General features: G+C 36.3%; 4 protein-coding genes across 15 annotated transcripts in view; 1 reads left to right on the top strand and 3 right to left on the bottom strand.

Annotated features, from left to right (window-relative positions):
- ATE1 (arginyltransferase 1) overlaps nt 1–13,283 on the bottom strand; it is a 163,794-nt gene extending 150,511 nt beyond the window's left edge. For 4 of the 10 annotated variants that reach the window (XM_074295766.1, XM_074295764.1, XM_074295762.1 and 1 more), the window contains exons 1-4: nt 12,798–13,283; nt 12,266–12,589; nt 4,344–4,407; nt 2,424–2,486 (exon numbers count right to left, since the gene is read on the bottom strand). In XM_074295766.1, coding sequence (XP_074151867.1) covers nt 2,424–2,486; nt 4,344–4,407; nt 12,266–12,350 — 212 coding nt within the window. In that variant the 5' untranslated portion in view covers nt 12,351–12,589; nt 12,798–13,283. Of the gene's footprint in view, nt 1–2,423; nt 2,487–4,343; nt 4,408–11,832; nt 12,074–12,265; nt 12,654–12,797 lie in introns of those variants that run through there. The other 6 variants (XM_074295760.1, XM_074295759.1, XM_074295761.1 and 3 more) reach the window with 4 other exon arrangements.
- A 6,514-nt stretch (nt 13,284–19,797) lies between these two features.
- LOC141558486 (uncharacterized) lies at nt 19,798–22,557 on the bottom strand. Its single transcript, XM_074295771.1, has 3 exons — nt 22,189–22,557; nt 21,078–21,153; nt 19,798–20,616 (listed from the first exon to the last, which is right to left on the bottom strand). The coding sequence occupies exons 1-3, from the start codon at nt 22,383–22,385 to the stop codon at nt 19,816–19,818; spliced, it is 1,074 nt and encodes a 357-aa protein (XP_074151872.1). The 5' UTR covers nt 22,386–22,557; the 3' UTR covers nt 19,798–19,815.
- Nucleotides 22,558–28,790: 6,233 nt separating this feature from the next.
- NSMCE4A (NSE4 homolog A, SMC5-SMC6 complex component) lies at nt 28,791–53,655 on the bottom strand. 3 transcript variants are annotated; one of them, XM_074295768.1, is made up of 12 exons: nt 53,518–53,655; nt 52,835–53,139; nt 50,791–50,871; nt 48,107–48,237; nt 41,795–41,946; nt 37,434–37,533; nt 35,984–36,074; nt 35,433–35,527; nt 33,836–33,884; nt 31,691–31,782; nt 30,586–30,665; nt 28,791–28,965 (listed from the first exon to the last, which is right to left on the bottom strand). In XM_074295768.1, exons 2-11 carry the CDS (start codon nt 53,091–53,093, stop codon nt 30,603–30,605), a joined length of 1,113 nt encoding a protein of 370 aa, XP_074151869.1. In that variant the 5' UTR covers nt 53,094–53,139; nt 53,518–53,655; the 3' UTR covers nt 28,791–28,965; nt 30,586–30,602. The 3 variants fall into 3 exon arrangements, with proteins under 3 accessions (XP_074151869.1, XP_074151870.1, XP_074151871.1); XM_074295770.1 differs by lacking the exon at nt 28,791–28,965 and adding an exon at nt 30,441–30,464; XM_074295769.1 differs by lacking the exon at nt 53,518–53,655 and having other exon boundaries at nt 52,835–53,203.
- Nucleotides 53,656–69,074: 15,419 nt separating this feature from the next.
- TACC2 (transforming acidic coiled-coil containing protein 2) overlaps nt 69,075–72,089 on the top strand; it is a 306,311-nt gene continuing 303,296 nt past the window's right edge. Inside the window, exon 1 of the mRNA XM_074295773.1 lies at nt 69,075–69,409. The gene's annotated coding sequence lies outside the window, so the exon portion shown is untranslated. The remainder of the gene's footprint in view (nt 69,410–72,089) is intronic.

A 72,089-nucleotide genomic window follows, 5' to 3' on the forward strand; every position in this document is an offset into this window, starting at 1 on the left:
AATAGCAATATTGAGCTGTGAATGACTCAGCTATTCTCAGCAATGAATGATCCAAGAAAGCTCTGAAGAACTTATGATGAAAAATCCTATCTATCCACAGAGAAAGAACTAATGTTATCTGAATACAGATTAAAGCACATTTAAAAAAAAAATTTACTTTTCTTGAGGGTTTTTTTGGGGAGAGATATCTATATTGTCATGGTTTTTGTGGAAAAAAAAGAAAGCAAATGTTAACACTGGAGATAATACAAAATACCTTAAATTATATACAAATGCTACTTCCTATATCCATACTGTATTAAACCAGCAATGTTTCTATTAAATTGGCTCTAAAATCTTAGAAATATGGCTGTATAATTCTTCCTAATAGAATCCCTTACTTCCTTCAAAGAATAGCTCAATTTTTTTCTAATAGCAAAGAACAAAAAGGTACCCATCAACTGGATAATGGCTAAACAAATTATGAAATATGAAATGCAATGGAATAGGAGCAGCTAGGTGGCGCAGTGGATAGAGCACCAGCCTTGAATTCAGGAGGATCCGAATTCAAATCTGGTCTCAGACACTTAACCACTTCCTAGCTGTATGACCCTGGGCAAGTCACTTAACCCCAGCCTCAAAAAAAAAAAAAAAAAGAAATGCAATGGAATATCATTGAGCTATAAAAAAATAAAGGGATGGTTTCAAAAACACCTAGAAAGAATGAGTTGATGTTGCATAAAATTAGTTTCTTTTTGCTAAAGAACTATGATCAATCCAATGACAAATTAAGATCCCCAAAAGCAAATGATGAAGCATACAACATCCACTGCCTGATTGAGAGCTAACAGTCTCAAGATTCAGAAGACATGTATTTTCTGACATAGGCAATGGGGGTTAGGGATTGGTTGCCGGAAAAATAAAGTAGAAAAGAAAGAAAAAAGGGTCACTGAAATATTTTTTCCAAAAACACAGAAAAGGCCGGAAGAAAGACCAGCAGGAACCACAGAAAAGCAACACGGATGGAAAGTTACATGTTGAATTTATTATTTACTTAAAAGAAAACAAGATGTATATAAAAGATATGCAATTTAGTATATAATACTTTTCTTCTTCTGTAAAGGCTAGATCTGAGCAATGCACTTGGATAATGAAACACGTGAGACTAATTGCCAATTGGACAGTTCCCTATTAACTTGTTTGAAGGTTGACCCTCCCCAGCTGTTCTGTGCTGACTTGATTGGTGGGACAAAGAGAAGGGAGTGATGTGTGTGGGAGGAGTAGAAGTAGGAAGAAGTGAGACACAGAAGCTGACTCAGTCTCTTTTGGCGTTTGAGGGAGGAAGGGGTGTGTGTGAGGTAGCTAGGCCTAACCCCCTGAACTTGACTGTAAAAGATCAAGAATAAAGACGTTTAGTGATCCTGACTCCAGCTGATTTCTGGGAAGACAGAGTTCCAGCATTCTTCTGTTCAATTATATATACAGAACCTCATTCTGTGATTCAGAATTTTAAAAAAGAAAACTTAAAAAAAATTTTTTCTAAAGGCACACAGTTCAGGTATTACCCACTTCCTAGAGCAAGCCTTTCTTAATCTCCCAGTTTTTAGTGCTCTTCTCTCTCAATTGATATTATTCTGTATTTATTCTCTATATAAATGTTGTTTAACACTTATCTATATATGTTACTTTTCCCCCAGTAGAATGTACACTCCTAGAAGACAGACTTTTTTTGGAATTTTTTTCTCTAGTAACCAACATGATTTTTGGCACAACATATGATTAACCACATGAAAAGTTACTCTATTTGTCCAAAGGTGGCACAAGTAGAAGTGAAACATGCAAAGAGGTATTTTGAAGTTTGAAGTCTATAAAAGCTTCTAACAAGGAAAGTTGTGCAAAAACAAAAAGGAGATAGGAAATTGCCCCAAGTTGGAGTATTTAAACAGTGGGATGACCACTTATTATGTTATAATAGAGATTCCTTATGGATTGGACTAAAAGACCACTGAGGTCCTTTTTCAATTATAAAATTCAGTGATACTTTGATATATGCTAATATGCAACACAAAAAAAGCATTATTAAGTAAAATTCTCAATATTATAATGAGCTTCTACTTGTAACCTAGTTCATCAATCAATCAACAGATTTTATTAACTAAGTGGCAGTCACTGTACAAAATGCTAGAAATACAAAGAAACAAAAAAAATTCCCTGCTCTCAAGAAACTCAAATTCTAATGGGAGAAGATAACCTACAAACCGCACCCCCTCCCAAAAAAAAAAAAAAAAAAAAAAAAAAAAAAACCTCCAAACTAGGTATATATACAAGGCAAAGATATTTATTTATTGTGATAGGGCTCAGGAGAATGCAACTTTCATACCAGGGTTTGACTATTTCTATCATTACTGGGCTTCAAAAGAACATTTGTAATAAAAAATTCTTACCTTATTGTGTACTGAGGACAACATGTTTGATTCATAACAGGTTTGTATACATACTTCCCACTTCTAAAATAATAAAACATTCTTGTTAGTTTCTCAGACATTTTTCCTGTACATACAAGACTAAAAACAAAATATTTCTCAAAAGGAAAAATACAATTACTACTATAAAAAAGGCATCTCTTGACAAAGATATAAATCAAAAATATTTCTTCTCTTCTAAGCTCTTCAATATAAAGGGATATAATAAAAGTACCAACACCAAAAAAGCACTCCACAGTCTCTAACGGCTACTGATATTATTTCGAGTCTTCATTGTTGTAGGGACTCCCCTCTATCATGCAGATTAATAACTTCTCTGGGTACTGAAAGATTAAGTGATTCACCTACTGTAAAACAGTCAATAAATGTCAGAAGTTGTAACTGATACAGGTCTTCCAGATTGTAGTTAGTCTCTCTATCTAATATCTTTATTCACAAAAAATCACTTAAGACTAACTACAATGACATAAACTAAATCTGAATATTTTTATGAATACTGAATACTATTATGTAAAAAAATCTCTCAAGTTCAACTAAGATGCCTGCTCACAATGTGGACAAGATCCTGGGAGTTAGAGTTCTAGTCCTCTCTAATACAGGAAGTCTGAAAAGGGAGACAGGAGTGTTTTTCAACAAATACCTATTGCTGTCCAAGGGTCAACTTGTTTAAGTTCAAAAGGACTTATTTTATTACCAGAATTTGGTTCATCAGGTAATTAATTTTTTCACACATGAAAATTGTGTGCTAAGATGTGGAGTAGTTAAAATCCACAATGGTGAAGAAAGTATACATACTGCTGAAAAGACAAGTTTTTGAAATATATAAAATTAAAAAAAAAAAAAAGCTGGAGGACTATTAAAATATAGATAGATTGACAAGAAAGTATTATAATCAAGCCTTTTTAATGGCTAAATTAAAACTTAAATGAAGGAATTCTAAAGTTTAATTATTTTATATAAAAGTGTACATTAATATGAAGTTATAGTAGAATTACTTTATTGACTAAGTCTAGCCGAATAAGATTCAGTACAATTTGCAGCTAAGATGAGAATTTAAAGATATTCACAACTCTAAGAATTTTAAGGTTAAAAAAATAGTAATAATAGCAACATCTTACATTTTAAGTGTATTTACACACTTTGTCTCATTTGATCCTCACATTGTCCTTCAGAGATAGGTGGCAAAATAAGAGCACACTTACTTTATAGCTAGGCAAGATATGATGACATAGGTATTCCAGACAACAAGTTTAATACTCTACCCCTTAGAGAGATTCATTATTAAATACAATGCCAAAAAAGCTTAAAATACAATTTGGAAAAGCCACAAAATATAATGGATAGCCTCTGAAAAGAGGAAGATCTAGTTTCAAGTTCCACCTGTAACATGCCCTGTTCTTTATAACTCTAGGCAAGTCCATTCAATCTCTCAGTATTCTATTAATTATATAAGATTTACTCTGTGTTACAAAGGAGGAGCAAATTCACACTGGACTTTCCTTATCTAAGAGTTTCCTATGCTACTAAAGTCACAGGTCTAGTCCCGATTCTGATTTTAAAGTCTTATTGATGACTTGGTTTTTACACTACAAATTTCTAAAAGATCAAGATCACTCCCAACTGAACTGAATTGCTAAATAAAAAACAATTCTAACCAACATATCTAGGACATTCTGAACAATATCCTAGTCTGTCTTCCATCTCCCCCTCCATGATCTAATAAGGCATGTGTTCTTTTGAACTGATCAAAATTAGACACTACAATCAGGTGCTAAGAAAGTTTATCTCTGCAGCAACGTAAATGTATAAATTCTATTAAAAAAAACAACCAACCAACAACTAACCACAAGGCTTGAAAGTATCTGTATTAGGTGGTTTTACCTTCGCCATCCACGGTCTATAAGATCTTGATAATCCTGAACTGTCATTGAATGTGCCCACATGCCTGTTATCAACAAAAAAATGGCAAAGTTAGTAATGAATTTCAACAAATTAGGCTTTTTTAAAGTATAAACTATATAAAAAATAAATCCATAATTTTTAATTATGAAAACAAATATCAATAGCAAAATATGAATGTTTAATCTTGGGAATTAGTTTATCCAATGACTTCACTTATTAGTATTAACCTTTATACTATTACTTCATACATGAACAAATACATTTATGTGCCACACATAGTGCTAGGAGTTGTAGATACAAAGACAAAAAACAAAAACAAAAACAAAAACAAAAATCCAGCCTCTCAAGGAGCTTGTTTCATCAAATGTTAGGTTCTTACTAAGTGCTAATGAGATAATGAGATACTAGGTTCTTACTAAGTGCTAAGTCGGGTACTCAACAATTCTCTAGTTCTGCCCTTTAAGGGGAGTTTTACCCCTCTGAACTTCTGGGGAGGAGCTTACATGTTTAAGAGCAGCAAATTCATTGGTTGAAGTATTTCTCCCACAAGCCCAAGTTATTCCATGCCCATTCTCCAGGAGGATAAAATAAGAAGTTAGAGTCTGGAAAGTCAGTTCTGGATTGGGTCAAGGAGAAGACAACACGTGGATTTGCAAGTGAAGAGGACAGAGAAAAAGATTCACAGAGAAAAGCTGCCTCCCAGAGAAGGATTACAACTGAGAGAAGATCAGAACTTTACAATTTGGCGCCCAATGTGGGGCAAGGATTTTTGCTTATCCTGACAAGGACTTATTCTGAGCCCTTCAGAGGAGCTAGCCTGGACCTTCACAATCAAGGATTTATCTCTGACTCATTTTGCAAAAAAAGGTACCTGATCTGATTCTCTTTCATTTTCTAAAAATGTCTAGGTTGTTTCCATATCTGAATGAGAAACACTTTGGCTAACAAGCCATCATTATTCATCCTGGTATGTCTTAGGTATGTCTAGAATCAGGAGGACCTGAGTTCAAACAACCTCAGACACTTAACACTTCCGAGGTGTGACCCTGAGCAAATCACTTAACTCCAATTGCCTTGAAAACAAATAAAAAAGAATAGTCAATGCCACTGTGGCAGTCTTATCACTGCCTTAGGCCCTCTGGTTTATGTCAACCCAGAAGCTTGTCTACAATGTGTAAGAATGCCCCAATACTACCTAACATAGAGGGGACACAGGGAAAGTCAATAAGCCAAACAGATTTCCCCAAAACTATTAAGTTCTGATATAAAGTACCCCTTTGCTCTTTTATACTTCTTCCCCTTAGCTTTGACAGCCATCAGGAAAAATCCTTTTTCTTTTCTGCCCACTAACCTACTCCAGGTGACATAGAATCCATTGGGGCATTAGCTAACCTGGCCAGAACAAATGCTACAGGTGCCACTTGTCCCATTCCCACAACTTTCTTACCAATTCTTCTTCTACCTTCTCTCTGTCCCCCAGACTCCTCTCCATTGATTTTCTTTTCTTTTTTTTTTTAATTAATTTTATAATTATAACATTTTTGACAGTACATGTGCAAAGATAATTTTTTACAACATTATCCCTTGTACTCCCTTCTGTTCCGAATTTTCCCCTCCTTCCCTCCACCCCCTCCCCTAGCTGGCAGGCATTCCCATACATATTAAATATTTTATGGTATGTCCTAAGTACAATATATATCCTAGGTACAATTTTGTGGTTGTTGTTGTTGTTGTTGTTGTTGCAAAGGAAGAATTGGATTCGGAAGGTAAAAATTAACTGGGGAGAAAAACAAAAAATGCTAACAGTTTACATTCTTTTCCCAGTGTTCCTTCTCTGAGTGTAGCTGATTCTGTCCATCGTTGATCAATTGGAGTTGGATTAACTCTTCTCTATGTTGAATATATCCACTTCAATCAGAATACATCCTCATATAGTATTATTGTTGAAGTGTATAATGATCCCCTAGTTCTGCTCATTTCACTCAGCATCAGTTGATGTAAGTCTCTCCAAGCCTCTCTGTATTCCTCCTGTTGGTCATTTCTTATAGAACAATAATATTCCATAACATTCATATACCATAATTTACCCAACATTTTCCAGTTTCTAGCCACTACAAAAAGGGCTGCCACAAACATTTTGACACATACAGGTCCTTTCCCTTCTTTAGTATTTCCTTGGCATATAAGCCCAGAAGTAGCACTGCTAGATCAAAGGGTATGCACAGTTTGATAACTTTTTGGGCATAATTCCAGATTGCTCTCCAGAATGGTTCTCTCCATTGATTTTCACAATCTACTCCTGAGGAAGGTAATCCACAGCCCATTCCCCATATCCCAAGAATAGAGGGCAGGTTCCACTACAGTTCCTCTACTAGCCTTAAAAGTGATATGACTATTCATATTATTCTAAGCAGGAAGTCAATTCTTCCAGTAAGAAGAACATTTAGAACTTATTTGCCTTGCCTCTGTGTCCTAAAGTCTTCTGGGCCCTATTTTTTTTCCCTGACACTCAGCCACAGTATGCTAAAACACTTGCCACTGGGCCTGATCAACTGCTCCACCTCTACATCTCTAGGACTCTAGTCTTCTCCATCCATTACAAAGCTGAATTCTCTTCTCTACATTATCTTCCCCTAATATCCTGAGAATTCTTTGAGCAAAAGAACTGTCACACCTTTCTATTTCTATTGAGCATTTTGCACGTCATTTTTCTGCCATAATAATATAGGCACAACACCCAAGATGGCATGCACTAGTACCAATGGAAAAGGAAATCTTGCAAGAGGCTCCTACAACCATGAGCAGTATCTCTTGAACAACAATATTAAAGGGGGACTTATTTACAACTGACACATATGCCACCTGCACAAGAGAACATTGCCATCCTTATGACAATCTTTGTCTTGTTGAAATGTCACAGGATTCTGTATTTCAAGCTACCATCTGACTCACCATGGTATTTCCTCCTAGTGATTCACCTACGTGGGCTCTCAAGACTGCCTCAGAAAGAGGTCTCCATAATTGATAATCAAATTTTGAAAGATTTCAAAGTAGGGTAAACGTTCCTTGCCTGTCATTCACCGGTACCTGGGTTATCTACACTGTTATACCCACACATTTAAAGCAGAACTTGATCTAATTCCTTCTGATGACAAAGTATGCCAAATAATAATAATGATAATGATAATAAAATGCTACACTCAGAAGTTTTCACCTTTATGTGTCACCAAATTTCAAAGAAAAGAAGAACAACCTGTTCAAGAAGAGTGGAATTTTGGGATCTAAGGTCAAATACCAAGTTCAAATTCAAATAAACAGATCCTCCACTACAGACAGAAATAGGAGTAATATACTATCTGGATTAGAACAGTTATGAATCAAAAGACTGCATGTGGTAGTTAACTAAAAATATCAACTAAAATGAAAAAGAACCCAAGAAAGCATCAATCATTTTCACAGCAGGACCGAAAAGGGGAGGACAACACATAAAGTGAGATATTAACAAAACAGCTCATGTATACAATGGAGACAGCAGAAAGTGTAATGCATTTTGCTCTACTACTACCAGCCTATAGGACTAGAAGTATAGCTAATAAGATTCCTAAAGATAAGAATAGTAACTAATATAATACAAACTAAGACTTCAGTTATAATGTATAGAAGATAGTTAAAAAGTTTGGACTTCATGCAAGCAATAGAAAGTAAATGAAAGATTTTTAAAAGTCAAATAACAAACAAAACCACTTTTATAAAGATTGATTCAGTCAGTGGTTCATAAAATATAATATAAAATCCTGGTAAGAAGACATGCTTAAAGTATTGAGTATTATGCTTGGGGAAAAAGAAAAAAAAGACAAGAACAGTCAAAGGACCCAAATTAACCTTGACTCTGTAATTTTCAGTAAGTCTACAAGTATAACTTCTACAAGCCTCAGTTTCCACACTTGTAAAAGGAAAACATTAGGACAGAGAGCTAAGTTCCTTTACAGTTCTAATCTATGGTGTTCAGAGTAGTGGCAGAGGAAGACACACAGCAAGAGTTCCCATTTGTCTCTAGGATAAAATACCAACTGTTCTACTAGGTATTTAAAGTCCATAATCTTGTCTCCAGCTACCTTTCCTCCCATTCCTCCCTGCAGCCACAAAGGCCTCCCTGTTTTTCTCCTAACTGTTGCATTTCCTACCACTGGACCCTTGCACAAGTGGCCTTTGTGTCTCTTTACATCTTTCTGCTCACATCTCGACCACCCTGGACAGGCCCTCATCACTTCTTATCCAAGTCATACAACAGCCTTCCCATTAGCAGGCCTGCAGTCAGATTCTCTTCTCCAATTCAGCTCCTAACAGACATTACTAAAGTATATAGCCTCTTCACTGTGTCCTTGCTGAAGAAACATCAGAGAATTCACACTATCCTTCAGATACAAATACATCTTGGCATCTGCAATCTTTCATAAGCTGGCTGCATGTTGCCTTTTCATGATGATTACACACTATATGGTCAGCCCTAACCTCCAATTTCACCAAATTGGTCTACTTCCTTTGGCAACAATCCTCCTCCTTTCTCCATTCCTTTGCACCAGGTGTCCTCCATCTTGGAAGATTCTGCTTCAACTCCACCTCTGGCATCCCCTTAGATTCCTTCTGTATTTAGGTTTTTCTTGATCTACTCCGGGCCTAAATAGCTCTTTTATTCTCCTATATATACTTGTCTTCAAACATTCTGAACCCACTGCATTTCCTTGCAGGAAGAAACTCTTCACTATGTCTCTCCAGTACTGAAATGTGCCTGGCACAGACTAAGCACTTAGTGCTTATTAGGTGATAGAAATGAACTTCCTCCTCACTTCTGACTCCAAGAATCCTTAGTTCTCTTCACAAGATTCAACTCAAACGCTACCTCTGCATAAGGTCTCTTCTGATCTTTCTCCACACTCCATTACTTTCTGTTTTGTATATAGTTGTGCTTGTGCTATTTTCACCTGAGAGAACATAAGCTCCTTGGGGGCAAAGTATTTTTTCCTGTTTAGCCTCAGTGAATGGGACACACCTTAATAAATGCTTGTTGAATGAAAGGGTACAGAAAACTCACACTTCAGTCACAAGATCAAAGATCTACAAGTGGAAGATTATGGACAGGCAAGGAACCCAACTCAGCTCCTAGAGAGTAATCAAGGTCATTTGGACCACATACTTACAAGACTTGGGCCTACTCTTAGAGTCTCAGTGTTGGAAGTTTTATTCAAAGACCACACAAACCAACTTCTACTTAAAGCATAACTTTGTTTTAGACCATCACATTCATTTTCTCTTCTCTCTAGATTTTCATGACATCATGTTCTCCAGGTTTCCTCTTTCCTATTTAACCACTCCTCAGTCTCTTTTGCTGAACTTTATTCAGGCCCCATCTACTTCCATAGGTGCCTTCCAAGGTTCAGTCCTGGGCCCTCTCCTTTTCTCTATATTATATTCAGCTGGGGTTGTCATCAACTCTCATGGATTCAATTATCGTCACCATATAAACGATTCTTATATCTATTCAGCTCTACTTGTCTACTAGATATTTTGAACTGAATATCTTGTAGGCATCTTGAATCCAATATGTCCAAAATGGAACTTGTTATTTTCTCCCCCTAATTCTATCCTCTCCTAATCTAAATTACTTGAGGGTATCACCATCCTCCCAGTAAGTCCAACTAGATACCTAAGTGTGTGGTGGACTCTTCATTCTCTCACATCCAAATATCTAATAGATTGTCAAATCCTATTGTTTCTACCTTTTTAATAACTCATAAACGAGAAGCTTTTCCTGATCTTCCTAAACCTTAGTGGCTTCCCTAATATTTTCAATATATTCTTTGATCTTGTTTGCACATTTGCTGCCTCTGCTATCAGACTGAAGCGGGCTGGAGACATTCTGACAAGAGCTCATCGGGGAACCAAGGAGAGAGAGAGGCCTGTAAGAAAGCTAGCTGGACTCCAGGAAAAGATTCAGGATTTTGAAGGACACAATATAGGCTCTGGACTTTAGCTCCTGGCTGGATTTGGGATTATTGAACTGGAACTAAAGCCAGGGCTGCCTCCAGAAACTCCCCAAGAGAACGATTAAGACTTTGAGAAAAGAGAACATCACAGCAAGTATCTTTCATTAGCCCTTTATTTAACACACTTGACTTGCTTTAAGAGTTCAGATAAAAGGAAACTTCTTATCTACCCACTTGGGGACTAATGCAACATGTCTCCTCTTGTGCATGTCCCAGTTCTTACAGGTAGAAGACTCACCTCAAAGAGCTTTTGATTTATATGCAAGACAGGTAGGTGCATCAAGAACTATAAAACAAGATACATTAAGTGAAGACGTGTAAGGCACTATAAGGAAAGGAGTAAAGGTCACACTCTACGGAAGGAAAGTACCAATCAAGATACTCTCTTGATTGAAAGATGAGCACCTTCTGGCAAAGGGGCCGCAGCCCAGGAACCGCGAGAACGGTGGTGGAGCAGGGGAGCTAGCTTCCCGGTCTGTGTGGAGAAGGGACAGGACGGGGGGCGACCTCGTCCAGCCAAGACCCGGAGAGCTCTGTCGGAGAAGCCTCAGGAGCCCCACGGCGGAGGCCCCCCAGAGGGCCGGGCAAAGAATCCCTACGCTTTCTCAGGGCCACAGTCCTTCGGTCCATCCCTTCTTGATCTTTTGCTCAATTCTGCCCAATCCTAGGAACAAGCAGAAACCTAATTTTTTTTTCTAAACGAAGTCCTTCAAATAAATTCTTAAAATTGATGACACAACGCTGTCTACTAGCGAGGCGATAGAAAGGGAAAAAACAATAAAACAAACCACCCTGAATTAGGAACGTGGAACTAACTCTACATCCCCAACCGTTTATGTGCTGCCTCTGCCAGGTGACCTCAGGCGTGCCCATTTCTATAAAGTGCAGGCGCTGGGCCACAAGGCCCTTAAATATGGAAAACCCAGAAGGTCCCGTTCAATTCTGCGACTTTATGCAATGTTTCAAACCGACGCGGGAGGCTGAAGCGGACTCAAACAGGTCCGACTTCTTTTTTAAAGAGGAAAATAAAGCAAAGAGCGCTTGACCTCCAGGGACTGACGTCACCAGAGGCCGGTCTCCTCCCTTTCTGAGCGCCCGCAATCGTCAGTCAGTCAAGCCTTTATTAAGCGCCTACTGTGCGCAAGACACCGGGGCTACAAAGGGCGAAGGCCGATTCCTGGCCTTGAGGAGCTCCCAGTTTCGGCGGGGAGACAAGGGTCCAGCTGGGCGAGGAGGGCGGTTCAGGGGGCGCCGGCAGCTTGGAGGCACCCCGGAATCCGCGCGCAGGGGGCAGCCGAGCGTCCGCCCTCCGCCGCCTGTCACCGCCGCCTCGCTCTCCCCGCCCCCTGCCCGCCCCCAGGACGCCTCCCGTTAGGCCGGCACTGAAGCCGGCCCGGCTCACGGGCCCCGTTGGGCTTCCTCACCATTGGAGCGGCTTCCCGTCTCGTTTTTGCAGTAGCCGCAGCGGTAGAAGTCCTCGCCCTCGAAGTATTCCACGATGGTCGGGGAGGTTCCGGAAGCCGCGGCCATCTTCCCCGCCCCGCGGCCGCCGCAGCCGCTGACACCCCACAATGCCCCGCGCCGGAGAGCTGTGGGGCAGGCGAAGACGGGGCGGGGAGGCGGGCAAAACCACCGGTCCTCCCGAGGGACAAGCCTCGCCGGGGCTGACCGCAGCGGGCGGGGAGGGGTGACGACACTCGCGCCATATTTGGCAAGGGCAACGCGAGACTCTAGTCCGCCCCTTGAACAACGACCATCTCAGTGACGGCGAGGCTGCCGGCCGTGAGAGATGGGCCGCGGAAGAGAGCCCAAGCTGGGGAAGGGAGGAAGGGAGGGGGGAAACTGAGCCACACTCACCGCTGGACACTTTGCCTTCCGGGGCGTCGCAGTAGCCGCAGCGGTAGCCCTCCCTGGGCCCTTTGTATTCCACTACGGAGGCCATGCCCGGTCGGGGTCCGGCTCCGGGAGCGCCGCCTTCTCCCGCCGCCGGGGGGCGACTCTGTTCCAAGCCACAGCGCCCCCTGCGGGAACCTAACAAGCAGCTGAACGACCGCCGGGCTCCGGCCTAGAGCGGGGGCGGGGCCGGGGCCGAGCCTAGGCCAGCCTGCTTCTGGGCTTTTCCCCTCCTAGTAATACTTCGTGGAGCTTCTGCAGAGTCGGGTCCTCTCGCGGGAGGCTTCCCTAGAAAAGAAGGGGGGAGGGGAGCCGGGGCTGAGCATCTTGCAGGGCCTGGCCACCCGCTCTCGCAGGACGCCCGCCCGCCCAACGAGGGGCTGCGAGCTCCAGGTTCCAAAGTAGCCCCTGCCCACACGTGGCCTCGCTGGCCGCATCTGCAAAATGAGGACAATCAGAGTTCACTGAGGCAGCCAGGGAGAGCCAGGCGACCTACCTGTTGAAGATAGGATCTTAGCTGGGACTCCGAGAAAGCCGAAGAGATTGGTAGTGAGGGCAGAGAGAACTTTCCAGGCCCAGGGTAATTAAGCAGATTAATCCTTTTATTTTTTAATTTTTCATTTTTACTCTTTCTGACGGATACGGTTTGCCCAAGACTGATTTTTTTGTCTCGTCAAATCTTTTGGCAAATTTCACAATAAGTCGTTTATTTGGGGAGAGATTTTTTTACAGTTCTGTCAAGTGGAGACTTTGATCTGCCAAAGTTATGGATGAAAATGGCTTCTCCGTTACACGTTGCAAATTGACAAGTGAACGCCAAAATGCACGTTCTTTATGTCGTGCTCAAAAGAAGCATCTCAGACCTCTTCTTTTCTCATGTCATCTTGTATTCCGATCAAAATAGAATTTGAGAGCGGAGGACCTGCTGTACTGGATAAAAGGCTGGCCGTTCTCCCTCCCTGCCTCTTCACTCACTTCCCAAGGCAACCGCTCAAACATTCTCATCCCACAACTTCCCTGGAAGAAGGTACATACCATTCCGTACATTGTGTATTCACTTCAGTTTAATCAATTCCCTTTAATTCAATAAACCCATTGGATGCTACACAACGAGACATAAAAATGAAATAAAATGTAATTCTACCTTCAAGTTTTCTAATAAAAGATAGATGTACCCACCTGACTATGATAGATATTAGGAAGTGATCAAACAAAAAAAAAAAATCCAAAGTGGTGTGAGATTTCAGATTTTTATTATTAATATTGTCCTGTATTAGATTAAAGATGAGAACAGTACAGTGTCTTGTCTTTGTATCATCGATAGCCCTACTTCTTAAACTGATTTGGGACCCTCTATGGGGTCTCATAACTGAATGTGGGGGTAATGAAATTTTTTATTATTAGTTAATGTTTGATTTGTATACCAATTTTATATACTCTTGGTCACATAAAAATGCACATAAAAAAAAAAAAGGATAGAAAAAGTTTAAGCCTTGATTCATAGCACCTTCCTTGCACATAACTACAGACAAATATTAAATGAGTAGCAAGATTTACATTTTTATTGTTTCAAAACTACCTCTTTTGACACATGTGGGACCAGATTTGAAACCTGAATATATGTGACACTAAATGAGTAGACTCATCTTAAAATAATATTTTTTCCCTAGTAAAGTAAGGCATGTTACTATATATTTAGAAGCAGCGGACATGGGTTGACTTCATATGTGACATTTTAAAATATCAGACATATAATGAACTATATTGCCAAAATTGAATTACATGTTAAGAGAAAATAGGAGAAAATGGTTAGTATTGGATTTCATCCATCATTGCATTCTTTATTAGGTAAAATGATAAGAGGTCAACTGCTGGCCTCTTAGTTCTTAAATAATCTCAGTCTCTGAGTTCATCATATGACCATCACCTATGTGTGTGATTCTAGTCTTCTCTTCATCAAGTCCACAGACATTCTATTCATTCTACTTGAGTGGGCATCCTTAATTGACCTTCCTAGAATAGAATAACTAGTCTGCTAGAATCAACCTTCCTCTGCTCCAATATCTTTGGTTCTTCAACTTCTTAATAAAAATAGGAAAAAAAAAAAAAAAGAATTAGGTGAAGCTGTGATCACTTCGAATTGTTTAGATATGATCTGTTTAAAAAATATTTTTCCCTGAGTGAGTTTTTATTTCCAGCCAAGCTTTTACCTGTTTTTGGTAGATCTAGTTTTCACATCTTGGAAAACATTTATATTCAGTTATTTCCATAGCAACCATCTCAGACCCATCCATTCTTTCATATGGACTGTTCTTCTAAAGAGACCCTAACTCCTTTCCAATAAAATTGTCTAAATATATGGCAGTATCCTTTATGGATTATTTAAGGGATTTCAGAAGTAAATTTGACTTTACACCTTTAGAAACTAATACTCCCCTTTCCCCCTAAGATGAGACTCCTTTGTAACTGTGGAGAGTTCTACATTTAGAATCAGCAGGAAACTAAATTCAAAACCTATGTGACCCCATGGACAAGTCAGCACTCAGCTTTTGTGAATCTTGATTTTATCCTCTGTAAAGCAAAGATGAAAATCATCTAAGTCCTAACTCTTGTTTTAAGGATCATATAAAAGCGCGTCCTTTAAAGTACTACAATAAATGCCAGCAAGTATTCTAACTCTGTATCTGTATGAAATACTTCATTTGAGAATAACAAACCAGAGAACATCACACTTTTGCTTTTTTATTTAAATTTTTAATAAACATTTACTTTACCTTTTCCTCCCCATAAGCCCACTTGGTTGATGCCTTTTGTAAATTGGAAGAAAGGACCCTTTTACTTCAGAGCATGAGCTTTATAAGGGGATTATAAGTATTGCTTTATAAGGGGATTATAAGGGAATATAAGTATTGCCTGCTTAGTCCATGATGACAGAAAGCCAAGACCAAACATGCACACGAGAGGCATTATCAAGCCTCTCTTTACCTGTGGATGAGCAAGACAAGAACTGCTGTGGTCAGAGTTCTCTCTACCCAAATGGCATGTGGCCTGAAATACATGGTGCCTCTATTATTCATTTTAGGTAAAGGATTGAAGTTAGAACTAAATGAGCTTTAAAGAGCTTGCCAGCGGCACTAAAAGTGAACCCAAAATTAATCCAGTCCAGTAGTAAAAATGATGCAGGTGTTGCCCCTTTTAAGATTCCTTTTCTGATCTCCAACCCCCTTTGGAACTGACCTTTGATTTACAAGATCTGGTCAAAACCACCTTTTTGTATTCCAAGGAGAAAGATCCGTATCTGAGCCAGTTTGGGCTGTATCCAGCCCCCATTCTAATGATCTTCTCAGATAGCCCAACCTCCACCTGGTGGGTTCTGGACCTTGAGGAATCAACCTGGGCTCCACCCTAGGCCCCTTCAAGCAAATAAAAGAGCCAAGCTGGAATCATCTCTTGTCAGAGAGTTGAAACATGGAGGCAACCATGCTTTGCATCACAGAATCTCTGTCCCCCTGCTTTTGGTGTATTTCTTCCTCTAATACCTTTTACTAACCAGACTTTAACCTTACTTCCAAACCCTACAATAAACCTCTATCAATCTAGGTTTTTAGGCCGTAAATTCATTTACAGGGGACTCTTGCCACCGCTAGGCTTCATTTAATTTTGTATCCTTGCGCTGAATCCAAAGGAGCTGCAGGGGAGCTCCATTTGACTCCCTCTACCCCAAACCTGCCACTAGACTTCAATTAATCCTAATTTTATTGAGGTATAGACCTCAACATTTGGTTATTCCTCATCAGAATGGTATAGTGCTTCTTGGGTGTCGAGAACGTTTTGGTTTTGTTACTGGAACACAACAGAGCTTAACATTGTTCAACTGTATTGAATTAAAAAGGGGAACAGATTAGAATTTAAAATTGGTGTCTCTAGTGTTAAAAATAGTAAAATGTTTTTTTAAATATTTACTAAGGATTACTAAAGCTGAGAACTGTCACTGATAAAACTTAGAAGAGAAGAGGGCTGTGGAGGCCAGTTTCTTTCTTTGAGGTCCCAAATGCCCCTCTCTACCTTTTCATTCAGTTTGGAACTCCTGGGGACATTTAGCTGGTGAAATCCTACATATATTTGGCCAGACTCACCACTTGGCTCTCCTTTTTTCTGCTTTGCTTCATGTATGTTGCTGAGTGTTTTTTTCTTTCTAGATTGAAAGCATTCACTAAACGTAAGATTCTTGTTAATATATTGCTAGAGACCAGACCCAGAGCAAGGTCCTCAGAAGGCTGAGGTGAATGACCCCTGATTTTAAAGCCTCAAAACCTGGTGTGACCCCCTACACAATGTACTAAATACTAAAGCTCTCTGGACTTTAGTTGGCTTATTGGAAAAATGAAAAAGGAGGAAAAGCAAATGATATATGGAGGTACCAAGGCAAAGAAGACTGAGGGAGAGAACTTAGGAACAAAATCTTAGCTAGTTTAATTCAGAAATCTAAGGCAAAAAAAAGAATATTCATAAATCAGATATAGAAAAATCAAAGAATTCAGTAGAATGAATTAACATTCCATGTGAAAAATGAAATAACACATTTCATGTAAAGTTCTTAACTAGTTCTCAAAAGACTATTAGAAAAAAAAATTTAAGTTTGTGGTTCTTATGATTAGGCTATTAAAATGTATCGTTGTTAGTTGAAGGTACTTTCATGATTATTACTGCTGGTCAGACAAGCTATCATATATTCCTTACTCTTGAAAGATTGTGGACTTTTCTCTTTCAAAACAAAAAAGTTAAAATTATTTTTTAAAAAGGTGATAGCTTTGCAAGAATTGAAGAAAGAAGATAAAAACTTTGAAATCCTAAAGATGAGTCGATTAGATCTCTGAGAAGACCCAACAAAGGAGCATTAAGACATTTAGTCTCTCTACTAAGGAATATGATTCAACTCAGGGATTACATCTCCCAAAGTGGTGAAGGAATGGTAAGAGTCTTAGAAGACTACCCAATACTGCCCCTATCTTCAGGAAAAGATAATAGAAACATCAGGAAATTCTTACCTCCTCTACTCTAAAACAGTATCCTATCCTCCTGGAATCTGGGATATATCTAACACAAGTCATGGAAATAGACTTCCCTTTATTTCTTCACTTGAAAGTAATACCATATTCCTGGCAGAATAAAAAATGTTATCTCCAACAGGATAAAATGGAGACAGAAGAATGGACTTAGAACAGTTTTTAATTAAAAAAAAAAAAAAAATCCTCAAAAAATAAGTAAAATAAAAAAAAATCTGAAAATCATTTCACTGGTGAATAAAGAGGTCAAACTCCCCTAAAACAAAGTACTCTAAAACAGGATTTGAGAAAAAGAATTTATAGAAAAAGAAGTGAGGAAAAAATAATAATTAAACCTTTTCAATAAGGCTGTGATAAAGGAGGAAAAGATGAAAAGAATTTTAATGTCACTACTTTCTCAATTTTATCATGTAGAGTGATGTGAGCAATACAATATTCTAACTGAAAATTCAAAGAAAAAAGGCATTAAAGTAGTATTCTATAAATGAATATTAAGCATTCCACCATTTTTGGAGAAAACTTATTTATCTTTAAAAGTTATGTTTCTAAGTTTACATTTCAACTGAATTCATTTTATGGCTATCATTTCTATGACCACAATCTCTCTGCTTTTATGAGACCTTTGAGGGTGGCAAAAGAAATTCATGTACTCAAATTTCCTATCATTTCTTCCTATCTAACCCTCATTTTTTGTTAATCCTGTTATTCCAAAACTTGAGGTGTTATTTTAAGGCATTTTGGGGTGGGGAAGAACATTGGGAAAGTTCAAACCAGCCACCTCTAATCCACTGTTCTCTCTCAAAGCATCAAGCTTTTATTGGTTCCTTCCTTATCTTCGTTTATACCCATTTTCTCCTCTCTCAAACTCTATAGTCCCATAGATTTCTTTTTAGCAAAATTCCTTGAAAAAGCTTCTTGCAAGCATCATTTTCTCTACTCATTCCCAACACCACCATGTAATCTAGCTTCCCCCCTCAATATTCAACAGATGTTGTCAAATTGATAATTATCAGCCATCTCAATTGTCAAATCTGTCTTTTTTTAGTCTATTTATTGTATTGGACATAACTGACCAAACTGTCCCTCCACCCAGGGTGGTCTTTCCATACTGGATTTTCTTGAAACCTTTCTCCTCCTACTGGTTCACATCCCATCTATTTGATGTAACTTTCTCAGTCTCTCTGGCTGGCTCATTATTCATAACATGCTCCTTCACTGTGAGTATTCCTCAAGGTCTTATTATAGCCCCTTTATATATTGAGTAACTTCCCTAGCTCTTAAGAGTTTTATTATCATTCTTTGTGCAACTGACTCACACATTTACATATCCAGCCCTAGTCTCATCCTACTTTGTTCTCACATCACCCATAAATAAATGTAGACAGAGACATTTCAAAGGTCTAAATCTGAATTATCTTTCCCTCAAAGTTCTTCCAAATTCCCCATTTCTGTTAATGGTACAACCATATTTCCTGTCATGGAAACTAATTTCATTCCTTCTTCATATCAAATTTTGCCTTTTTTTTTTTTTTTTAAACTTCACACAGACTTTTCATTTTGCCCCTTCTACTCAATTAATTCCTACTTTAGTTCAAATCCCTCTTACTTTAGTTTCTTAATTGGTTTCCCTGCTTCAATTTTATCCCACCTTCAGCATGTCCTCCCATTCTGAACTCAACTCCTGTGACTCCTTATTCCTTGTCTCTAGTACAAACTTTTAAAAACTTAACAGGATCTTTTCCCAACTTCTCTTCCAATTTCCTTGTACTCCCTTCACAGTGCAATAAAATGTTTTTTCAAATGTTTTTTTACTCATAATCCTTATTTCCAATATCCTTACATTTTTATTAGCCTACTTTCATTCCTGGAATGTACTCCCTCTTCATTTCTGCCCTTTGAAATCATTCTCTTCCTTCTAGCTATAGCCCAAGGTTGAATACCCCACCTCCACCAATTCCTGCTAATGCCCATCCTAGATACTATATATTTATTTTATATCTATTCTGCATGTATTTCTATTTGTACTTATTAATTTCCTCACTAGAGTTGTAGGTTCTTTTCAGAACAGAGGTCTTTTCATTATTTGTACCTAGTACCCAGCACCTAGCTTAATCAGTTCATTCTTCTGATTAGTGAGAATTTCCTCTAAGTTATTTTATTTCTTCCTTAATCCCTATCCAAACCTTTTGAGAGTGTACTTTAAGACTATCTTTGCTAGTCAAAGCATTTTAGAATTTTCCCATCAAGTCTATTCAGAGGTTTAAAAGCTTTGCACTACAATCTTGTCAATGCCCCACTCTCTCCAGTATGAAAAACTGAACTTTTTTCTTTTCCCCTTTACAATTTAATTTTATAAAAATAACTAGTAATATAGCTTCTTTTTTAAAAGTCACAAAAAAATATTTTCATCCAAAATATTTAACCCTTGACTTTAGAAATATAACAACTTTAATAAACTTTCATTTTGTCTACTCGACTCTTCAAAAATGGTGGAATTTCCAAGAATATTGAACCAGTTGACTGTTTCATTCTGCTTTCTTCCTGTTTCTCCCCTTTCAATTTTGATTTTTCAATAAGGATATGTATTTCCAGCCGCTTTCCATGGCGAGGTTGGAGAAGTGGATAAGCAGCAACCCATTCATAAAATTTTATTTGTTCTTTCTTCATCTCAGGTTTTGAAACTCGAGGAAACACACTGGGGATACTATAAAAACGTTGTTCCCTATGACTTTGCATAACCTTTCTCCCAAGTATCATGCGCTTTTGATGGTCTTCAATTTGCTTTGCCTCTGATTTTCTCATCTGCTCTCTTGTTTTACGTCTTTTCTGGATATCATCCTTTTTACTTTCTGTTGTCCAGATTCTGGGAGGAAATGTTTTCCTTGAAATATCATGAGGGTAGAGTATACATGTTTTATTTCTAAGGTTTCTAGCTTGGTTTGCTCTGTAAATATGCCTCTCTATCTGCTTTAGTTCTCTCTCATTTACTAAATAGTCCCATTTTTGTGGTGTCCACTTTTTTTCTTCTTGAAGTACTCCTGACCCTTTTTCTGGGCCAGACAACTCTACAGGAACATACCTCAGGGAGTCCTCCAGAATTTCATCATGTCTCTTGGAGTAGTAAGCCATTGCTTGGCTGAGCCGGTAGTCTAGGGATGCAGACTTTAATTTATAGATGTTTTCATTCTCCTTTCGAGACCGTCTAGCTAACAATCTTTGTGCAGTTGAACTATGTATGCCATCTAAACTCTGTCAAAGTAAAGTATAGAATTTATAATAATGAAGACTTTTTTCCAGAAAACACATTTAAACATTGCTTTCTATGGAAAATGCCAGGATCAGAGTGTTTTCTTATAATTTCTTACAGTGTGTTTTCTTATGATTGCTATAGATTTTTTTACATTAGTGCAAGAGTCTTTATGCTCACACTTCACTACTAAGTATATCTCTCAGGTTTATCAGTCTGTGAGGCATCATCACCACAAGTCAATAGGCAAAAAAAAAAAAAAAAAAAAAAAAAAAATCCCAATGTTGGATGATCAAAAAAAATTTACAAAATAATATCATAGTTTATAAGTAGCTGGATTGAACTTCCAGAAGAAACTTCTAATTTAGAAGTTATCATTTGGATCTCTAGCTTTTTCAACCTGCTGTTTATTCTTCTGGTAGGCTCCAAATTGTATGGTGGTTTGGTATGGTAGTTTGCTTACCAATATCTTTTTCTCCAGAGGGGATCGGAGACCCCTGGCAATCCGAGGGTCTTGAGTATTTTTGACCCAGGCTAACCTAGAAAATAAGGTGGAACTAGGCTAAGGGAAAAGTCTTAGAAGCCAAATGTTTACTAAAGTCTTTGGAACTGTCAAATGGTGCATCATCAGAAATTAAACATGATTTGATCAGTGGAAATGACATTTTTAAAGAACAGCATTAACATCTTCTCTGCCATTGCATCCTAAAGATTATGGGACATACAGATGTTATTCCACCCATTAGAATGTGAGCTTTTTGAAAGCATGGATTGGTTCACCCAGTGTTTTAGCATATAATAACAAATTTAATTTTTTCTTCCTTCATTCATAGTATATAGAAAACTAGCTCCTAGTTATTATGGTGAGGACTAAGCACCATTATTTAATCTTTAAGTGCCCCAGGGAATTCACTAAAATTAAATTGAAGAGCAGATGCTAATCTCAATCAATAGTGGGAGTTTCCTTCTCTGGGACACAGGATAATATATTTACAACTAAAAAAAGATCCTAAATGCCCAACCCTTCCATTTTACAATTCCCCACACCAAATAGAAGAAAAAACAGGTCCCGTTTAAACATTTTTCTAAAGGGAAAAAAAAAAGCCTAAGTGGTTTTTTAAATGAAAATGGGCCAAGAGGCATAATAGTCTGTGTGGTAATGGTTAGGGCATTTTATTAACTGGTTGGAATATATAGTGTTGTGGACAAAAAGCCAGCCTCAGAATCAGATTTGTGTTCCAAGATCTGACTGTTACACATGCTGGCTATGGGACCCTGGGCAAGTCACTTAACCTAAGTGTCTCAGATAACTTTTAAAATTATAAATTGCCAAACTGCATTCATTGGAAGTTCCCAGTATACCAATGAAATACAGGTCTAGACCTCCTTCCCTTCCCCCACAAAAGTATTTCCCATTTTTTTCCCCTTAGGAAAGAGTGATTTCTCTAAAACTGTTTCCCACAAGCATTGTTACTTCCAATTGGAGGAATAACTGTCCTTTTAAAGGAAGAGAACAAGAAACAAATCTACAAGCTCTCATCCTTTCTCCAAAAGGGAAATATAGTGGTACTTACTGCTCTTGTGCACTCAGTGTCAACCATTTTGAATCTTTTATGGATTGGAGGGAAGATGTCTTTTCACTGTCCAAATAAAATCTTTCAGAGGTAGAATTTCCTGGATGTAGAGGCATTTTGCTATCCTGCAAGGATTTCTTTTCTTTATGTAGCCATTCAGCAATTGCTTTTTCTGCATTTAATTTCACATACAACATTTCTGCTTCTAATTCTTTGTTTTGGAGGATATAGTGAGAGAGGAATCTGTCTTCAAAACTTCTAAACTTCTAATTTCTTCTCTAATTTATGCTGTGCCCCTAGTTTTTAAATCCTGCTCTTCTGCTTGACTTGCAGCAAATAGCTGCTCAGGTTGAACATGTATTTGCTTTTGCCTTGGGTTTGTTTAACAGGACAGATTAATGCCACTATGAAGAAAGATCACAAACACTTCTTGTGTCATCACTGGCCAAGTTTGAAACAATTATGAAGTAGGATATTAAAGCATTAAATGCACCAGTATTGCAGCTGTGAGAGTAGAATTAATTCAAAATACAAGAGATGTTGGGAAGGTAGACCTGATATTGGAGTTGGCAACTTCCCACTGAAGATAGCTGCTCATCTATTCGTAATTTTAAAGATTTGCCCCTTGGCACTGAAAGGTTAATCAATTTGCCTAGAGCCACAGTTAGTATGTCCGAATGGCAATACCTGAACAACTTTGAATCTATTCTCTTACACCACTACATCATACTACCTCTCTCAAATTACATTATAAAATAGTAAGTACCAAACTATTTATTAATGATTGAAAAAATTGGAAAATAAGGTTGATGAAACAGACTAAGAAAGGAAGACCCAGAAGCTGCTGAATATATTACTTAGGGCTCAGTAAACCAAGAATACAAACTATCAAGGGAAGAAATCTTTGTTCAAGAACAACTAGAAAAACTGACAGACTGGACTTTGATCAACATTTTACATCACATACCAAAAACTTTCATGGATAAGTAGCCTTAACAGTAAAGCCCACATTATAAAACAGATTTGGAGAATATTAGTTTAATATTTATGGTTTTGGAAGGAAATTTTAACAAAAGTTTCAGAAAAACTATTAAATAGAATACTTAAAATATGTAAAACTCCCCCTTCCCTTCCCCCCCTCCCCCCCGCAATTGGAATTAGTGACTAATATATGTCATATAAAATATGTAAAAGCTTCCTCCTCCTCCCCCCCCCCCCCCCAGGCAATTGGAATTAGATGACTTGCCCAGGATTATACAGCTAGGAAGTAGTGAGGGATCACTTTTGAACTCAGGTCCTCCCGACTTCAAAGCTGGTGTTCCATTCACTGTGCCACCTAGCTGCCCCAACTTAAAAGCTTTTGGGCAAAGCCATACTTCAATATCAGATCTGAACAGTTTTTTAAATATGACATACAAATAGTTCGCAATCATATAAATATGCTCTAAGTCACTAGTGATATTGGAAGCTGAATGGCTCAGTAGATACAGTCCTAGGCTTAGGATCAACAAGACCTAAATTCAAATCTACCCTCACTTAGTAGCTATAAGATCCTGGACAAGCCACTTAATTTATGCCTCAGGTGCCTTATCTGTAAAATGGGAATAATAATAATAAAACATACTTCCCAGGGGGTTGTGAGGATGAAATGAGGTAATAATTGTAAAGTGCTTAGCCCAGTGTCTGACACATAGTAAGCACAATGTAAATGCTATTATTAGTATTAAATTTACATTTAAAATAACCCTGAGATTGATCACCTCTCTTTAAAGTGACAAAAGATGAAAATAATCAATATTGACGATTAATATGCTTTTAAAAACTAAACTTGTGAATTGATCCAATTTTTTTTTTTTTAATTGTAGGCTTAAATCTGGATTCAAACTCCATAGTTTTTTCTCTGGGTGTGGACACATCATGAGTTTTTTGGAAGTGACTTAGATAATTGTATTTCTGAGCAGTGCAAAGGCTATCAAAGTTGATCATCTGCATAATGTTGATATTACCGTGTTCTGCTTATTTAATTCAGCATCAATTCCCGAGTCTTTTAGAGATTCCAAAATCTACATGCTCATAATTTTTTGTATTACAATAATATTAAATGACATTGCTATACCATAATTTGTTCACCTATTCTCCAATTAACAGGCACCTCTTCAATTTCCAGTTCTTTTCCACCACAAAGAGAGGCACTATATATTTTGTATATGTGGGTCCTTTTGGTGCAAAACAACTTCACTGGACTTGGGAAAGGTGAAGTAAAAAGTTTTTATGCAACTAAAGTGGCCAATTTCATATTTGTCCCAGCCTCCTCTGTTTACACATTGACAGAATACTAGAGAGTGTACAACTTCCAGTTCATCTGTTACCCTTTGATATGTCCACCTTCTACCACATGTATCACATAACCATTAAAATGAGTCCTTATTCTTCCCAGAAGAGGAAAAGTCAATATTCATGAGTTTTCTGAGCTTGAGCATTCCAGGCAAGGCTAATAAACCTTTTCTCTCCTTAACAGACAACTAGCACCAAAGTAAGATAGAACCAGTTGCATCCTGTGTTACTGAGTTCCTCTGCTAACTGTTTGAGTAACACTCAATCACAAAGTCCAGATAAGGGCTCTGACATTCACTTTTGCTAAATTTATCCTGTTGGAGAACATAATCACATATCAGATGGAAACAAAAAAGCTGTTTTGTATCTCTCATTTTCCATTTTTTATGATATCTTTGGGATTGCTCGTTCCAAGAGTATGGCCAGTTTAATACTGCTTTGGGCATAATTCCAATTTGCTTCCCAGAAGAGTCAGTTCACAATTCCACCAGTAATGCATTAATATTCCACTTTTCCCATCTTCTTTCTTTTCTGTTTTATTACCCAACCTCTGATATCTCATTTTTTTAATGAATAGTGATTAAAGCATTTTCTCATATGACTATAGATAGCTTTAATTTCTGAAAAATAAATTGAAATTGTTATAAAAATTAAATGTTTGACCTTAGTGATATCACTACAATGAATGTACATCAAGAAATTCTAAGAGGGAAATTTTCCATATGTAACAAAATATGGTGTCATTTTTAAGTAATCAGAAATTTGAAATTAGAAAGGTGATCCTCGAGTAGGGAATGACTAAAAAAACTGTGGTATATGAATATAAATATGCTGGAATAATTGTGAACCATAAGAACCATAAGAAATGATAAATATTAAGTCAGAGGGTACTGAATGAATACAAAATAAAGCAGAAGCTGACTCAGTCTCTTTTGGCGTTTGAGGGAGGAAGGTGTGTGTGAGGCAGCTAGGCCTAACCCCCTGAACTTGACTGTAAAAGATCAAGAATAAAGACGTTTAGTGATCCTGACTCCAGCTGATTTCTGGGAAGACAGAGTTCCAGCAACATGCTAATAATTATGAATCAACAAGTTACAGAATAAACAATATCATAAAAAGAGAGAAGGCATTAAAATTAAAGAGCATCTCAGTAGAGGTCTTTTACTATAGAAGCAAAATACACTCAGACATAGTCAATGATTTTTTGTTGTAAAAGAATTCTGTAAAGGACAAGTAATGGGAAATGATGTAAAAAGATAATAAACAATGTTTAAAAGGAAATAAAATGGAAGTAATCACTGTCTATAGCAATCACCTGATCTACCATAATAGAAAGAGTTGGGCAAACTTACTTTTTATAAAACAGCTGATTCTTAAATAGTTTTATAGGCAGTTTCTGTGAAAATGTCACTTCTCTTTCTTCTACTGAGTTTCACATACACAAAAAGGGGCGATCTAGAGTCCAAGGACCCACATTCATATTCTGGTTGTGCCATTTACTGTCACTTTGCCTAAGTCTCTCTCAGCCCCTTTCCAACTCTAAGTATATGCCCAAGAAAGATGCATGCAGTTGAAACCAGATTAACAATTGAAGGGCAATCAAATAAGTTCATACCATAGTCCTATTTATCTTACATTTCAGTTATGTCTTAACTATTTTTATTTCGTACTTACTAATTTAAATATAATTTTACTTGATAGGTATGCAGAATATAAGTAGAATAGTTATGATTACTCTCTTTTTATTTTCTTTGCACCATCTGAGGAAAATAGAATTTCTATGTTGAACTTTCTCTTGCTCCTAATATATCTTTCTTCTTTTTAAATTTAGTTAATTAAAAAAATCTAATTTCTCCTTTTCTTAATTAGCTGTTTTCCTTCCAATTTTAATATCAATTTTGCTTGTACAATAACTTTTTAATTCTATATAATTAAATTTGTTAATGTTCCATGATCCTTCTCTCTATTTCTTTTGGAGGCTGAATTCTTCTTGGCTACAAGTTAATTTTTTCCTTGTTTCTCTAAAGCAACACTTATTAAAAAAAAAAAAATAAAAATCATTTACTTAGAGATGATATGAATAGCTCTGAATCTAATTTTTGCTAGACTACTTCTTAGTTGGCCTAGTAGTTTCTGTTAAAAAATGAGTCTTTAACGTAGTAACCAAGGTCTTAGGGTTTGTCAACATTATATTACTTTGTTTTCTTCCATATACTACTGTATACTTACTCTGTTCCACTGATAAACTTTTTTATTTTTTAATCATAATAAAACAATATTGATGTCTATAGCTTTGTGTGCTAGGTTCTTTTCTTCCCCATTTTCCTTTTCATTATTTCTCTTGAGATTCCTGACCTTTTGTTCTTCCAAATGAATTTATTCTTTTTAGCTCTTCTTCTCTTTAGCTCTTAGTCAAGTCAGTAAACATTTATTAGATGCCTGCTATGTCTGTGAACTGTGCTATATATACTAGGGGATATTAAGAAAAAAAACAGACTTTGATGCTGGAACTCTATCTTTCCAGAAATCAGCAAGAGTCAGGATCACTAAACGTCTTTATTCTAGATCTTTACCTTCGCCTCCAACGCCCGGTCACGAGTGCAAGTGAGCTTGAGTTCCACCACCCAAGTTTCTCTTGCTCCTCCCACACACGTCACTTCCCCCTCTTTGTCCCACCAATCAAGTCAGCACAGAACAGCTGGGGAGGGTCAACCTTAAACAAGTTAATAGGGAACCGTCCAATTGGCAATTAGTCTCACGTGCTTCATCATCCAAGTGCATTGCTCAGTTCTAGCCCTTTACACTTTGATCTCAAGGAACTTAGTGGGGAGAGATGACATGCTAACAACTATGTATAAATTATATATATATATATATATATATATATATATATATATATATATATATATATATATATATACAGGATAAATTGAAATAATTTCAGAGGGAATTAATCTATATATGAAGAAAGCAAAGATCTAAAGGGATCTCGTTATGAAAGGTTTTTAAAAGCTAAAAAAGAGCATTTAAATGATTCTGAAGCTAAACTGGGAGTCCCCAAGAATTTATTGAAATGGGGGAGATGACATGGTCAGACCTGTACTTTAAGAAAGCAAGCAATCAGTTTATAGGTTAAAACATGTGCAGTTTCTTATAAAACATATTTCCATATTCTTCATGCTGTGTGCATTTTTTTAAAAAAACACAAATCTTTTTCAATATAATTGCTTTCCTTTCTAATCCTGCATATTTTTATTTTAGGCATTTAAAAATATTCTGAAAAATCAGTCTATATACTTCAAAAACTTGCAAAGAGATTCAGCATACAAAAATAAGAAAACTATACAGACAGACCTTAATTTCATCTGCAAAAAAAAGCAGTAATTATTTCCTCTTTGCTTACATTTATTCCCTTTTATTTCTTTTTCATGTTGTGGTTAATAATTAGTATTTCTAGTACTATTATCAAACAGAAGTGGTAAAAAATATGCTTTTTATTCATAATTTTATTAAACTTTTGTCTCTGAACCCTAATATATAATTCTAGCTTTTGGTTTTAGATATATAGGATTTATTTCATTAGGAAAAGGTGCATTTATTTGTATTCTAGGGTCTTAGCTGTAATAAGTATTGTATCTTGTCAAAAGTCTTTTTCCACATTTGAGATATTCATGTGAATTTTGTTATATTGTTGACAGTTTTTTTCTAGTATTTAATCCCACATTTCTCATGTAAGTCCCAGCACAACTAGTTTTATGTGATCTTTTTTTTATATATTTTTTATAGCATTTATTGTAAAGTTCTTTTTAGTTCGGTTTTCGTGGGGTCTCTAAGCAGCCTTCGTTCTAGTTCAGTAATCACCACATGAGTAGCCAGGGGTTAAAGTCCAGATCCTTTATTATCTCTTTCAAAGTCTTGTCTCCTTTCCTGGGGTCCAGTTAGCTTGGGATACTGGAAAACAGTGGTGCCTCAAAAAAAACCCTAGGAAAATGTGGAAGGCTGGTAGGTCTTGGAGAGAAAAAGAATCCAGTTTTTTCATGTAGAGATGCTTCTGTAAATAACTCCCAGTTTGCTATATCTAATAGATTAAGCAGTGATAAGGTACTGAAGCTGCAGGATTAGTGTTACTGAATATAAAAGATGTGTCATCTGCATAGAGATCTATGAAGAATCATGGAGTAAAATAACCTAAATGAAAATTAAATGATTATAAAAATATAATATTGGAAGAATCAATAAAAAAGACAGACAATAATGTAAACCAATATGGCAGTGAATTTCTTTAATCATAAGAAAAACAAGGCAGCTTCATTCATAATAAAATAAAAATACATGTAAACAAAAAAAAGTCTCAACATCTGATTCTCTGGAAAAACACATTTCATAATACAATAAGTGATATGTTTCTTTCCATCTGAGGTGCCAGTTTTTCTTTTGGGACACCTAAAAAATAAGGGATAATCAATCAATCAACACAAATTCAAATGAAATCCATTTAAAAGCCAAGTCAAATAACCTGCTATTTCTTTTATTTTTTAATACAAAAAATTCCAATGATAGACTTGTGGCAGGAAAAACAGTTACATATAAATACTTGAAGGATTATGCAAAGGTAATTCCACTTGATTAGCCACACTGATTGATGATAGCAATTTTTATGAGCTGATGATATATACTGAGTGTTGTTCTTTTTCAGAACGGGCTTTCTTCTCATCCACTTGAGTGCTTTCCTAGTTGTTGCAAGGCTTCTGACTAGATAGTGTATCTCATAAAAGAGCTAGGAAAAATCCAGGGGACCTATCAATTAGAACTATTTTTAACCTCAAAAAATTTTACTGAAACAACAGCAAGTTTTTACCCAAAAAAAGAAATCTAAAGAAATATAGCCAATAAAAAAAAGGCATTGATGACTAGTGATGACAACTATTATTGGGTTCCTAGCATCCATTTACTCAAGTGAAATTGCTAGTGTCTTGCAGAGATGCCTCAGGGGACCCTCCCTCCAAATTTTTTGGTACTATTCCCATATTTAGTGGCAGGTACTTAGCAGGATAACTGTGGGGGGGGTGTGGGTGTGGGGGGAAGTTTGTCTTTATGTCTGACAAAAAGTTGTAGATATGAAAAAAACAATATTCTTACAAGATCTAGAAGTAAAAAATATTAAGCTAAATTATATTTTTAGTAATAAATAGAATGGTCAACAATTAATGGCAAATTTGCCTTAATAAAAATTTGATTTCACCCATTACTAAATATTACTAAGCTTGAGAATCTAAATTGCACACAATAATTGACAAATAAAAAAGCTTTTCATAAAACAATTTTAGCAACTGATTTCATTATAGAAAAATTTTAATCTGAAAAAATGAGAAACTAATTCTTTTTGCAAATATAATTCAATGTAACTAGATATTTATAAATTCTCTCAACAACTTCTAAAGTTACCCTTTAATGAAAAAATATATATGACATCAAAATAACCATTAATTTTAAAGATTTTAAAGTATCAATCAGGCATCAGAGAGGGAAACTAGGGAAGATAAAAGGAATGTTTAGAACTGTAACCAGAGGCAGCTAGGTGGAGCAGTGGATAGAGTACCAGCCCTGAATTCATGAGGACCAGAGTTCAAATGTGGTCTCAGACACTTAACACTTCCTAGTTGTGTGACCCTGGGCAAGTCACTTAACTACAGCCTCAGGGAAAAAAAAAAAAAAAAGAACTGTAACCAAATTCTTATCATTCCTAATTTTCACCTTTTTAAATTTTCCCCTATATAAAAGATAGTAAAAAGAATCAAAATTATGGGAAGGTTCAATATCTTGGTACTCCTTCAAGAAGTCAAAGTCCTTCTTTACCTGTTTTTAACATGAATATAATTTTCTCTGTCAGAATCACCAAAGCATAAACTTTGCTAGCTGATCATGTTAGTCCTGCCAGCAGCCTAGAGTCAACAAGACGAAGAAGCCGAGGGAGACACACATCAACTACAGGAACATAAAAGTACAAAAGACAGAGCCAATGACCTCAATGATATAGGTCATAGAAGAAAAATGGAACTATACCTTAAGAAATTTGGATTTTACTTGCTACAGCATGGAGGAGAGATCATAGGCTGTGAAATTTCAAAAGTTCTCACAAGGTCCTGGCAAAAAAAAAAAAAAGAAAAGAAAAAAGAAAAAAAGAAAAAACACATTAAAGAAAATACTATTCATGAATGTTATGGAATATTATTGTTCTGTAAGAGAGACTTACATCAACTGATGCTGAGTGAAACGAGCAGACCTAAGGGATCATTATACACTTCAACAATGATACTGTAGAGGATGTATTCTGATGGAAGTGGATATCTTCAACATAGAGAAGAGCTAATCCAATTCCAATTGATTCAATGATGGACAGAATCAGCTACACCCAGAAAAGGAACACTGGGAAATGAGTGTAAACTGTGAGCATTTTTTTTTTGTTTGTTTTTCTTCCCAGATTATTTTTACCTTCTGAATACAATTCTTCCTTTGCAACAACAACAACAAAATTCTGTTCTGCACATATATATTGTACCAAGCATATACTAGAAGATATTTAATATGTATGGGAATGCCTGCCATCCAGGGGAGGGGGTGGAGGGAAGGAGGGGAAAAATTCGGAACAAGGGATAATGTTGTAAAAAAAAAAAAAAAAAAATTATGCATATGTACTGTCAAAAAAATGTTATAATTATAAATTTAATTAAAAAAAAAGAAAAGAAAAGAAAATATTATTCAACTTAAAATAAATTTAAGATGGGTTGGAAAATGCCATCCACATCCAAAGAAAGCACTATGGAGACTAAATGCAGATAGAAGCATACTATTTTCACTTTGTTCTTTTGTGTTGGTTTTTTCTTTTTTTGTTTGTTTTGTTTTGTTTTTTTGGGGGGGGTTGTTTATTCATGGTTTTTTTCCCTTTTGTTCTGATTTTTCTTTCACAACATGACTACTATACATGTATAACCTATATCAGATTGCTTGCTGTCTTGGAAAGGGAGGAAGGTAAAGGAGAGAGGGAAAAAAATTTGGAACTCAAAAATCTTATAAATTTGAATGTTCAAAACTATATTTACCTATAATTGGGGGGGAAAATACTATTAAGTGAGGAAAAAAACTGGGAACTGTAACACATGTGCTTTACCTTCCAGTCTTGGTAACTCAGTGATATAATATCTTGGTGTCTGATTTGGGTATTTTGTTGTTCACTTTCCTCATTACCCTGGGTAATAGGCTCTGTTAGAAAGAGAACATTTCCAAAAGTGATTAAATCAGAAGAGTATTTCACCAATAACAGAATTAAAACTTTAAAAGCATTTGTTATTGAATTAAGTAATTACATGCCACTTTGTTTAATTTAAAATGTACTTAACAATCCAATCTAATGGCATGTGACATGTCAACATAGTCTCAATTTATTGCAATGACAGTGGAGATTGGGGCAGCTAGATGGTGTGATTATCCAACAACTCAGGTCTCGGGAAGACCCGAGTTCAAATGTGACCTCAGACATTAGCTGTGTGACATCCCTCTTCCATTATCCCTATAACATGAATTTGCCTGCTTTTATTTTCAACAGTAATTGGGTATTGATGTTTGTAGGGGAAAAAATATTAAGTAAATAGTTATTTTTTCCTTTATAAACAACATGCGTGAATGTGTGGCAATGCAAAAGCAGTTTGAGTGAAACTAAGAAAGGAGACAACTATCATTGATGTTGAGGAATTTATAATATAGTTGACTAAAATGAGGAAAATTTCAAAACAGCATATAAGTACACATATATTATATATATATCGTGAGATATATATATGTGTGAGAGTTTAAAGAAAATGAAATAGAGCAAGAGTGGTCAAGTTTACCTTTCTTGAGCGACATGGGTTTAGAGTTATATATTATAGGAAATAATAGATATGGATTAATAGAAAAAAGTATCAATTTTAAATGAAGAAAATGGTTTAAGCAAAGCTATGAATCTGAGAGTTACTAAAAATGCTTAAAGGGATGGGCCAAACAAATTGGCCAGGATAGAACAAAAGAATGATTTTGAGTAGTATTCAGAGATTAAGCAAAAAAGAAACATTCTACTTAATGTACAGATTTATTAAGTCAGGAAGTTTCTAGATGTGTGATAGATAATGGGAAAACTATTATGGCTTAATAAAAAGACATGATGGAAACTTAAATATAAAGAAGTTTGCAGTAGGAGAGAGAGATTAAAGGAAGATCAAATGGATTAGGCACTTATACCAGTGAAAGTTAGAGGTAAAAAAAAAAAAAAATTTTGGACTAAAAGCATTACTCCAAGTAATGAGTTTCATCCAACCTCACTGAAGAGAAATTGTGGGGAAAGAAAACATAGGACTTTATAACAATCAAATTAAGATGTAAGGGAGAATTAGCGGGCCAGGGAAAATACATGCCAATGTTTTTTGTGCATTGAAAATTGTTTGACTAAAAACAAAAGGAAAATGTGGAAATGGTGCTTATTTAGGGCAAAATGATTACTGGTTCAGGTTTCAACAGGCTAAGTTTGGGTTGATATCTTATGGGCAACTGCAAATTTGAGAATGAAGATATAAAAGAGCAGAGGAATGACAAATAAGTCCCAAAGTAGTGTAATAAAGGGCTGAAGGAAAAGGTGCTGATAAAAATAAGGAACAGAGAAAAAGGAAAAAAATTAAAAATTAAGCATTTTAAGAAAATTTTACCATCTTTTAGAGGAAGGGAATAAGCATAAATACATAAAGTCTATATGTTGTCAGGCATTGTGCTAAGCAATTTTTTTTACAAATGTTATCTCATTTAATTTTCACAATAGCCTTGAGAGATAAGTTCTCTATTTTATTATCTCCATTTTACAGTTGAAAAAACTGAGGCAGACTTTAAAAATTAAGTGACTTGATTAGTCATAGAGCCTGTAAATGTTTGAGGTTGGATTTGAATTCAGGTCATCCTAATTCTAGGCCCAATGCCCTATTCAGTTGTTTTTTTCTCTTGTACCATAAAGACAGTATAAAACTAATATGACAAATTATTTTATCTATAATTATGTTTATTGTTTTTAATTAACCTTATAATGTTAATATGACAAAATATTTTATCTATAAATTATGTTTATTATTTTTAACTAACCTTATATTTTCCATTTTTCAACTGTCAGGTATTATGCAATGATGAAAAAAAAAAAGGTAAACCTTGCAATAAAATTTTAGCAACATAAAATTCATCATCTTTAATTAAAAAGACCAAGTCTCCATAAACCAAAAATTTTTAATAGAACCATTACCTATTATTGGCAGTTTATCTTGGTCAAGTCTTATTCTTGCAAAACCATCCTAAAATATAAATGTAATACATAATTTTACTACCTGTTAGTAAGATGAGAAAGCACCACATTTTTAATGCACGTCTCTCAAATGGTAGCAATATAGCATTAGAAAAGGTAACAGTACGAATAATGGCTAGGAAACATGATTTTCCTTAGTTTCCCTGTAATACTATGGTCAGTTATATAAATATTAGTATTCTTCATTAAAGAGGACCTAAATATACATATCTACGTCAAGTCTGAACCAGCCGCTTCAGGCATATGTTAGGCAAGTCAGGAATCCAGCTTTACACTAAGAGAAGAATTAACACTGAAAGCTGTCCAGCAATGGGGAACCTGTCTTCAAAAGTAGAGGCAAGGCCCATCATTAAAAGTCTCCAAGCAAGAGATGAACAGAAGGAGGACCTATGTTTTGTCCGTTGTAACACCAGTATTCTGGAAATTATACTCATGTTATGACTTTAGAAAATATATTTATTGATATCTTTGACGAAAATTTATCCCAATATCATCCTCCTTTCTCATTCCCAAGGAGACAACCTAACAAATATTAAAAAAAAAAAAAAAAAAAAAAAAAAAAAAAAAAAAAAAAAGGAAAAACCCTCTTTACCACAGTAAAAATGATTATTAATATATTGAAAAAATTTGAAAATATATCCAATGGTCCACATTCTATGAACATTCTATTAGTGCAAGGAGTGAGATATAAGGGGTATGTCCTGTTCCTTTCTCTTCTTTGGAGACACATGTTACTTTTAATACTTATAACAGGCAACATACACATGGATCTCATTAATCTTTATCAACGCTAGGATTCATGTGGGTGGGGACACTGGGGACTCCTTTAGGATTTCTGATTTTTCCCATTCACTCTATGGCTGAACTTGATTTTATGTAGTTTTTCCCCAAGTGGAGTTCCAGGTTCCTTAGAAGCAGAGACTATCTAGCCTTTTGTCTTTGTATCCCCAACAGTACAATTCTTGATAAACAGGAAATGCTTAAAAATGTTTTTTTTCCCCCCCTTTCATTCATGAATCTATAATTCTGATATCCAGAAATCTTTATAGTGGCATAAAGTAAATAAAAATATAAAGCATATAAGTACATTTATATATGTAATACTATGTTTTCTATTTGAAAGTGGACACAATGTTACCAATCAGAAATCTATCTTTTACGTAATTTCTATGAGAAATTTAGAATTAGTCTACATCTTTTTAAGGAAAATGTCTTGACATTGGTTTAATGACTAGCTGTATCTAATTCTTATTATGATGTTTTACACTTTCAAAGTAGCAAACTCATGACTCTAATTTATTTTAAATAATTTCTGTCTTGACAATGACAAAACCAGTGTTACAGAGAACATTAATCCGTAAATATCTGGCTTAGTTCTGCATTTATATATAAATATTTCTTTTTAAATAGCCAGCAACAATAAGGGTTTTTACAAAACAAGCTTTAACAATTCTTGTATATGTTATTTGTAGCTCTTTTAATTAAAAAAAAAAAAAAAAAAAAAAAAAAAGTTGAAAATTTTGTAATTAAGCCTTACCCTTATAATGAAGGAAACATGGAAAATATTTTCCACAGTTCGGGCAAAAGAATTTGGATCAATCACAAAGTCAAAGAAAGATATAGGAGTCTCAGCTATAAATATAGGAAAACAGAAAAGAAAAAGTTACTCTTCACCAAAGTCAGCACAACATTTCCTTAAAAGGGGAAGTGGTATTAAGTGAAAGATGGCAAATAATTTTTCATAAAAAAAACTTTAAAAATCAAGTTTTAAATAGATGTTTAAGATAAAAATAAAATGGCTTTTAAAAGAAACTAACTAATCATTTCATATAAAATTTATTAACTACTTCAGTGGTCCTCAAACTTTTTAAATAGGGGGCCAGTTCACTGTCCTTCAGACTGTTGGAGGGCTGGTCTATAGTAAAAACAAAAATTCACTCTGCCTCCGCCCCTCAGCCCATTTGCCATAACCTGGTGGGCCCATAAACGTCCTCAGCGCTGCATCTGGCCTGCGGGCTATAGTTTGAGATCCCCTGAACTACTTTCTAAATGCATTCTATTCAAGTTGCAAGTTAAAATCACACTTACGCTCCTCTCTAAAATAGGTCTGCAGTAAACCCAAGATCCTTTCTACCTCTTTTTCTGTAGCCTCTTGTTGTGACTCTTCCATTTTTTTCAACTGGAAAGTACAAGAAGTTAAAGTGAATGTTCATCATCATCACAATTATACAGAAAAATTTTACTAGAAACCAGTTGAGCCTCTCGTGTGGCAATTCATACTGATCAAACTTATATGAAAGACCTGGGGTTTTAGTGAACCACCAGTTCAAATGATCCAATATTATTAGGACATGAAAAGCCAAAAACACTAATGGGATCTTAAGTTTCATTAACAGGAGAATTATATACAAAAGACGACATATAGTGATTTTATTGTACACCCAGATGAGACCACCTCTCAAGTATTAATTCTAGATTTTGGTACCACATTTGAGGAGGACTACTGACATAATGAAGTGTAAAAAGGGAAAACCAAGCTATGAGTGCACAGAAACACAGAACATATGAGTAACTTGAAAGTAGTGAAGCTAATTAGCCCAGAAAAGAGAACACTTAGGTGTCACATAATAACTGTCTTCAAATGTTAGAAATAACTGCCAAACAGAAGGTTAGATTTCTTATGTTTAGTTCCAAAGAGTACATGTAGGAGCTATCAGAAGAAAGTATAGAGGCAAATTTTATTAAACAAACAAACAAAAAAAACCAACAACAACAAAAAAAAAAAACAACCTAATAATTAAAAGTTGTCACAAAGTGGAATAAGTTGTCTTAGAAAGCAATATTTTATCACAGAAAGTTTTCAAAAAGGGACCAGACACTCAAATCGACATTGTAGAGGAGATTCCTATCCAGGTACAGGTTTGGACTGTTATTTCTGAGGATACTATGATTCGCTACTGTTCCCAGATGCAAACCACTTTTTACCAGGTGACAGTAAGGACAATATCCAAGCATAAATTTGTCAAATACCCTAAATAGTATGTTTAAAAGGAATAAATGTAAGGTTTTCATTTCTAATAATCTGATTTGAAAAAAATATATCCATATTATTAACAGAAGAAAACAATAAAGTTAACAAAAACAATTCTTAGAATGGTTATAGAAGAGAAACCAATAACCAATTTAATCAAAACAAAGTCCCATTAAAAAATAAGCATCAAAATATAAGTGATAGAAAATGATAAGAAAAACAGTTCAAAAAATGCAGCCCGTTTTCATATCTTATGATCTTCTCCTATACATGATGTATTGGAAACATATAAAAATGTATATACTTTTTTTCTCCCCCCTGAGGCTGGGGTTAAGTGACTTGCCCAGGGTCACACAACTAGGAAGTGTTAAGTGTCTGAGACCAGATTTGAACTTGGGTCCTCCTGAATTCAAGGCTGGTACTCTATCCACTGCACCACCTAGCTGCCCCAAAAATGTATATACTTTTATCTAAATATAAAAACACTAATGACTGCAATAAGCAAACCTCATCAGGCATGGCCCTTTCTTCTTCTATCTTATCTTTTCTTCTCTGACGTTCATTACGTTGCTTTGGCACAGGAGGATCAGTCTTGAATGAACCAAACCTAATTAGAATGAGGAAAAAAAAATCTATTTGTTCAAACAAGCTAGTATTCCAAAGTAACTAAGTTAATCCTGCTCAACATTTATCTAAATCAGGGAGAGACAAAGTCAAGAAAGAAAATTATAGGTCAAGTTACCTAATGAACAATGATATGAAAAATGTTTGATAAAAATGAGCAAATACGCAAAAACATATTAAAAGAATATTATTGAATGACATGACCAGAGCTATACTCACAATATGGGGCTGGTTGAATATTAAGAAAACTATTAACAAAATAGACTACATTTAGTAACAAAAATTAAAATTACATGATTATTCTAAAAGATGCTAAAAAAGATTTTTGAAAAAAATCTAAAAATTTTGGCATATTACATGAAATATATGTCTATACTTAGCTGGAAAGCTTTCCAATTTTCTGTTAAAAATACTAGAACTCATAATAAATGGTCCATTCTTTAATTTGATAATTAACATATATAGAAAACAAAAAACAAAATAAACAAAATAAACAAATATAAAACAAAATAAAAAAAGGCTTTCTCAATAAGATCAGAGATAAGGCAAAGATCCCTAATATCAGTACTAAAATTTAACAATGTGCCAGGAATTATAGCTATAGCAATTAAAAAAAGGGGAGGCAATAAACATAAACCAAGGAGGGTTTTTCTAGAATAATCAAACCAAAAAATTAACTAAACAAATTCAAGTCACAAGTTATGAAACAAACACATAAATCATTGACATTCCTGTTTAAAACGGAAAGAACCCAGGGGGAAAACAAAGAAAAATTTAATTCAAAGTAACTACAGAATATATAAAATATTTAGTAATCTATTAAGATATACATAGGGAATAATAAACTATAAAACATAACTTATGAACATAATGAGACTTAAATATCTAGAGAAAGTTAATATAATTAAAATGATAATACTTCCTAAATTTAAATTAAATTCTATGTTTTTATATTTAAGTTAAATTACATCTAAATTTAAAATATTTAAATTAAATCAAAATTCAATTATCAAAATGATTTTAGAGCTAGAAAAATAATTAGGAAATTAATCTTGAGGAACAAGAGGTTTAGAATCTTAAGCCAAATAATGGAAAAGGGTACGAAGGGAGGGAATTAGACAAACAGGGAAGACATTGGGTCTGGGTAGTAACAAAATGGCACAATAGGTAGAGCACTAGCCCTGGAGTCAGGAAAAATTACATTTGGGATCTATGAACAGCAAAAGATTTCATGATCAAACAAGAGAGAGGATTTAAGAAGATAAAATGGATCATAGGAGCACAAACTATCTAGACTCATGTCAATAACTCAAACAGTATAGATCTGCTCAAAAAAACGGACAATTTTGCTTATGGACAATTTAAAAGGTTTTACACAAAACAAAATGCAATTAAAATGACAAGGAAAAACAAATTAGAAAAAAATATGCATCAAGTTTATCTGATAAAGGTCTTATATCCAAGATAAAGAATCGGCTCACATTTATAAGAACCAAACCCATCCTCAATTGAAAAATAGTCAAAGGGTTTTTCTAGAATAACTTTCTTTTTTTCTGAGGCTGGGGTTAAGTGACTTGCCCAGGGTCCCACAGCTAGGAAGTGTTAAGTGTCTGAGACTACATTTGAACTCGGGTCCTCCTGAATTCAAGGCTGGTACTCTATCCACTGCGCCACCTAGCTGCCCCTCAAAGGCAGCTTTCAAAGGAAGAAACCCAAGCAATCGCATGAATAAATGCTCCAAATCTTTATTAGTTAGATAAATGCAATTATAACAACTCTCATGTACTACATCATACTCATTAGCCTGATAAAATTGACTAAAAAAAAAAAAAAAAAGAAAATGACAATTGTTAAAGAGGTTGGAGAAAAGAGATATACTAATACACTTTTGGTGCAGCTGTGAATTGGCATAAAAAGTCAATACATGGGGCAGCTAGGTGGGGCAGTGGACAGAGCACCAGCCCTAAAATCAGGAGGACCTGTGTTCAAATCTGGTCTCAGACACTTAACACTTCCTAGCTGTGTGACCCTGGGCAAGTCACTTAACCCCACCCTCAAAAAATACACAAAATAAATAAATAAATAAAAGAATAATTTTTTAAAAAGTCAATATATAATGTATATTGGCCACTTAGCTCTAAATCCCAAAAATATGAAAGAAATTTTTAAAAAACCTACACATAAAATATATGTGTGTGTGTATGTGTATACACATATAAAATAGCTCTTTTGTTGTAGTAGCAAAAAAGTGGAAACTAAGAAAATGACTATGTATTGAAGACATCTAAATAAATCATAGAATGTGAATTATTCTTATTGTCATAATGTAAGGGTCCTTTAAATGGGTGGCGCCACAGTGCAAAGGGAGATTTGAGTGGCCCAGAAGTAATCTCTGTGGATATTAGGACTGCCCTGTGGGTGGGATCTTGGCCATACTGAGATAGCTTCGTAATGGATGACAACTCTCTCGCTGGTTGGCTGTGTGTGTGACCTCACAGGCCCTTTATAAGCCCACTGCAGACAGCAGTCGCTCTCTTTAACCTGGCGCTCTTTAACTTGGCTCCCTGAGCCAAGGGGAAGGATAGCAGAGAGGTAAGGATTTTGGTAGTGAACACGTGGGTCTTCGGACCAGGTGTTCATTAGGGAACCAACAAGTCGAGGCATTATGTGAGTAGGTATAATAAAGGCTTTTAAGATTACACATGGCTGTTCTTGAGTGTGCTACCGGTTATTAAACTATAGATTCAAGAGATCATGGCCAGAGACCTTTGAAGGCCTCCCTCAGAGGAAGCGAGCCGGGAAGAGTTGACACTGCAAAGGTCAGTGGTTAAAGATTCTCTGTTGGGCCTAGGACAGACTAGTAATTGTAACTCCCAGGAGGGCATGTTACAAATGGCGCCCAACGTGGGGCATCAGGAATTATCAGGTTTTGAAAATATTTAATATTCAGAATTAAGATTCTGAAAGATCTGGTAGAAACGCCACTTAGGAGGGAAGTCAGGCAATATGGACCCAGGTAACTCTGGGATCAGGCTCAAGGATACAGCTGAACATAATGCTTATATAAAGAGGTTAAAGAGCCAGATGGAAGATGTTTTAACAGAGATCACCACTGAAGAATAGCAGGAAGCTTGTAATCAAGCTCCCAGAAGGCTATCCCCACACCCATTAAATATAGCTCGGAGAGGGAGCAACCTAGAGCTAATGTGTTTGTATGACAGTATAAAGTATAAAATGTGACAACTAGAAGTTGAGTTGAAAATAGAACGACAAACAATTAAAAAAGAGTTGCTAGAATTGCAGGTTAAATTACAGGTTGAGATAGAGAAAGAAGAAAAAGCTAGGTTTCTACACAAACCAGTGGCTGAAGCTAAGGAGAGAAATAAACGAACCACATGGACTTCAATTGGAGAAATTCTTCTTAGAGTTTTGTTGGTTTACCTTGTGCATTATTGTTTTAAGGAATTCATTGATTACTCTTCCATTGAGAAGTTTAGTTCTTTTTATGTGCAAAGCTCGGGATGGATTTTAAATCAGCCTTTGCGGAATTTTCCAATTCCTCTTCCCTCAGCCCCACCTTCATGGGCCAAGGGAGAAGGAGGAGGAGGAAAAGGAAGGGCGATAATATCATCAGCACTGCCCATTAATCCATTTAAAACTCCAGTGTCTTAATTTCAAAACACAGGAGTAAGCTTTATGGCCCAAGGCAAAAAGGAATTGTGGTGTATTGAGTATAATCAGAAAAAATTTTAAAATACAGTTAATTTCTAAGAAAGCAATGAAAAAAATAGATGGTTTTCCCAAAAATCTGGGAGAATGAGTATATAATATGTGTAGTAAAGTGAGAACTAGAAAAATGATTTATAAAGCAACATTTTTTTAAAGTTAAAAGACATGATCTCTGACTTTTGCAAGGGCAAAATTCCACAGGACTGCAGATACAGCATGCTACCCACCTCTTGACTGAGAGGTGACAGATTGGGGAAGCAGAATGAGACATACATTTTTGGACATGGCCAATGCAGGAATTTGCTTTGCTTGACTATGCATACTTGTTATAAAGATTTTCCAATTGTTTTTTTCTTGTTCATTTTGGGAGAAGGAGAGTTACAAGAAAAAGAAAATACATGCTTGTTAAGTGAAAAAAAAAACATTTTTTAAGGTGCTTTATGAAGTTATCTCTAAAACAGAAAACTTGTCAGATATCAACCCCCTCTGTCATGCCATGCCCCAAGTAAACTTACAAAAAATGGAATGTTGGAGCCCATTTTAAGAATTTTACTGATATTATTCCTACTCTGAGCCAGGAATCTTCAGGTAAAAATCCAATATGAAGAGTTTCTTCCTCACTATCACTTTCTTGTACTTCAAGTCGATTTAGGCCCATATACTTAAGCTGAAACGACAGGGTAAAAAGTCTTAATTAAATTCCATCATTTACTAGATGAAAATACATTCCTAAGTCTCCCATTTAAATGGCCAAAAACATTTTAACTCAAGGCTACACACAGCTACAACACAGTAGCTAAATAAATTTATGAATAGTCACAAAATAAATTGTATGTTCCATATAAGGAAATATTTGTATCTTGAACTTAAAGACAAATTATCTAGCTAAGTTATGAACTTTTGGAATGCAAGGATAATGGCTTAAATCTTTAACATCTTAAAATGCTACTTCTCAGCAGCATAATGTGTACTAGATGTTCCTGTACATGTCTACAAACAGTTCACTTTTGGAAATAGCCACAAAATTTTACTAGCTCAAATTCGAATCAATTTCTAAGTATTTGATACATGCAGAATACTTTTCTGATTGCTCTAAACATATGAAGTTAATACTTTATGTCCTCAGACCAGAGATTATGATATTGTTGGAAGAGCCATAGATTTTTTAAATAAGGATTTTTAATAAGGATTACTTAAATTAGAAAAAAAATCCTTAAAAACAATTATCCACATTATATTATTCACTACCCAAATTTTATTAAAACAGAACTCTTGAAATAAACAGATTAATTAAACAATATTAACTGAAAAGCATGCATCATGTTACTAAGTCCTGAGGAGATGAAAATTTTAAGATCTGGTTCCTGTGCCTTTGGAAAATTGTATGTAATTGTATATAATTCAGCATAACTGAAAAGAACAGACATTAAATGCAATAGAAGTGAAAATGGTGTCAAAGTCAAAGCACAGATGTATGATCAATTTTTGCCCTACATGTAATTCTTTGCTAATAATACAAGAAAACTAGAAACATCCCATTATATTTGAATAAAGATCATGAAAGGGCATTATTTAAATTTTTAGATGTTATCAAAAAAAGGTTCAAAATATTTGGGATATAGAACCAGAGCCTTGAGGTCACCTTATGGCTGTTTAATTCCTACTTGCTGCTCCTCAAATCCCTGGAACTCCAAATCACAATCTGTCCAGACTAAAATTCCCAATCACAATCTAATTTAGTGTTAACTTTTCAAAGGTCCTTCACTACTTGGTTCACCATTTCCACTGTGACATCTAGGATCCTACTCTATCATGGTTTTTATTCTCCATCTCCATCATTTTTTGGCAATAACTAAAACTACATTTTTTTTTTAACTACCTTTTTACACTTGGCAGATTTCTCTCATATCTGGGATACACAGGACTAGTAAGAAAACTGACTATACTCATTACTCCCCATCACTACTTCCAAATCTTCATTCTGCCTACCATCTTGAACAACTTCAAATCCTATAAAATATACACCTTCTAATATCATCTCATTCAATGAATCCAGGATTAACAAGGTATAAATTATCCCAAATTTGTCTTCATCGAGATCTCTAGTACTTTATATTCAACATCTCCACTCTTATAGTTTCCTTGCCAAAGTCACTTTTCTACTTTATCACATTTTTCTATTTCCTTAGGGATCTTATCCATTTGATCTTTTTTGGACTTGGGGAAATAGGAAGATAAAGCTGCCTACTAATACTCACTATATGATAAGCCAGTCACTTATGCTTACTGAGCTTCAATTGTATTATCTCTGTAAAATGGGAACACTAAAAGCTGTGGTATCTATTTTTTTTTTTAATTAATAAGTTTATTTTTAGTATAACTTTTTATTTACAAAACATATGCATGGGTAATTTTTTCAACATTGATGCTTGCAAAAGCTTCATTCCTAATTTTCCCCTCCTTCTCCCCATCCCCTCCCCTAGATGGCAGGTAGTCCAATATATATTATATGTTAAATCCAATATATGTATACATATTTATACAGTTATCTTGCTGCACAGGAAAAACTGGATCTAGAAAGAAAAAAACCTGAGAAGGAAAACAAAATGCAAGAAAACAGTAACAGAGTGAATAGAAAATGCTATGTTGTGGTCCACACTCAGTTCCCACAATTCTCTTTCTGATGGCTCTCAATACTGAACAACTGGAACTGGTTTGAATCATCTCACTGTTGAAGTGAGCCACATCCATCAGAACTGATCATAGTATAGTCTTCTTGTTGCCATGTAAAATGATCTCTTGGTTCTGTTCACTTCACTTAGCATCAGTTCATGTAAGTCTCTCCAGGCCTCTGAAATCATCCTATTGATAATTTCTTAACAGAACAATAATATTCCATAACATTCAAATACCATAATTTATTCAGCCATTCTCCAATTGATGGGCAGCCACTCTGTTTCCAGTTTCTTGCCACTACAAAGAGGGCTGCCACAAACATTTTTGCACATGTGGGACCCTTTCCTTCCTTTAAAATCTCTTTGGGATATAATCCCAATAGAAACACTGCGGGGTCAAAGGATATGTACAGTTTGATGACTTTTTGAGCATAGTTCCAAACTGCTCTCCAGAATGGTTGGATTCGTTCACAGTTCCATGGGGTACCTATCTTAAAAGGTTGTTGTGAGGCTCAGTGTACAGTGATACACTGTGTACAGTACACTGTATACACTGTGTACAGTACAGTGTGTCCCAAAAATCTTAAGAGGACTAAAAGGCTTTGATAACTTCAGAAGTAAAAATGTCACAAATTTACAAAACAAAACAAAACAAAAAAAAAAAAAACTGGCATTTAAAAGATTAATGATTTTTAAAATAAAATATTAAATTTCAACACAATCATCTTGTGATCATATATCACTCTAATTGATTTTCAAACTTTATAAGAACATTCATCTGCTGCTGCTCAGTGAAAAGATTACATTTGCAATTCTAGTTTTAAGATACTATCAAAGATGAGTTATTTATGTATATATGGCAGCTCCGATATGACCCTCAAAAAAAAAAGTGGCCAAGGTGACCAAAGCAAGAGGACTCTATATATCCACCAAGCTGAGGAAGTCATCCCAAAACTGTACACACACAGTGCATAATGAAAGGGTGCCTCACACCTTGTTAAAATTTTTAAAAATGTTAACAGTTTTTTAACAGTTTTGTCATAGCTGCCTTTTTTTGACCCCTTTGGTGGGTTTCCCTTTTCCAGAGGAGGGATCCCTCACTGGCCTCCCAAAGACACCTGCTCCAACACAGACTGTGCACACTTACCTGGTTCAGTGACTTTAGCCACCTTCTTTCTGTCAGGGCCCATTCTACTTTTACTATACACTACTTGTTTAAAGAAGGAATATTTATCAAATTCCACCATCCTTCTCTGTAAGATTGAACAAAGAAAGTCCCATCATAATCCACTGTTTTCCTTTGCATATCACTTACACTGAGGCACATTCTAGTTTATTTTGTTCCTCTAGTTTTGGCAATTCATTTACATTGGTTAAATTTTTGTATGAAATTGCAACAAGAGTCCTTTCCATGGGTTTGGTTGGTTTTTTTTTTTTGTTTGTTTTTTGCCAGCTTATCAAAGTGGGAACTGTTAAGTCACATTCCAATTTGTTTTCATCTTGTATTCATTTTGATAATTGCTTTAACAAACTGCTGATGTGACTAACCCAAAACAGCTGATTCAAGTTACTCCCACATCAATGATACATAGTTTCCTGACTATTAAAACTCCCTTGGAAGCTCCTTGGAGGCAAGGACTCTTTTCTTTTTGCTTGTTTTTGTGCTTAACATGCATGTATTGTGAGCACTTCCTGTTTGTTGACTGACTGGGTTATTTCAGATCTTATTTTCCAGCATTTTTCATCCTCTTGACCTATTTCTATCATGATATTTGTATTTTGCTAAATATTCAAATATATGGTAAGACCTTCAAAATTAAATCTAATCCTTTAGATAATTTCTCACTTCTTTATTCTGTGCAACAAATGTCTACGCATTATATGTAATAATTTTCATGGTATTCTTTTTACAAATAATTATCACAGCATTATTATGTGCAATGACCAATGGAATGGTCTAATGGGAATTTCTTGTCTTAGAATGCACAGTAAAATTGAATCCTCTACCTCTCTCCAAAAAGAAGTTGTGAGCCATCCTTCCCTTTAGTTATAATTTCATTTTGTCTTTGATTTTCATTTACACCAAGTATATCAAAAATTATACTATCCAGTTTTCCACTAGTATGTTCACTTATTCACTATGTATCATCAAAATATTTCTCAAAAACCTAATCTTGCTTCATTGTGGTATAGAGGTGCTCCTAGACTCTCAAAAGTTATGCCAAAAGGATGTAAGCTCTTGTTGGTTTAATATATGGGGAGAGGCTTCAAGATCAGTCTTGGCAACAGAATGTTTATGTGTTTTTCTGAGGACTAATCCATCTCAATAAAGAAAGGCTCATTGTTAGCAGGTTGGCTCTTTAGCAATGATTTTTTAGTTATGGAAATTCATGAAACAAATAAAAAATATAAAAGTTTTCAATTCCATGAAGTGCCTTTTAGGTTCTAGATTTACAGTGTCAGTGTGGTTAAAAAAAAAAAAAAAAGTGGGGGGGTGAATTAAGAATCCATTTTAAAACTGTCTAGAAACTTTAACTTAGTTGGCTGTTTTGGCCTACTATAAAGGAAATAAATAGAAATTCTAAACAACCTTTTAAATTCATCAATTCCCAATTTCACAAAAAAGAAAATCTTATAGTTTTCAAGGTAAGAAACTATCATAAAGGGTAAATGCTGGACCCTAGACTAGCTTATGAAAAGTACTAACATAAACATTTTCTAAAATCACTAACATAAGCATAATTAGAGTTGCTAGGTCCACAGACCTAAGTAACCAAGTTGCTGTTTTGACTAATGCTTTTTAACAGATCCTGTGACTAGGCTACTGTTTGAAAAAAGAATCTGTTTTTAGCAGCCTTAGTATCCCTAACATGGCTTAAAACCACTTTTTTTTTTTTTGCTGAGGCAATTGGGATTAAGTAATTTGCCCAAGGTCACACAGCTAGGAAGTGTGAAATGTCTGAGATCAGATTTAAACTCAGGTCCTCCTGACTTCAGGGCTGGTGCTCTAACCACTGTGCTACCTTGTAAGGGGCCTTTAAATGGGTGCCACAGCGCATCGGGAGATTGAGGCCCGGAAGTAATTTCTGTGGATATTAGGACTGCCCTTGGGCGGGATCCTGGCCATATTGAGATAGCTTCGTAATGGGTGACTCTCTCGCTGTGTGTGTGACCTCACAGGCCCTATGTAAGCCCACTGCAGGCAGCAGGCGGTCCTCTTTAACCTGGCGTTCTTCACCTTGGCTTCCCAGCCTGGGTGGCCAAGCCAAGATGGATAGCCAAAAGAGGTAAGGGTTTTGGTAGTGAACACATGGGTCTTCTGACCAGGTGTTCACTCGGGAACCAACAAGTCAGGGCATCAGTTAGGGCATTATGTGAGTAGGTATAATAAAGGCTTTTAAGATCACACATGGTTGTTCTTGAGTGCGCTACCGGTTATTAAGCTATAGATTCAAGAGATTGTGGCCAGAGACCTTAGAAGGCCTCAGAGGAGGCGAGCCGGGTAGAGCTCACACTGCAAAGAACAGTGGTCAAAGGTACTCTGGTGGGTCTAGGACAGACTAGTAATTGTAACTGCCAGGAGAGCACGGTACACCACCTAGCTACCCCAAAAAACAAAATTTTGATACAAAAGCTTTCTTCCCCCAATTCCAATCGCTAATTAGTTTCTCATGCTATTTGGCCTGCCTGCTTTGGCAAAATAAAGATTTGACTTAACGAGAATCCTGAGGGTAGCTAGATGGCACAGTGAATAGAACACCCAGCTCTGGAGTCAGGAGGATCTGAGTTCAAATTTAATTTCAGACACTTAACACTTACTACTAGCTGTTTGACCTTGGGCAAGTAACTTAACCCCAACTGACTCTTAAAAAAAAAAAAGAGAGAAAGAATTTTGTGTGAGTGTTCTCACTCTGAGTCCAAACCAAACACTCTCCCACAGCAATCAGACATGATAAAACGATATACCTCTATGATTATAATAAATATCTAATATCCAAGTCATTATTTTAAACCTATTTACTAGCTCCAAGTTTGATTCCAACACAAGGGAAATGGAGTATTAACACATAAGTCTGAGGCAGAAGGACATTTAAAAACTTTTTCAAAATCTGGTAAACAGGAGTTCCTAAAATTCAGTGTCTTTGAACTTACCAAATCTTCAGCATATGATGCTGGATCAAATAAGGTCATATCAGAATGCAACTGATTTGCTTTTTCTTTACCCAAGTCTGAAGCCAGAACAAGAAACTGAGCATCGAGGGCTGCTTCTCTTGCTTGGGACACTGTTCAAAAAAGAAGAAAAATATCAAGATATAATAGAATAATTCAGTATATTAGTCATGAGATTACACCTGTAACTAATGAATTGCTGGACAGTTTCACTTAAAAAATACTATTCCCACAACTAAATATCATCCTTCTCCTAAATGGATGTCCCACCTTTAAAGCTATGTCTGCAACATGGTCCCTTTTAATTTTTATCTTTTGGAATCCTTTCTGTAAGGCTCAATCCAAGGGCCATTTCCTTCATGAAGCCTCATTTGATTCTGCTACTCATTAGTGTTCTCTTTCTAAACTAGAAAAAACTTAGTCTTGCCTCTCATTTTAAACCTGAGGAAGCTGAGGCCTTGATCCCAATGTCACATAGGTAATACTTGTTAAAGGTGGGATTTGAACCCAGGTTTTTGTGTTTAGAGCCAGTGTCTTTTTCACTGTACTCTGTGGCCTTTTAAATGACTTTCTAGTACATGGTGTTTATACTCCTTAATGGGGTCTCTTTCATCTTTCTCTCTACATGTCTATAATTTCATATATTGTCTTATATAGGGCAGATGTTCTATATAATTCACTTTATTTAAAGTGAATTTACTAAACTCTTTTTAAAAAAAGTTTATTTTCCAAATATATGCAAAGACAGTTTTCAACATTCACCTTTGCAAAACCTTGTCCAAATTTTTTCTTCCTCTTTTCCCTTCATCCCCCCAATATATAAATATATGTGCAATTCTTTTATACATATTTCCACAATTATCATGCTGCACAAGAATAATCAAATCAAAAAGGAAAAAAAGGGAAAGAAAACAGAAAGCAAACAGCAACAAAAAAGGTGAAAATACTGTTATGATTCACATTCAGTCCCCATAGTCCTCTCTTTAGATGCAGATGCCTCTCTCCATCACAAGTCTATTGAAATTGTTGAAAAAAAAAAAAAAAAAGTCCTTCAGAACTGATCACAACTTCTTATTGCTGTGTACAGTGTTCTGTTCGTTTCACTCAGCATCAGTTCATATAAGTCTCATCAGGTCTCTCTGAAATCATCCTGCTGATCAATTCTTATAGAACAATAATATTCCATAACATTCATATGCCATAACTTATTCAGCCATTCTCCAACTGATGATAATCTACTCAGTTCCCAGTTCCTTGCCACTATAAAAAGAGCTATTATAAGCATTTTTGCACATGTGGGTCCTTTTTCCTTTTTTATGATATCTTTGAGATACAGACCCAGAAGAGAGAGTGCTAGATCAAAGGGTATGCACAGTTGGAAAGCCCTTTGAGCATAGTTCTATATTGCTCTCCAGAATGGTTGGATTAGGGGGCGGCTAGGGGGTGGCTAGGTGGTGCAGTGGATAGAGCACCAGCCTTGAATTCAGGAGGACCAGAATTCAATCTGACCTCAGACACTTAACACTTCCTAGCTGTGTGACCCTAGGCAAGTCACTTAACCCCAGCCTCAGGTAAAAAAAAAAAAAAAAAAAAAAAAAGAATGGTTGGATTAGTTCACAAGTCCACAAGTTAACAATGTACTACTGTCCTACTTTTCCAACATCCCCTCTAACATTTATCATTATATTTTCCAATCTGACAGATGTGTAGTGGTACCTCAGAGTTGTCTTAATTTGCACCTCTCTAATGAATAGAGATTTAGAACATTTTTTCATATAACTAGAATTTAAAAAAATTTTTAATTTCTTAAATTTCTTCATCTAAAAATCATTCATATCCTTTGATCATTTATCATCTGGAAAATGGTATATAGTCTTATAAATTTGAATCAATTCTCTATATATTTTAGAAACGAGGCCTTTTATCAGAACCCTTGGATGTAAAAAAATTTTTCCCAGTTTTCTGCTAATCTTGTCTGAATTGGTTTTGTAAAACGGAACTCTTTTTATCAACACAATTTTTTTTTTCCTTTTTGCCTATTTCTGTTAATGTCATTAATATTTTTTCAGCCATTGAATTCTAATTAAATTTGCCATCTCTGATTATGGCAATTAGATGAAGTAGTGGATAGAGAGTCAGGCCTGGAGCTGAGAAGTCTCTTTTTCCTGAGTTCAATTCTGGCCTCAAACACTTCCTAGCTCTGTGGCTCTGGATGAGTCATTTTCCTCATCTGTAAAATAACATGGAGAAGGAAATGGCAAACCACTTCACTATCTTTGCTAAGAAAATCCCAAATGTGGCCCTAGGCCAGTAACTGCTATTGAGTAATAATACTAGTAGAAACAGTAGAAAGAAATACTCAATGTTAGCGAATGGTTGAAGAAACTATGGTACAGGAAAGTAATGAGATGACTGACTATGAAGAGCTATAAAACCTTGAAAAGAAATGTAAGAACTGATAAAGAGCAAAGAAAACAGGAACTAAGAGAAAGCTGAAAATGACAAAGATACAAAGCAAAACAATACTGAAAAATAAATACAACCAATTCTTCCTTCACAGTTCTCCATGATAAAAATTAGATTTCACAAATTTAAGTCAAGTTATATGCCTATCAATCTGGGTTAATTTTTAAATTTAAAAGTACCCATTCTTAAATACCACTTACCTCTGTTAAACAGTTGGTTGGCTTGTTCAAGCGCATCTGTTAATTTGTTGCTTTTTGAACTCAACATATCTTCTCGTTGTTCTATTTTAAAAATATATACTTTTAAAAAATCAAAACTTTTACAGATACATCATCGAGAAAATGCAACATCAACAGCAACTATTTCCAAAGGTCCTGCTTCCCACCTTTTCAGAAGTTAACCATGAGAAAAGGAAACATAAGGATGAAGGTCATTTATTGCCTTAAAAGAGCCTGAAATCCTTACCCCTTTATCTTGCCAACCCTTTGGTTTGTTCTATACCTAATGATCTCCCCTTTATACAAGTAACCTACAGAGAGTGAGTTGTATGTACGGTTAATAGGTCTAGATCTGGAGCCAGAAAAACTGAGTTCTAAACCAAGTCTTGCACTTACTAGCCTTGTAATATTGATCAAGTTACTCAGTCTCAGCCATGGTTTCTACAAATGTAAAATGGGGACAAACTTACTCAAACTTAAGAATTTAAGTTTGAATAAGTTTGTCCCCATTTTACATTTGTCCTTAAAAGGAAAAAAAAACCATTTACGGTATATGGCCTAGACCTGTGATTTCAGTGGAGTAAACAACTCCCCCAGGAAGAAACTCCCTTTACTGAGGCAGAATAGCAACTGTTCTGCAACTTTTATCTCAGTCACCTGAGGCCGGAGGACTTGTTCGGGGTCACCCGCCCGTATATATCAGAGATAGGACTTAAAACCTGTCTTCCAGACTCAGAAGTCAGATCTCTATCCATTATACCCTGCTCCTCTACTAGTGAGGTGGCCATTATCATGCAAACTGATTCATAATTAATATGACTAATTAAACATCATTCTGCTCTTTAAACAGTCTGAAAAAGCACACTCTGCAAATCACAAAGCGCTACATCAAAGTCCTCGGGAGCAGGAAAGGCCCTTGACATGGTCCAGAACGAGAAAATGAGGATGCGGGCTTACTCCCGGCCCCCCCTCGCTGCATCCTCCTAGTCCGCGGCTCTCATTTGGGTTTGGGGCGGTTATTTTCTGAGATCCCACCAGCGCACAATCTTTGTGATCTTTGTTTCAAGAGTTGCTAGGCACAAATTCGGGCTGGGGCACAGGCAACCAGAAGTGAGGAAGAAAAGCAGAACAAACACGGCACACTGATAAAGTACTTTCTTCCATCATCCGGAGGGGTCAAGCTAGCAAGCATGCGTCCGAGCCCTCTCTGCCTTCGGCCCAAGCACGCGGGCACCTCACTCAGAGATGAGAAAACGGGCTCGGACAGGGGTCAGGTACAGCGGGCCGCCAGCTTCTACCTCCCAGGGGGGCTGGCAAGGTGAGATGGGATGCCCCGGGTTAGGACTGCACAGTGTTAATGTTATTCACCGCAGCGGACTACGGGCAGCCAGGCGGCAGGGAAGGAAAGAAGGAAGGAAGTCTCGGGTTCAAACACAGCCCAGGCACTTTCCAGCGGGGCTGACCAGACAGCGCCTGCCTCAGTTTGCACGTCAGGAATACGGGGATAATACCACCTTGTTTACGAAGACCATAGAAGATGCTAGTTTGAAAAGTGTTTTGTAAACCTTAAAAGGCACAAATTAAATGTGTGCTATTATGCAAAGCACTCTGAGCAAACCATAAAGGTGCTAATTAGAAGCATATAATTAAGCACTCAGTATTGTAGTGATTCAGGATAGGGGAAGGTAGGGGGCACAAGGGGTAATTCAGAGCAGCCTAATTGGGTGACCCTAGACCAGTCACTACACAAGCAGACCTCGTTTGCCATCCTTTCCTCCCAGAGGGACAGAGAGGATCCAAGAGATGCTCACGGCAGAGCGCCCCCGGTCATGCACTGGAGGCACTGCAGCAGGAGGTAAACTGGGAGGGACTGAGCACATAGCCGGGGGAGGTACACAGCAAAAGGCCCAAAGCGGCTGTTCCATTTAGAAAAAAATCACCAGGCCCAAGGCTGAAAGAAGGGGATTTCCCCACGCGAAGGCAGAGAGAATGGCCCCGCCCCCGTCCCTCCCCTCCCCCCGCTCACGTTGCACGTTGTGAATGAGCTCGCGGTACTGGTGGCGGATCAGGCGTCGCTTGCCGTCGTCGCCCTCCAGCTCGAAGTTCGGATCCGGGGCCGGACAGGTCTCATCCTCCGTCACCTCGACGCCATCGCCGCGGTCGTCGACACCCTGGCTACGCTGCGCAGTCCGACAGCCGCTCGCTTCTCGTGGGGCGGGCGGGAGCGAGTCCCGCTGCCGGCTGGTGCCCGCCCGGGGGGTGCCGCGGCCATAGTTGCTCAACATGGCCCCAATACCCGCAGTTTCTTCACGGAGAAGAGTAGCTGTTAATCTGAGAGGAGAAAGGGGGAAGGGAGAAAGTTGCGGTGGTACGCATGCGCGGCATCTCCCCGTGGCTTCCCGCTTTTAGATTAGATAATGTCTCTTCCTGTTCCAAATTAATAGGAGACGGTGGTCCGGAAGGCACAAAACGCGTTTGATTTATAAACGTAGTCCCAGCCCTTGTGGGCGAAGGTTGTCACGGCTTCCCCACGCCAATGGTTCTTAACCTTTTTGTGCCCTGGTGAAGCCTGTAGATCTCTTCTCGTGATGTTTTCAAGTGCAGAAAATAAAATGCATAAGATTGCAATAGAAGCCAGTTCTTCTGAAATAGTTACCAGAATATTTAAAAAAAATAAGAGTAAGGGACAGTTACAAGGGGTAGACCTACGGCTCTGGAGTCAGCAGGACCTGAGTTCGAATTCAGCTTCAGTCACAATCCTGATTGCCTCGAGGAAAAATATTTTTACGGTCCCCAAGTGAAGACAGTGTGCCCAGGAGTTAGCAGCTCTCGACGCAGATGCCCCAGGCTGGGGGAGGGAAGGAGGAGGAGGCGGGGTTTGCGCTTTCTGCTTAGCATCTCATTACCGTCTCCTCACTTTTCACAAAACCATATGTGGAAATTCAGCAATTCTCATATTCTATTTAATAATGAAAAATGAATCGAAGGTTCATCCTTTGATTTACTTGGCTCAATTTTTCAAAATTATTCACCAAATATGCAAATTTCAGGAAAACATTTTTGTCATAAATTTAAATCAAATCTATTGAATCTTTATCATTAAAGGAAAATAGTAATTTTTTCTCTTAGCTCACTCTTTGAAATCCTTTGATCCAGAAAACTAAGAGTATTTTGGAGTATACAATTTCAGGAGAAAATTTCTGTCATAAAATGAATCTATTGGATCTTTATCATCACTAAAGAAAAATAATTTCTCCTCTTAGCTCACTCTTCTAAGTCCTTGGATCCAAGAAAACCAAGAGTATTTTAGAACAATGTAGAAGTTACTTGTGCTCTGTTCTCATGTTGTAATAAATTCATAAAGAGACTTTTAATGGACTTCTTAAAACTTGGTTAGTCTTGTTCAAACTTGAAAAACTATATGTAGCTACTCATTCATATTTCTCAAATAGTGAATTAGGTAATACTCCCTTTAGGCAAATTTCCTGGCTTGTACTTACACACTGGTTGTTTCCTCCGAGGGAATGGCATTTTCAGATTCTAAGGATACTGTGGATTCACATTCCTAAAGAGCTTAATGGGCACCCATTGGTGCGCCAAATCTCTACAATGTAATGTTCTCGGTGGAGGTTTTCTTGGGGTTTCTGGGAGCAGCCTTTGTTTCAGTTCAGTAATCACCACACGAGTAGCCACGGGTTAAAGTCCAAATCCTTTATAGTCTCCTTCACTTGGGGCTCAGCTAGTTTTCTGGAGGCCTTTCTCTCTTCTTGGTTCCATGAGCTTGAGCTCCTGCCTCCTTCTCTGCCCTCTGAATCTCCCCAAATTCCAAAGGTTTGTGCTTGAGCCTCCATCCAGCACAAAGGTGGAAGATGGAATGAATCTGTCTCAGCCTCTGAGAGCTTCTAGTGTGCTTGTCTTCCTCTGGCCCCCGGAACTTCTTGCTTATGTGCTGCCCACTGAGTATACACCAATCATTACATCAGTAGGAAACCATTATTTGTTGTAGGATTAAATCAATGCTAAACTAGATTTAACCACTGTCTCAATTCCACTCAGTATCTTGTTTCAAGTTCTGGCCCATAACATCTCCTTGTAGGGTTAGATCCATCATAGTGGACCATCTAAATTAGATAACTATTGCCTCTATCAATTCCACTGACTTAGTACCTTGTAAGAATCCTTTGTTTTAAATTCAGAGTTCTGGCCCATAACACTACTACTTGCTAGAGAAAGCATCATTTATGGGTGAAGCACTCCATTGGGTTTCCTCTGTGAGAATCCCTCCCTGGGTCTGTTCCTCTCTACTAATAAGCTCTCAAATTACAGAGCTAATTCTCCCTTGAATCCAAAGTTAGCTGTCTTTGCTGCTGGGGTTTTACTTACTGAAGTTGCTTCTTGCTTGGAATGCTTGTCCTTTCTAAGTCTATGTCTCCACTGAGAACAGTTATCTGTATTATCTGCTGGAATTTACTGGGTCAGTTCCTGTAGTATACTTTAGATGCACCAGCATTCTAAGGATGCACTACCATAATGCATTATGGAAGAATCCATTATACTCAAAATTGGCCCAACAGTTCCACAGATGTATCTACTCAGGCATTCAATCATGCTGAAGTTAATGCAAAGAAAACTAGCCCCGATTGTAAAGGAAATACACCAGAAAACTGACTTCAAATATAGTCCAAAAGAGAAAAAAAATGCAAATTTTCTCTACTGAACCAGTGAAAATTTATGGTAAACAAAGGAGGGTCCTAGATGGAGGATGTCTCCAATATAAACTTAAGAACACATTAAAAAAAATAAACATGTCCTGAATGAAGTCTCCATAGTGATGCACTGATGCCCTCTGATATAAGTGCAAGGGTCAGTTGGTCAAGAAGCATTAAGTGTTTGGCTATTATTAGTGCAAGCTATGTGCCAAAGAAAGACAAAAACCATTTTTGCCCTCAGTCACTTCACATTCTAAAATTAGTCAAACATGTAAATAACTCATGTGTTTGTGTGTGTGTGTGTGTGTGTGTGTGTGTGTGTGTGTGTGTGTGTATCGCCGCGCACACACACACTAAGTTCTGGGGATACAAAAAGAGGCAAAAACCAGGAAGCTCACAATCTAAAGGGGAAGAAAAGAAATAAGTAAATATATACAAGCAAGATATATATACATGATAAATAGGCACTTAATGTTAAAGTTCCCTAGTAGGAAAAACAGGAGTTTTGGTGAAGAAAAAGATTGAACCAGGCACTGAACTCATTGAGGAAAGAAAATGTTCTAGAGATCTAAAGATTGAAATAAAAATCTAAACTGTATAATTGAAAGATATCATAGACTGCATAACATAATCCTCCATGGAGAATTTGGCAAAGGGGACAATGGAAAAAGTAGATCCAGAATGAAACATGGGTCCACATGGATAAAAATAAGTGAATAACTGGGGACAGAGAATAAAGTTTGGACACTCCACAATGCTGCTCACTTGAGACCATAAGAAGTGGGCCAGCCTATAGTTTTGCCCCATCTAATTAAATTTAAAAAAAAAAACAAAACTTTTTGGCTTCTTTTTATATCTCTTAACATTTAGTATAGTGGCTGGTACAAGTTCAGTGATTTTGGTCATGTCTTAACTTTCATAACCCCTGATTTTCTTGGAAAGGATACTAGCGTGGTTTGCCATTTCCTTCTCTAGCTCATTTTGCAGGTGAGGGAACTGAGGCAAACCGGGTTAAATAACTTTACGCTAGGTCACAAAGCTAATGTGTTGGAAATGAGATTTAAAATCAGGAGTTCTGACTTCACCTAGGGCACTCTACCCATTTGCCACCTAGCTGTCTATGCTGGCATATAGTATTTATTAAATGTTTACTTACTGACACATGTGATCTAGCTTTGCAGAGAAGAGGGGAGAGGGTAAGAGCTAGAGAGAAAGAGACAGAGACAAAGAGACAGAGAAAGGGAGTAGGAAGTGGGGGCGGGGGGGGGGAGGGGAGAAAGAGAAACAGATAAGGTCTTGGGCAACCAAAGCTGGGCAGTCTCTCAATCTCCAAAAGAAGTTTCAACATATAATCTTTCTATCTGCTATCCTTCAAATATCTTTGGCATAGAGATAGAAATCTGGCTTCAAAAGGAAAACCACTTATTGAATTGCTTTTAAGGAGGATGATAGATGCCCCCTAAACTTATGTTCTTAATTTAATTTCTCCCCACCAATTGTTAGTTATACAAAAAGCTATCAAAAATAATATCAAATAAATCCAAGTATTCAAACAAAACAGCAAATAGAAACTAGAGTTCTAGTTTAAAATATACCAGGAGATATATAGAAAAGTAATTCTTTAGCTGAGAGTAAAGTAAAATCTTAGCTAAAACTAGGAAAGAGAGAATGATTTCATTCAGGGAGCTCTTTTAAAGCACAGTCTATATAGAGTGCAGGGCCTGGAATCAGGAAGACTCATCTTCCTAAGTTCAAATCCAGCCTCAGACACTTCCTAGTTATGTGACCTTGGACAAATAATTTAACCACATTTGCCTCAGTTTCCTTTTCTGTAAAATGAGTTGGAAAAGGAAATGGCAAACTATTCCAGTATCTTTGCCAAGAAAACTCCAAATGGGGTCAATGAAAAGCCAGACACAAGTGAACAAAAGCAATAACAAAAGAATTGCAAACCCAGGAGCATCATGGGACCAGCTCTCATACATGTCTACTCTTCAGGGGGCTCCAGTCTATCATTCAAGTTTTTTACTCTCCACAACCTCAGGTAATGTCCTTTCTTTATGTATTATTTTTCAAAGAACACCTGGAATCAATCAGCCAATCTATTATATAGGTGTTCAGCATTTTGCTTCTTGGCTAATCAAGACTTAGGCTTAACTCCATCTACAAAACCTGATGCTCAGTACTGTCCTTCTGGGAACTGTCCCAATCCTACTTGTTAAAGGGTGGGGCTTTATATCTATAAATATAATTGGGAGGGAGGGAAGAGAAGGCATTTATATTTAGGGGTTCAAGAAAGGTTTCATGTAGAAAGTAGTATTTTTACTAAGCTTTGAATGAAACTAAGGATTCTGAGGTAGAGGGGAGGTGTACATTACAGATGCAGGTTATTCTATGCAAATACACATAGAGTAGACCTGGAATATTGTGAGGATCAGCCAAAAAAAAAAAAAGCCAATGTGATTGTAACGATCATCTGTGAAGGAGAATATTTTGCCATAAAGCAAAAAGGTTGAAGTCTAGTTGCAAACAAAAAAATTTCTATTTGATACTACAGATAACTAGAAATAGTGGAGAGACATTGATCAGGCCATTGCTTTGTGGAGATCACCTTTATAGCTATATAAAGGATAAATTGGGGAGGAGAGACATTTTGATGAGATTAGATTTAGGGTAGTCTCTCCTTAATTCCTGGTCAGGGAACCAAATGATGAGAGTAGGGTTTCTGGTGTCAGGGAGTTAAACTGGGGAATAGGGCAAGATAAGGTGAAGAACTTACAAGAATATGTGAATTCTTTTTCTGTATTTTATTTTCCCCTATGACCTGTATAATATGTGCAGGCCCATATTTACTTGAGCCTTGGCCAGCTATAATCATATTTATTTATTTGACCTGAAATGATGATATTTATCACTATTCAATGTTATCAATATTTAGACTATTAGTTGAATGCTGTTAGCTTAGTAATCTAAATTTTGAAGGTCTGTTGGCACCCATGTCTAACATTCAATTAAGGGGAGAGGGCACCTATTTCTCAATGCTCCCCAACTTAGCAACAACCAATTAGATGCCTCCTCCTCCTCCCCTTCTCAATGCTCTCTTACTTGTGATGTAATTTCTTGTATAAAAGCTATATATCTTTACTACTTTAGCTCTCCTACCGTGAGCTGTGAGGTTTCTCTTTCTTATCTCAAGAGGGGACGGCTCATCCTCCGGAGGGTTTCAATAAACAACTTTTCTGCCTTCTACTGAGTGATCTCTGAGTAGTTATTTTGGGTAAGGGTCTTCTATCTCCCTCACAAATGATGAGGTTAGTGGCAGGTTCGGGGTTCAGGGAACCAAATGAAGAGGTTTAGCTTCCCTAAATCCTCTTTAGGATTTACACAAGATAGGGAGTTTTGGGAATCCCTTTCTGGCAGTGCAGAGGTCCTTCATAAAGGAATTTATGAACCCAAAAAACTAGACTGATAAAAAAAGAAGTTTATTATTGACATTGGGAAGTCAGCTATGCATGAATAGAAAGGCTGAATCCCTTAGTGGCAAGGTCCCGACAGGGGAATAAAGTTTCTAGTAGAGAAATCCCTACAGAGGTATAAAGTCTGAGGTGAAAAAAAAAGAGAGAGAGTGTAACACTGAAAGAGAATATCATTTCAGCAGGCCGAGGTTTCCTTGGCATAGCATGGCATGGCAGGTCCTCTGCAAGGAGAGGGGTTAAGATTGGCTCTTTTTATATTAGAAGCCTTGGCTATAAGCAGAGGACAATTCCCTGTGGGAGCTGGTGGGTGAAGTTTGAGCTGGAATTGAATTAGAATTGAATGAGTCTCCACCTCCTACTCAACGAGCCCCACCTAGATAACAGAATGTAGCTGATTATCTTGTTTTACTAGGGAGGGCCCCACAGATGCAAGGTTGAAGGAGAATCTTTCCTTCAAGGAGTTTTAGAGAATTTTGAGGTCCCTTGTCAATTTGAGGCACAGAGGACCATAGGGAGGTTATTGTAGTGGTTTGGGAAGAAGTAATGAAAACTTGAATAAGAAAGGGGGATGGAAATGAGAAATATAAATGCAGAATCAACAAGATTTGATAATTGATTTTATATAGCAGTCAAGGGTATATGAAGAGTTAAGGACTGTGAGTTTGCCCAATTCTCATCCCCCTAAAATAAGAAAAAACAGAATTAGTCATTAGTCATTACTACAAAGGAAAAAATATATCCAAAGTTTCAAAAATCTGCCAATGATTTTTAAGTGTTTGGAAGACTAAGAACAAAAAAAAAATTATTCTTCTAAATGAGGGAAAGATTGAATATTGAGTCAAACCTAATGTACTCTATGTCCACGATACTCACTACAATATACATTACATACAGGCTACAAACATTTTTAAAATGAAAATCTTTGTGTGAAAAGAAATGGATTTTTTATTCTATTAAACCAGATATTTTTGGATAGTACTTTGAAGTTGGTAAAAATGTGACTTGATCTGTCTTTCAAAGAAAAAGTCAAAAAGAATTATGCATAGAGTACTAACTGCTATAAGTTTAAAATTTATGCAAAAAAATTACTCATCTTTACAAAACTGTTTCTTTATATGCGAAGTGGATGACAATAATTGGATAAATGAATGATATTGGACCAGTTCTACAAGTTAAAGTAGGATTCAAAATGTATTTGAATTGTTAAATCTTTTTTTTTTTTAATCTTAGTTTTTATTTTTATTTTTATTTTTTTCTCCTTTTTTATTAATTTTTATAATTATAACATTTTCTTTGACAGTACATATGCATAGGTAATTTTTTTTTTTTTTACAACATTATCCCTTGTACTCCCTTCTGTTCTGAATTTTTCCCCTCCTTCCCTCCACCCCCTCCCCTAGGTGGCAGGCATTCCCATACATATTAAATATCTTATAGTATATCCTAAGTACAATATTTATGTGCAGAACCGAATTTTGTTGTTGTTGTTGCAAAGGAAGGATTGTATTCAGAAGGTAAAAATAATCTGGGAAGAAAAACAAAACAAAACAAAAAAAAACAATGCTCACAGTTTACACTCATTTCCCAGTGTTCCTTCTCTGGGTGTAGCTGATTCTGTCCATCATTGATCAATTGGAATTGGATTAGCTCTTCCCTATGTTGAAGATCTCCACTTCCATCAGAATACATCCTCATACAGTATTGTATAATGATCTCCTCTGCTCATTTCACTCAGCATCAGTTGATGTAAGTCTCTCCAAGCCTCTCTGTATTCCTCCAGTTGGTCATTTCTTATAGAACAATAATATTCCACAACATTCATATACCATAATTTACCCAACTATTCTCCAATTGATGGGCATCCATTTATTTTCCAGTTTCTAGCCACTATGAAAAGAGCTGCCACAAACATTTTGGCACATACAGGTCCCTTTCCCTTCTTTAGTATTTCTTTGGGATATAAGCCCACTAGTAGCACTGCTGGGTCAAAGGGTATGCACATTTTGATAACTTTTGGGGCATAATTCCAAATTGCTCTCCAGAATGGTTGGATTCTTTCACAACTCCACCAACAATGTATTAGCATCCCAGTTTTCCCACAGCCCCTCCAACATTCATCATTATTTGTTCCTGTCATCTTAGCCAATCTGACAGGTGTGTAGTGGTATCTCAGAGTTGTAAGACTGGCTTTAAATAACCTCTGCACTATAACTCCAAACTACTTTCCTAGGCTTATCTCACATTACAATGTCCTAACCAAACTTGACATTCCATTTCCAGCTTCTATGCATTTGCATAAAATCTTCTACAGACATATGGAGGGAGTTGTTATCTCCTATTTCTTCTTTGGTGATAACTTTGGTCATTCTAATTTCATAGCATTCTATTTTGATTGTGTTATCATCATTCCTTCCATTTACATTGTTGTAGCAATTGTGTATGTTGTTTCCCTCGATCTGTTTACTTCTGTTTGCTTCAGTTCATGTAAGGTATTTCATGCTTTTAGGGTTAGCCCACCATGGTGTACTATGACCTTTGTAGTAATGACTAATGACTAATTCTGTTTTTTCTTATTTTAGGGGGGATGAGAATTTTTTATTTCTAATATGTAGTAATATTCCACTACATTCATGTATCATGATTTATTTAGCCATTGATGATATCTGTGTTTCTAGTTCTTTTCTAACACACAAAAAAAGTGTTGCAATAGTTTTGGTTTATACGTGGGCCTTTCTTTTGGCACTTACCTCTTTGCCTAGCATATGGCTAGCTCTGGAATCTCTGCGTCAAAGAATAGTTTTAGTTACTTTCTTAGCATGGTTCCAAATTGCTTTCAGCAATGATTCCACTAATTTGCAGAGCCACCAAAATGCATCTGTGAACCTACCTTTCCATAATCTTTCCAATATTGATTATTCCCATATTTTGCCAAATTTGGGGGAGTGAGGTAAAACCTCAGAGTTGTTTTGATTTGCTTTTTTATCATAATTAGGGTTTGAGGACATTTTTTCATCTGGTCATTAATTGTTTACAATAACTTTGAGAATTACTTTTTCAAATTCATTGATTATCTATTGGGGAATGGCTTGTGGTCTTTTCAATTAGTTGTCTATATATTCTGGATCTTAGATCCTTATTAGAGACATTTGATTCCATATTCTATTGAAATCAAAAGAGTACCAGTGGAACATATAACTAACTCTCTTGACACATGACCAGATGATCTTTTCCGTTATTAATTTCTTTAATAATATCATTTACCACCCTTTCCCTTTAATTATTCTAACATCACAGCTTCTTTTAAGCAAAAAACCATGTTCACAATGTTACAACCTTCTCTGGAGTACTGCCCTTTGAATGAACCCCAATTTCAGTTCTTCAGAGACTCCATACCTCATTGACAAATAGCCTAGAGAGGAAGCATGTTTTGACTGGGAAAGGTGGTGACTATTGTGAATGCCCCTCCTATGTACTTGTTAATCCCTTTTGACTACAGCAATATATTACATAGCTACTAAAGCTTTGGATCAGAGAAGCATATCTTCTTTTTGCCCTGATCCATATCCTTTGCTCCATGGAACAGAGCTCCACATTCTTTTGTCCTTTTGTCCTTTTTTTTTTTTTTTTTTTTTTTTTTTAACTTTTCTTTCTTTTAAATTTAAAACAAATAGAAAACAGAAAAAAAATGTAAATCTCAGAACATGAGAGGATTAAAAATATATCACAATAAATTTCCATTTCAAGAAAGTGTATGTAATAATAGAACATATTATATTCAGAACTGCTCATCTTTGTATATTTTCTTTTGCTCTCTGCTGTTATTTTTTACTTTATCCTTTTCCCCCCTTTCTTCCCCTTCACCTCCCTCAAGCAGACTACAGTTAAGCACAGGTACATTTATATTTACACACACACAAATATATATGTATGTGTGTGTGTATATATATGTATACATATTTACATACATACACATCTCATACATATATATGCAAATTAATTTTTTTACATATTTTCATATGAATTATGTTGGGAGAGAAAAATCAAAAGAAAAAGAAAAAAACCACAAGGAAAAAAAAAAGGAAAAAAGTGTTCATAGTATGTGTTGATTTACATTCAGCCATAACAGTTCTCTCTCTCATTGTAAATGACATTTTCCATCCAGAGTTTATTGAACTTGACTTGGATCACTGAATGGCTGAGGAGAGCAAGTCTATCAAAGTTGATCATCTCACAATCCTACTATTTCTTTGTGCAATGTTTTTCTGGTTCTGCTTGTTTCACTCAACATCAGTTCGCATAAATTTTTCCAGACCTTTTTGAAATTATCCTGTTCATCATTTTTATAGAATAATAATATAGCATTATTTTCATATATCACAACTTACTTAGCTATTCTCCAATTGATGGGCATCCACTCCATTTCCAATTTTTTGTCACCACAAAAAAGAGCCACGATAAACATTTTTGCAAATCTTTTATGATTTATTTGGGATACAGACCCAGTAGGAGCAGGTATGGATAAAAGGATATACACAATTTGATAGCCTTTTGGTTATAGTTCCAAATTGTTCTCCAGAATGTCAGGATCATTTCAGAACTCTACTAACAATGCATTAATGTTTCAGTTCTTCTACATCCCCTCCAATATTTATCATCTTTTCCTGTCATCTTAGCCAATGTGATAGGGGTGAGGTGGTACCTCAGAGTTGTTTTAATTTCCATTTCTCTAATCAATAGTGATTTAGAGCCTTTTTTTCATATGACTATAGATGACTTTCATTTCTTCATCTGAAAATTTTCTATTCATATCCTTTGACCATTTGTCAATTGGGAAATGATTTGTATTTTTTTTTTTTTTTAATAGTTTTTATTTACCAGATATATGCATGGGTAACTTTACAGCATTGACAATTGTCAAACCTTTTATTCTAATTTTTCTCCTCCTTCCCCCCACCCTCCAGATGGCAGGTTGACCAATACATGTTAAATATGTTAAAGTATAAATTAAATACAATATATGTATACATGTCCAAACAGTTGTTTTTGCTGCACAAAAAGAATCAGACTTTGAAATAGTGTATAATTAGCCTGTGAAGGAAATCCAAAATGCAGGTGAATAAAATTAGAGGGATTGGGAATTCTATGTAGTGGTTCATAATCATCTCCTAGAGTTCTTTCGCTGGGTGTAGCTGGTTCAGTTCATTACTGCTCTATTGGAACTGATTTGGTTCATCTCATTGTTGGAGAGAATCACATCCATCAGAATTGATCATCATATAGTATTGTTGTTGAAATGTACAACGATCTCCTGGTCCTGCTCATTTCACTCAGCATCAGTTCATGTCAGTCTCTCCAGGCCTTTCTGAAATCATTCTGCTGGTCATTTCTTACAGAACAATAATATTCCATAACATTCATATACCACAGTTTGTTCAGCCATTCTCCAATTGATGGGCAGCCACGTAGTTTCCAGTTTCTGGCCACTACAGAGAGGGCTGCCACAAACATTCTTTCACATACAGGTCTCTTTCCCTTCTTTAAGATCTCTTTGGGAATAAGCCCAGTAGTAACACTGCTGGGTCAAAGGGTATGCACAGTTTGATAACTTTTTGAGCATAGTTCCAAATTGCTCTCCAGAATGTCTGGATGTGTTCACAATTCCACCAACAATGTAAATGATTTACACTCTTATAAATTTGACTCAGTTCTTTATATATTTTAGAAATGAGGCCTTTATCAAAAATACTGGCAGTGGCTCTAACTTTTTGGAGTGCTAATCTCTCTTTTAGGGTTAGCCCATCATGGTGTTTTATGGCCTCATAACTTCTTCCCCTTAATGGCATCTTCCTCCTGGTTAATTTTTTTTTTCTCTTTCAATAGAAACTTTGCAGAGTCATCAAACACTCGAAGACAATTTCAATAAAAGATCATGCAAGATCAAAAGCTGCCTTATGTTTTGATTAGTGGTTTTGAAGGACCATGAATGAAGATCATGTAACAGATCTTAAGAAACATTTTAATCTTGTCACCATGCAAGAATTTCTTGAAAACCAAACACATTTCAGTCAAAAAATACAAGCTATAAACCTATGGGGAGGAAACCACATATTGAAAAGGAGCTCCTATAGACCCTGCATTCCTTGGAGCTTATGGGAAGCTCAGGAGTAGGCCTGCATCATCTGGACCTGAACATGATTGCCAGGTTTGGTGTGAAATTGGCCAGCACTGTAGAAAAGGGAATGGCCTTGCTTCTGACAGCAGCTGGGAGAATTTTAGAAGGGAATGAGGTGATTATTTCACCAGACATTAAGTACTAACATATTAACTGGGTGGGACAAGAAGTGATGGGCTCCACAGTGGGGGCGGGGGGAAATCAGTGAGCCATGAAGCATTTGAAATGAAGATTCTGTATCACAACAGAAATTGCAGGAAGGTGGAAGAAAAACAGGCAATTGGGGACCTTATTGTGCAAAGTTGGATGAGCTGCTGCAGCAGTCAGACTTTGGGTGTTGGTCCTCTCTTGGATGTCCAGGGTAGCTGGAAAGTATACCTCAGACCTTCCCCACTCTAGACCCAATGATCTATCCACTGTGCCCCTGTTGAGAATATAGAGATTATAGGTCCAAAATCGGTGTTGCCTGTCAGATTGGCTAAGATGACAGGAACAAATAACGATGAATGTTGGAAGGTCTGTGGGAAAACTAGGACACTGATGCATTGTTGGTGGAGTTGTGAAAGAATCCAACCATTCTGGAGAGCAATATATCCCAAGGAAATACTAAAGAAGGGAAAGGGACCAGTATGTGCAAGAATGTTTGTGGCAGCCCTTTTTGTAGTGGCTAGAAACTGGAAAATAAATAGATGTCCATCAATTGGAGAATGGTTGGGCAAATTATGGTATATGAAGGTTATGGAATATTATTGCTCTGTAAGAAATGACCAGCAGGAGGAATACAGAGAGGCTTGGAGAGACTTATATCAACTGATGCTGAGTGAAACGAGCAGAACCAGGAGATCATTATACACTTCAACAATGATACTGTATGAGGATGTATTCTGATGGAAGTGGATATCTTCAACATAGAGAAGAGCTAATCCAATTCCAATTGATCAATGATGGTCAGAATCAGCTACATCCAGAGAAGGAACACTGGGAAATGCGTGTAAACTGTGAGCATTGTTTTTTTGTTTTGTTTTGTTTTTCTTCCCAGATTATTTTTACCTTCTGAATACAATCCTTCCTTTGCAACAACAACAACAACAACAACAACAACAACAACAACAACAACAACAACAACAACAACAACAACAAAATTCGGTTCTGCACATATATATTGTACTTAGGATATACTGTAAGATATTTAATATGTATAGGAATGCCTGCCATCCAGGGGAGGGGGTGGAGGGAAGGAGGGGAAAAATTCGGAACAGAAGGGAGTACAAGGGATAATGTTGTAAAAAAAAATTACCTATGCATATGTACTGTCAAAGAAAATGTTATAATTATAAAAATTAATTTTAAAAAATCGGTGTTGGATTGTTGGAGAAAGGTACGCTAATGCACAGTTACTGGGTTTGTAAATTAGCCCAACTATTTTGGAAAGCAATTTGAAAATGTGCTAAGAAGTGACTAAAATATTCACATTATAGGATGACCAAGAGATTTCTCTTAGTGATTAGCCCAAGGGATTCAACGACAAAGGGAAAGACCCTGTGTACCACAAACTATTTTAAGCCCTATTTTTTGTAGTAGTGAAAGAAAGGAGGAAAGAAAAAAGAAAGAATGATGTCTATTGATTAGTATCTATTACATGAATGTAACAGAGTACTACTGTACAGTAAAAATCACTGAATATGATGAATATGGGGAAATACAGAAAAACATACAAAGTGAAGTAAAGAGAACCATGAAAACAATACAAATGATTATAATGATGTAAATGAAATAATTCAAGATGAATGCAATGAAATTATAAAGGTATAACTCTGATCCCATATACTTACTAGCTGTGTGACTCAGGGCAAGTCACTTCATCCTGTTTGCCTCAGTTTCTTCATCCGTGAAAATGAGCTGAAGAAGGAAACAACAAATCAGTATTTTTGCCAATAAATTCCCAAATGGGGTCATTAAGGTCAGATATGACTAAAAAAACTAAACAACAACAGTAAAAAGAAGCGACTCCAAAGAAGAAATATGAAAGAGTCCCTCTCCTGCTTCTTTGAAGAAGTTAGAGATTGGGTTTAGGACTCTGTCTATATTATTAAACTTTTTGATATAAGAGGTTTGGTGAATTTTTTTTTTCTTCATTATAAGGGATAGCTCTCTGGAAGGAGACATTCCATCTAGCTTAGAGTTCTCAACCTTAAACCAACTCACATTTGTAGAATGCTCTCATCCTAGGGGGTGAATAAGGAATCAGAAGTAGTAAGAAAGAAAAAAAGTTACAAAATCAAGAAAGCTATTTATTTCAGTTATATTTACTTGAACTTGAGGAATACTGAATAATTGTCACACTTTTATATCATGTAAGATATCATTTTATACCTATCAGATTGGCTAAAGTGATAGGAGAGAAAGTGACAAATGTGGGATGTGGAAAAATTCTGATCTTAATTCATTGTTGGTGAACCTGTGAGCTGATCCAGTCACTTTGGAGATTGATTTGGAATTATGCCCAAAGAGTTATTAAACTGTTATATCCTTTGACCTAGCAATACTACTATTAAGTCTGTATCCCAAGATGGAAAAAGGAAAAGGGAAAGAACCTATATGTTTTAAAATATTTCTAGTAGCTCTCTTTGTGGTGACAAAGGAATTGGAAATTGGGGGGATGCTTTTCACCTGGGGAATGGCTAAACAACTTGTGCTTTATGTTTGTGATGGAATATCACTCTGCTATAAGAAATGATGAGTTTGATGATTTCAGAAAAGCATGGAAAGACCTATTCACAATAATGTCTAACAAAATGAGCAGAACAAGAGAACTGCAGGATTATCTTTGAGTGACCAAACCATTCTGACTGTTGCAAATAGCCAAATTAACTGCAAAGATCCTGTGAAGGGAGATGCTATTTCTGTCCAGAGAAAGAATTAACATATTATATATTTGAAAGGATTAGCAAGTTGTACATAATGGACCTGCTGTTTCAGGTGCAATTCTCTGTTTTTCTATTCTACTTTGTTATAGAAATGATTTGTTTTGTTTATTTATTTATTCATTTACTCATTTATTTGTTTGTTTGTTTATTTACTTATTTTGTTGAGGCAATTGGGGTTAAGTGACTTGCCCAGGGTCACACAGCTAGGAAGTGTTAAGTGTCTGAGGTCAGATTTGAACTCAGGTCCTCCTGACTTCAGAGCTGGTGTCTATCTGCTGTGCCATCTAGCTGCCCCTATTTGTTTATTGCTTAAGTTCAGAGTAGAAAAATCTTAATCTCCTCCCCCCCCCAAAAAAATAGAATTTAAACTTCTTGAAGACAGAAACTATTTTTACATTCTTTGTGCACTTAGTAAATGCTTGCTAATTTGAAAAACAAAATATCAATAAAAAATCTTAAGAGAAAAAAGAAATTATGAGATCAATCAAAAAATTTTAAAAAATGATACAGAAATCCCTTTCAAATAAAACCTATTTATAGTCTCAGAGATGTGCCTAACGATCAGACAGGTTAAATGCCTTGTGTACAGGCAAACAACTATTAAGTATTAGAGGCAATATTCTACCTCCTAGGCTGGGGCCAAGAAATATAATAGAAGTTTAAAAAGCTTAAATATTTTTAATATGACAGATTGACTTTCAGAATTCAATAAAGAGGGATTTATTTAAGGGATTCCAGGAAAAAGACAACTGCTCTTTTATGAAACCTATAGAGACCTACAGGATCAATCTGACCGGCAACTGCATTTCAGGAGGATTATTAACTTTTCAGGTTGTCTGCTCTTAAACCTCACTGCCAATCTTAGTTTAAAGTACAATCTGGCCAACTCAAAGTGCAGGGTTGCTTCAGCTAAATGAATCTGACTGCAGAAGGTTGTCCAGGATGCCTTCATTTTTCAAATAGGCAGCACAATTTCCCTAAATATAGAGTGGGAGAAAAGGATTAGTAGTCCCCCCTCAGCTCTACCTGAGAGCTTGCTGACTCTCCTGTTATTCTCATCTTGCGACTGAAAATTCCTTTTGAGAACTGACGTGTCACAGCAGTAAAACTCCCAGGGTCAGATTCCTTACACTTCGCCGCCATCCAGCATAGTGTTCTCAACCTTAAGCCAACTCACATTTATAGAACACTTGCTTTCATGTGATCCTGGGGTGAAAAGAGGGGCTATGAGTCGTGAGAGAAGACAGTGGTGAAAAATTATAAAATCAGGAAGAGAGGGTCATTTCCTTATTCTTATTCATGCTAGAAGAACACTGGGTAAGTAAGCCACGGATCCTATTTTCTGTATTCCTTTAATGAATATGTACTTTGAACTAGTTTGGCAACTGAGATTAGAGAGATAAATGTTGAAAAATCTTTTTATTTATTTATTTTTTTTTACATAGAAAAATTTAAAGCATTTTTGTATTTCTTTTTTTTGGTTTGTTTTTAAAAATAAGATGGTTTTTATTTCTCTCTCTCCCGCCCCCCCCCCCCCAAATAGACAGTGGTTTTTAAAGCAAAATACTGACAACGGTTCCAGTTTCTCTAAGCCTCTATTTTTTCATTTGTTAAATGAAAGTATTGGATTAAATGAGAAAGGGTCACTCCCTTCTAGCCTTAAAATTCTACAATTTAATGATTCTGTCAACAAGAAATCTTAATATCACAAATTTGTAATTAAACAACAATGTAATTTAAGAAGTACTTGAATTTAAGACTTTATGGAAATAAGTTATTTATAAGCTCTTAATCATGTTAATTTATAATTACATTTGAACGTATTTTTTGGACTTTCACACAACAAAATAACTTTCCTGACAGATTTCTTCATCTATAAAATAAGAGATTTGGACAAGATGATCTCTAATAGCCATGTTCCTATGAAGCTATTTTAGAAGGGATTATCCTTTAAGCTACCGACGTTCATAGAAAATATGTGTTTGTTAGAATGATTCTCAGTGGTAGCTATTAGCAACACTGACAGGTCAAAAGTGACCCAAGTCTGAACCTAAAGCTTGGGACAATCTTCAGCAAAGCATTTGATTTTAAGGACTCCTTATAATCTTGTTACAATCTGGTGTTTGCATTTGGAACAATAGATAAGTTCTTGGGGCTTTCAATACCTTTATGTTTCTATGTTTGTAAATGAATAATTAGATATGTTCCCAATTTGGTAGTAGAAAAAAAATGCCATTATATAACTTTTGAAAGGGTTTTTTTAAAAAGTGCTTTATTTAATGTTAAACCAAACTCAAATAGGGCATTAAAATAGAAAGAGTCCTAAACTCAGAGTTGGAGGATCTTAAAGTTAATGCTGGCTTGCCACTTACTACTCCCTGGTGATTTGGGGCAAGTTACTTAGCCTTTCTGGGTTTCAGTGTTCTTCTCTGCAAAATGAGGAGATTGGGTAATATAAGTCATAAGGTGCTTTACAAATGTAAATCTTGCATTAGGATCTTCTGGATCTTCCAGTATCTTTAGAATATTACAGGATATCAATGAAAAGTTAAATTTGCTGTTTTTCTTTATGGGAAGGAAAGGAGTATCTTGCGAAGCTTTACATGTATACATCTCAAACTCATTTTGTTCAAAATGAAATTAATTTTATTTCCCCCTATTTTTCCCTTCTTCCCAGATTTCTTATTTCTTATTTATCCTTCCAGTCACCTAGGTTAGTCATTTTTTTGAGTCATCTTTCAACTGCTAAGTCTTCAACATCTCATGTACAATCCCCCCATCTCAGGGATGCAGCCATACCTCCAACTGAGTCTCTCATCACCACTTACCAGATCTCCCTGTGGTCGATCTCATCTCTTTCCAATCAACCTCCACAAGGCCGTCAAATTAATATTCCTAAAGCACAGGTCTGACCATGTCACCACTCTGGTTAAGAAACTCCAGAGTTCCTAACGCTTCTGAGATAATGTACCAATTCCTTTGTTTAGCTTTTAAAGTCCTTTGTAATCTGAATGCTTTCTAGAATGATTTCATCTTACTTCTCTCTTTTGGCCTCTAAAATCTAGCTCAAGTGGCCTAAGTTCTTCCTCCTTTCACATAGTGGTCCATCTGACAACTCAATGTCTTTGCACTGGATGCCCCTCTTGTATAGAATACTTTTTTTTTTTCAAATCTCAGCTCAGATTCCACCTCCTGCTCTACAAGAGTCTTTTCGTGATCCCCCAGGTCATTATGCTCTCTTCCCCAAATATTACTTTGTATTGATTTTGTCTATATTTTATACTAACTTATCTGGATGTATGTGGTATCCTCCCAGTAGATAAGTTTCTTAAGGTCAGGACTGTTTCTATTTGTCTTTGAATCCCAATACTTAGTCTGGTGCCTTGCACAGAATAGTTGCAGAATTGATTTGAATTACATATATTCTGAAGTTAAAGTTAACAAAAATTATGCAGTTATAGTCTTGGAAGAGAAGCCTTAATACCCACTTAGTCCAACTTATGAACTCCAGGTAGTGCCAATTCAAAAAATTCCCCAAAGATAACTTCCCTTTCTTTAATGGTCTATGAACAATAACCCATGATGCCCTCCCATTTCAAATCTTGTCTTATAAATATGTTCATCTATTTCCATAAATTTATCTTTCTCATCCTGCCTTCAGGGGAAATATTCCTATGATGATTTGTAGAAGGAGTAGAATGTAAGAATTCATCAAACTATCAAACTTTGTCATTTGATAGTGAATTTTTAAAAAATATAAGGCAAATAAAATAGAGGTAGAATGAAAATTTTTATTTCAAAGTAAAATTATAATTAAAATCTTGGTGTTAATCAATATATTTGGTTCTGCTAGTAGTAAATTTCCTCTCCATCTCCTTTTTTTCTGAGATAGAAAAACCAGTTTCCCTTAGCCCTAATATTATTCAAACACAAATTTATGGAGCATTTACTATGTGTAAATACTCACACTGTTTGCTGTGGAGGATTCAAAGAGCAC

This window comes from Sminthopsis crassicaudata, chromosome 2 (assembly GCF_048593235.1).
Source record: "Sminthopsis crassicaudata isolate SCR6 chromosome 2, ASM4859323v1, whole genome shotgun sequence".
Taxonomy (NCBI): domain Eukaryota; kingdom Metazoa; phylum Chordata; class Mammalia; order Dasyuromorphia; family Dasyuridae; genus Sminthopsis; species Sminthopsis crassicaudata.

What these genes read in the sequence shown, in the direction of transcription:
- NSMCE4A (XM_074295768.1), bottom strand. Translation starts at nt 53,093, where the DNA reads ATGTTGAGCAACTATGGCCGCGGCACCCCCCGGGCGGGCACCAGCCGG. An exon ending in AAAGGGCCATGCCTGATGAG is followed by an intron (nt 36,075 to 37,433) that starts GTTTGCTTATTG and finishes TGTACTTTCCAG; the next exon opens with TTGAAAAAAATGGAAGAGTC. An exon ending in GACCTATTTTAGAGAGGAGC is followed by an intron (nt 35,528 to 35,983) that starts GTAAGTGTGATT and finishes CTATATTTATAG; the next exon opens with CTGAGACTCCTATATCTTTC.
- LOC141558486 (XM_074295771.1), bottom strand. Translation starts at nt 22,385, where the DNA reads ATGTTGTATGTGAAATTAAATGCAGAAAAAGCAATTGCTGAATGGCTA. An exon ending in ACACTGAGTGCACAAGAGCA is followed by an intron (nt 21,154 to 22,188) that starts GTAAGTACCACT and finishes CTTATTTTCTAG; the next exon opens with GTTAGCCTGGGTCAAAAATA. An exon ending in CTCTGGAGAAAAAGATATTG is followed by an intron (nt 20,617 to 21,077) that starts GTAAGCAAACTA and finishes TTACTTTGACAG; the next exon opens with AGTTTAGATGGCATACATAG.